Here is a 72,089-nt window from a genome sequence, read left to right on the forward strand (position 1 = left end):
TCGAATCTTGAGCAAGTAACATACCGAAGGACAAAGGGAATGACATACGGGATTATATGAATCCTTGGCACTGAGGTTCAACAGATAAAGATATTCAGAGAATATGTAGGATCCAATATGGAATCCAGGTCCCGCTATTTGATATTGACCGAGGAGTGTCTTGGGTCATGTCTACATAGTTCTCGAACCCGCAGGGTGTGCACACTTAAGGTTCAATGATGTTTTAGTATAGTTGAGTTATATGTGTGGTTACCGAATGTTGTTCGGAGTCCCGGATGAGATCACGGACGTCACGAGGATTTTCGGAATGGTCCGAAAACAAAGATTGATATATAGGATGGTTTCGTTTCGTCACCGAAAAGTTTCGGGCATTACCGTCAGTGTATCGGGAGTGACGAATGGGTTCCGGGTGTTTACCGGGGGGGGCACCCACCTGGGAGTGAGCCCAAGGCCCTAGGGTGGCGCACCAAGTCCTTAGTGGGCTGGTGGAGTCATCCCATGAAGGCTATGGCGCCACAAGAAAAAATACCAAAGGAAAGAAAAAAAAGAGGGAGGTGGCAAGGAAGGAGTCCAACTCCTCCTCCTCCTCCTCCTCCTCCTTGGCCGACACACCCTTGAGGCCCTTGAGACCCAAGTCTAGCCCCTCCCCTCATCCTATATATATTGGTGGTTTAGGGTTTTTTGAGACACAACTTTGCCACGTGCAACTCAAACCTACACCTCATAGTTCTTCCTCTAGATTAGATTTCTGCGGAGCTCGGGCAGACCCGTGCAGGAATAGATCATCACCAACACCGTCGCGCCGTCAAGCTGTCGGAGAACCCATCGACTTCTCCGTCTCTCTTGCTGGATCAAGAAGGCCGGGATCGTCATCGAGCTGTACATGTGCTAAACGCGTAGGTGCCGTCCGTTTGGCGCTAGATCGGAACGGATCGTGGGACGACGGTGATTTGAATCACGAAGTTGTACCACTACATCAACCGCGTTTCTTAATGCTTCTTGCTGAGCGATCTACAAGGGTATGTGAATCAAATCTCCCTCTCATAGATGAACATCACCATGATAGGTCTTTGTATGCGTAGGAAAATTTGTGTTTCCCATGCAACGTTCCCCAACAGTGGCATCATGAGCTAGGTTCATGCATATATGTTATCTCGAGTAGAACACAAAAGTTTTTGTGGGCGTTGATGTTCGATTTTTCGCCCTCCTTAGTCTTTTTCTCGATTCAACAGTATTGTTGGATTGAAGTGGCCCGGACCGACATTACTCGTACGCTTACGAGAGACTGGTTTCATCAACTAACATGCAACTCGTTGCATAAAGATGACTGGTGGGTGCGTGTTTCTTCAAGTTTAGTTGAATTGGATTTGACTGAGGCGGTCCTTGGAGAGAGGTTAAATAGCAATTTGTGCATCACTGTTGTGGTGTTTGCGTAAGTAAGATGCGATCATACTAGATACCCATAGCAGCCACGTAAAACATGCAACAACAAATTAGAGGACGTCTAACTTGTTGTTGCAGGGTATGCTTGTGATGTGATATGGCCAAAGACATGATGTGATATGTTGGATGTGTGAGATGATCATGTTGTAATAGTTAATATCGACTTGCACGTCGATGCTACGACAACCGGCAGGAGCCATAGGGTTGTCTTTAAACTAATGTTTGTGTTTGGAGATGCGTTTACTATATTGCAAGGTTGTAGATTTAGTAGTAATAGCATAGATAGCACGACAACCTCGATGGAGGCACGATGATGGAGATCATGGTGCGGCGCCGGTGACAAGAAGATCATGCCGGTGCTTTGGTGATGGAGATCAATAAGCACAAGATGATGGCCATATCATGTCACTTATGAATTGCATGTGATGTTAATCCTTTTATGCACCTTATCTTGCTTACAACGACGGTAGCATTATAAGGTGATCCCTCACTGAAATATTAAGATAAAATCCCCGAATGTGCACCATTGCGACAGTTCGTCGTTTCGAGACACCACGTGGTGATCGGGTGTAATAGACTCAACGTTCACATACAACGGGTGCAAAACAATTGCACACGTCGAACACTCGGGTTAAGCTTGACGAGCCTAGCATGTGCAGACATGGCCTCAGAACACAAGTGACCGAAAGGTTGAGCATGAATCGTATAGTTGATATGATTAGCATAGAGATGTTTACCACTGAAATTATACTCAACTCACGTGATGATCGGACTTGAGTTAGTGAATTTGGATCATGCACCACTCAAATGACTAGAGGGATGTACTTTTTGAGTGGGAGTTCTTAAGTAATATGATTAATTGAACTAATTATCATGAACATAGTCAAAAAGGTCTTTGCGAATTATGATGTAGCTTGTGCTATAGCTCTACTGTTTTTTATATGTTCCTAGAGAAAATTTAGTTGAAAGATGATAGTAGCAGCTTTGCGGACTGAGTCCGTAAAACTGAGGATTGTCCTCATTATTGTGCAGAAGGCTTATGTCCTTAATGCACCACTCGGTGGGCTGCACCTCAAGCATCGTCTGTGGATGTTGCGAACGTCTGACATACACGTTATGGATGACTACGTGATAGTTCAGTGTGTAATACTTAATGGCTTTGAAGCAAGGCGCTGAAGACGTTTTGAAATGTCACGAAACATAAGAGATGTTCTAAGAGATGAAATTGAGATTTCATGCTCGTGCCCTTGTTGAGAGCTATGAGACCTCCGACAAGATTCTTTGTCTACAAAGTAAAGGAGAAAAGCTCAATCGTTGAGCATGTGCTCAGATTGTCTGAGTACAACAATCGCTTGAATCAAGTGGGAGTTAATCTTCCAGATGAGATAGTGATGGTTCTCCAAAGTCACGACCACTAAGCTGCTAGAGCTTCGTGATGAACTATAACATATCAAGGATAGATATGATGATCCTTGAGCAAATTCAATGTTTGACACTGCGAAAGTAGAAATCAAGAAGGAGCATCAATTGTTGATGGTTAGTAAAACCACTAGTTTCAAGGAGGGCAAGGGCTAGAAGGGATACTTCATGAAATGGAAAACCAGTTGCTGCTCTAATGAAGAAACCCGAGATTGAACCCAAACCCGAGACTAAGTGCTTCTGTTATGAGGGGAACAATCACCGAGGTGGAGGTACCCTAGATACTTGGTAGATAAGAAGGCTAGAAAAGCCGATAGAAGTATATTTGATATTCATGATATTGATGTGTACTTTACTAGTACTCCTAGTGGCATGAGGGTATTAGATACCGGTTCGGTTGCTAAGTGATTAGTAACTCGAAATAAAAGCTACGGAATAAACGGAGACGAGCTAAAGGCGAGGTGATGATACGTGTTGGAAGTGTTTCCAAGGTTGATGTGATCAAACATCGCACGCTCCCTCTACCATCGGGATTAGTGTTAAACCTAAATAATTTTTATTTGGTGTTTGCGTTGAGCATGAACATGATTGGATCGTGTTTATTGCAATACGATTATTTATTTAAAGAGAATAATGGTTATTCTATTTTCTTGAATAATTACCTTCAATGGTTTATTGAATCTCGATCGTAGTGCTACACATGTTCATAATATTGATGCCAAAAGATACAAAGTAATAATGTTAGTACCCCTTACTTGTGGCACTGCCACTTGAGTCATGTTGGTGTAAAATGCATGAAGAAGCTCCATGCTGATGCATCTTTGTACTCACTCATTTTTGAAATGTTTGAGACATGCAAACCATACCTGTTGGTATAAACGCATGAAGAAACTCCATGCGGATGGATTGTTTGGATTCACTTGATTTGAATCACTTGGGACATGCAAAATAATACCACATGGAACAAGAAAGTAACTTATTGGAAGCAATGCATTTTGATGTGTGCAGTCCAATGAGTGCTGAGGCACGCAGTGGATATCGTTATGTTCTTACTTCACTGACGATTTGAGTAGATACAAGAGTATTTACTTGATGAATCACAAGTCTGAAATATTGAAAAGTTCAAAGCTATTTCAGAGTGAAGATCATCGTGACAAGAGGATAAACTATCTATGATATGATCATAGAGATGAATATCTGAGTTGCGAGTTTTGGTACATGATTAAGACAATGTGGAAATTGTTTCGCAGTTCATGCCACCTAGAACACAATAGTGTGATGGTGTGTCCGAACGTCATAGTCGCGCCCTATTGGATATAGCGCATACTGTGATGTCTCATATCGAATTACCACTATTGTTTATGGGTTATGCATTAGAGACAAGCGCATTCACTTTAAATAGGGCACCGCGTATTTCCGTTGAGATGACACAGTAAAGACTATGGTTTGGAGAAACCTAAGCTGTCGTTTCTTAAAAGTTTGGGGCTGTGATGCTTATGTGAAAAAGGTTTCACTCTGATAAGCTCGAACCCAAAGTGGATAAATGCATCTTCATAGGATATCCAAAACAGTTGGGTACATCTCCTATCTCAGATCCGGAAGCGAAGTGTTTGTTTCTAGAAACGGGTCCTTTCTCGAGGAAAGGTTTCTCTCGAAAGAATTGAGTGGGAGGGTGGTGAAACTTGATGAGGTTAGTGAACCGTCACTTCAACCAGTGTGTAAAAGGGCGTGGGAAGTTGTTCCTGTGGCGCCTACACCAATTGAAGTGGAAACTGATGATGGTGATCATTGAGCTTCGGATCAAGTTACTACAAACCTCATAGGTCGACAAGGTCGCGTACTGCTACAGAGTGGTATGGTAACCTTTTCTTAGAGGTCATGTTGTTGAACAACAATAAACCTATGAGCTATGGAGAAGCGATGGTGGGCCCGGATTCCGACAAATGGTTGGAGGCCATGAAATCCGAGAGAGGATCCATGTATGAAAACAAAGTGTAGACTTTGGAAGAACTACTTGATGGTCTTAGGACTGTTAAGTAAATATGTATCTTTACACTACTAGGAAAAGGCTTGCTAATGGCGCACCTATTTTGGCTACTAATGGCGCACTATAGGTGCGCCACTAGCATCACGCCATTAGATTTTTTTACTAATGGCGCACCACAAGTGCGCCATTAGTATCTGGTATACTAATGGCGCACCAGGCAGTGCGCCATTAGTATTGCTCACGGTGCACCATTAGTATCTGCTATACTAATGGCGCACCAAGTAGTGCGCCATTAGTATAGATCCCGGTGCGCCATTAGTATAGATCCCGGTGCGCCATTAGTATAGATCCTGGTGCGCCATTAGTATTGCTTATGGTGTGTCATTAGTATGCCTCCCAAGGCCATATTTACCCATATGCTGTGGCTTACTAATGGCGCACTAGTTGACGATGCGCCACTAGTGTGCTTTTGAAGTGCGCCACTAGTGTGCTGAGTGATGTGCCACTAGTATGAATATTAGGTATTTATTTTATTTTTTCTGATATTTGCACAGATTACAAAATATATTATTGCACAGAATATAGATAGCACAACATATAAACAACAGATTTATCGAATACAATAGAAGATTAGTCTCCGAATACAATTCATCATATTAGTCTCCGAATTTAAAATACCGAACAAAGTTAGAACATTACAAGTCTCGAGACCGCGAGTAGCGAGTTTGTCTTCACATTACAAGTCGATATCGACCATCTAAACTACCATCACATAGAAGAGAGCTGCAGTCATCACGATGAGCATAATCGCAATGAAACTGGTCTTCATCCGGTTCCTCCAACGCTCCCTCCTCTCTCCCGCTAGATAGCGCGCGTATCTAACTTCCACCTCCGCCCTTGTGGTGTACCCTTTGTAACTGTTACCGCTGAATCGGTGAACCTGTCTCCAACACTCCTCCCAGTCGTCGTAGACTCCGGGAACCTTACCCTTTTACACGACATACGACGGCATCTCTATGCACTAGCCAAACAAAACGTTAGTAGCAATTCACAGAGACATACAAGTTCATTAAAGTTTAATATTACAACTATAACAGCACGATTCATGATCCTACTAATAAATAGCATCGATTATATATAAGTTGAACGACTGTCCAAACCAAGGAGACATACAAGTTCATTAAAGATAAGATTATTGACAACAAATGAACAAATGCACATTTACAGTATTACATGGAAAATAAAGTAAACATCAAAAGGTCATGTAAAGAAATTACAGGGCACAAAGGTTAAATGTCACAAGGGCATAGAGCTGCTTGACTTTTACATTTCGTGGCCTTTAACAGGGTACTTGTTTGGATGTTCAGTAAACTTACTACGATTAGTAACCACTTTGAAGGTAGCACGACTAGTCTGTGAGACTGTAGTACCCGAACCACCTGCCATGAATTCAGCAGTTAGAAATGGTAGCATGTAGGTAGCCAAACCAATTATGGTGCCGGAGAATGTAGCATTAGGATGTATTACAGGACCATAGCAGGCCAAAAAATCATGTGGTAGGAGCAAAGAACCTATTGCAAGAACAGAGATAAATCGGGTTGTAGTATCAGAGGCAATATAGATTATTTCTTTCGGGCAAGGTGTTTTTGCGCAAGAGATTAAATGCTCCCTCATGTGCTATACAATCAAACCAAATAGTCCTAAAAAAGGAAATTCATAATTATTCACGATGTGTTCTATTAAACTGCACAATCTCTCTTATATAAAAAAAACTATATGAGCTGAAATGCCATGAAGCTACTAGCTTGGTTGCTTCTTTTATCTAGCATACACATACGTGATTTGTTATAGCATTCATAAACCAACACATTGTTTGATAAATATCGAATAGGTTTCATATAACTCAGGTAGGCCACTATCTGATCTTCATCAAGGCAAATCACTAACACAATCAGAACACCAGAATCAGCAGCAATAAATTAAATAGCACAAAACCTTATCAAACCGGCAAGTCATCATCAGGTTAACATACTGCACACAAAACTCCTTGTCCCTTGCTCACCCCATAGCTTCACAAGGCATACATTAAAACGAATAATCTAACTGGCAGAGACCATAATGCACCAGCTATCACCAATTCTCCGTATCATCATGTTCCATGTGAAGACAACCAAGCAACACCAGCATATCCGATATGACACCCTGAGAAGCACACAAATTCATATGATCTATCACTTTTCCCACAGATGAGACTGTAAGTTTCTTCCTCACCACTGTGTTTCCTCATAGAACAAAGAACAACTAGAATTAAGCAACTTATAAATTCCATCAAAATTTTCAACCCTGAAATTGCAACAAAGGCAGTGCAGTGGTTTGATAGTGCATAATGATACAACATAAGAACATGGCAGCGCAACATGGCATATTGTCTTGGCAGCATATATTAGTACATTGTGTGGTGAAAACTAAAACCAGAGGTTCACTGGAAATGAGTTGCCAAGGTGTTCCCATAATTCCTTCAGTTCCTTATTATGCTGTCATGTGACATTAAACTAGTAACGGAGAGTGTAACAAGTCACAAAAGCAACCGAAGCAATTACAGAACAGCTTATTAAGTCAACTTGCCGGGGTGAGCAGGCCGGCGAGGCCGCACTCGTCGACGAAGATGCGCGCCGACTCGGCGGCCTTCTTGCCCATCATCTTGGCCTTGAGGGACCAGTCGAACACCTTGCCGTACCTCGCGAGGATCATCTCCTGCACCTCCATGTAGAACCCCTCCGTGTCTGTGCCATACAACAATAATCCCCTCCATACCACCTATAAGATAAGAAGATGCTTGTCACTGAAGTTACAAGGCTAGACACAAGAGGTTAAACATACAAGACTAAAATGTAGTATAAAAATGGCATCGATAAAAGGTAAAAGCATCAGTAATCAAAACCTGAGAGCAAGTAAGCTCCATCGGAAGAGAATTTGAGAAAGTTCACTCCGCTAGAATGCCAGTGCCATATAGTGCAAGTACCCGCATCATATTTACCCCTTACACCATCCCTTTCTTCATCAACTTGAGACTTTGCACCATGTGTTCCAGAAAACTTGGCCTTTTCGAAACCTCTCTAGATTAAGATCCTCCCTGTCACATCACCACCAGCAACAATTCTCTCACTTGGATGGAAGGCCAGGGTGCTCAACTCTTTTGTGTGACCAAACTTTATTTTCCTTATATTATCATGATTGAAATCTTTCGTAGGTATGCTCCATATATCGAGATGTCTCTTATTTGCAATGCCCAAAAACTGTCCACAACAACTCGCGACAATATTTTCTAGCTTCCGTGTCTGTTTGGATAAAAGAAAATAATGAGATGGTTAAGTTCTATGGATAGAAAAGCCATAAATTCTCACCTAGGCAATGGAATGCGTAAATCTGGAAAGCTCACCTGAGCCAGTTCATTACCCACTTGGCACCCTTTGGTCAAGTCATAACTCCTCATCTGCCCCCAGAATTCCTTCTTTTTATTAACTGGCTTACCCTTTGCCTTCTCTTGAATAGCCGTCTTGCTCAAAGCTTCGACAGATACGAATGCGAAAGGAGCGTACACCTCGGTTACTTTCAATGTTTTGCTTATGTTGGGAATCACCTACGCTCATATAAGAAACAATATTAGCCCCACGTACGGTACCTCGACTTCAAATCAACAGGCCCAGCACAAGACGATGGGCGAGCGGCTCACCATGGAGTGGACCGGGGCATCGACCTTGACCTTCCGCACCAGCTCGGCGGTGGCAAAGTCCCAGTAGATGAGGAAACCGTCGAGCCCCGTCGTCCAGCAGTGGCTCGCGAGCTTGGCGGTCCTACTGCTGCCCTTCTGCTGTTGATGTTGTAGATGAGGAGTAGATCTACCAGAGCACCGTGCTGACGGAGAAGCCGGATCTGGTGAAGAGAGAAGAAATAGGATGGTCAGAGAGAGAGAGAGAGAGGGAGAGAGAGAGGGGGGGTACCTGCCGGCGAAGGGAAGGTGGCGCGGCGGAGCAGTCAGGGGCGCGGCAACCTCAACCCTAGCTGACAGGGAGGTGCGGTGGTGCCGATGGGAGGGCCGACTCGCGGTAGCTCATGGTGACGGCGACTGGGGGCGCGGCGCGGAGGAGGGTGTGGCCGGTAGGTGGAGGTGCGGTGGGCGGCCGGTGGGTGGAGGTGCGGTGGGCGGCGCGGGGAGCAGGCAGTGGCGCGGGGAGCAGGTCGGCTCGGTGAGGAAACAGAGAGCATGACAGGGGCACGACTCGGTTTTGGGGGTTTGAAAAAAAACATTTGGCGGTCCATTTTCGTCTACGCGAGTCTATTTTTGCGGTCTATTTTCATGTGTGTTGCGGACAGGGGCAGGAAGGCGTCGATTTTTCCATGTTACTAATGGCGCACCACCTACATATGCGCCATTAGTAACCCTGGTTACTAATGGCGCACCAGCTGGTGGTGCGCCATTAGTAGTTTTGTTAAAAAAAATTATAGTAGTGGCGCACCACCTACAGATGCGCCATTAGTAACCCTGGTTACTAATGGCGCACCAGCTGGTGGTGCGCCATTAGTAGTTTTACAAAAAAAACAATTATAGTAGTGGCGCACCACCTACAGATGCGCCATTAGTAACCCTGGTTACTAATGGCGCACCAGCTGGTGGTGCGCCATTAGTAGTTTTGCAAAAAAAAATATAGTAGTGGCACACCGAGTGTGTGGTGCGCCATTAGTGTCCATCACACTAATGGCAAACCTGCACATGGTGCGCCACTACTATATAGTAGTGGCGCACTACTTGTCTAGTGTGCCATTAGTGTCTATATCATCTATAGCCCTTTTCCAAGTAGTGTTAAAGAGAAGACAGACGATGATGGTGAAAAGTCACCATTAAGAAAAGCTCGACTTGTCGCAAGGATGTTTCCGACAAGTTCAAAGAGTTGACTATGATGAGACTTTATCACTCGTAGCGGTGCTAAAAGTATGTTGGAATTATGTTAGTAGTTGATGCATTATTTATGAAATATTGCACATAGGATGTCAAAACATTATTTCCTCGACGGTTTCCTTAAGGAAAGGTTCTTTGTGATACAACCAGAATATTTTGTCGATCCTAAGGATGCTAACAAGTATGCAAGGAGTTGGAATATACACTTTGTTGAGATGATCAAAGCTTTTGGGTTTGTACAAGGTTTGTGAGAAACTTGTATTTCCAAAGAAGTGAGTGGGAGCACTATAGAATTTCTAATAAGTATATGTGGTTGACATATTGTAGATCAGAAGTAATGTAGAATTTCTGTAAAGCATAAAGGGTTGTTTAAAGGAGTTTTTTAAAGGAAAACCTGGATAGAGCTACTTGAGCATTGAGCATCAAGATCTATAGAGATTGATCAAAACGCTTAGTAGAACTTTTGATGAAATGCATGCCTTGACAAGTTTTTGAAGGAGTTCAAAATAGATCAGCAAAGAAGGAGTTCTTGGTTGTGTTCTAAGGTGTGAATTTGAGTAAGACTCAATGCCCGACCACGGCAGAATAAAGAGAATGGACGAAGGTCGTCTTCTATGCCTTAGCCGTAGACTCTAAATTATGCCATGTTGTGTACCGCACCTGATATGTGCCTTGCCATGAGTCTGTCAAGGGGTACCTGGACATATCTTGGGACGGGCCGGGCCTAAAAAAACCCTTGGTACAAAACCCAAGCCCGAGCCCGGTCTGTTGGACATATGCCCTAGAGGCAATAATAAATTAGTTATTATTATATTTCTTTGTTCATCATAATCGTTTATTATCCATGCTATAATTGTATTGATTGGAAACACAAATACATGTGTGGATACATAGACAAAACACTATCCTGAGTAACCCTCTAGTTGACTAGCTCGTTGATCAAAGATGGTCAATGTTTCCTGACCATAGACAAGTGTTGTCACTTGATAACGGGATCACATCACACTACTGGAATCCAGTTCTTTGCCGTCAGCCATGTCTTTGTCGTCTGCTGGCGGATGGCAAAGAAGCTCTTTGCCGTCAGCTGGCGCAAGGCGGACGGCGAAGGGCTGACTGATGGCAAAAATACTATTTGCCATGTGTCGGGCCTTTGTCGTCTGCCAGCGGACGGCAAAGGGACCAAGGGCAAACGGCAAAGAGCACGGGTGGGTCCCATGCCTGACGTGTTCGACGAAAGGCTAACTTTGCCATGGGTCAGCCTTTGCCATCTGCCGTGGGGCCCTTTGCCGTCGGGGGGCGGACGGCAAATGGGCCGACCTTGTAACGGCCGTCTTCTCCCCCTCGCGCTCACTGTCTGTCTCTCCCCCCGGCCCCACAGTACTGCCTATCTCTCCCCCTCGCGCTCACTGCCACTCGCCGCCGACGCCGCCCCACCTCGCTCCCACCGGTGACCCCCTCCCCGCGGCGACCCCCTCCCCGCGGCCACCCCCTCCCCGCGGCCACACCCCTCCCCGCGGCGAACCCTCCCTGCGGCCACCCCCTCCCCGCGGCCACACCCCTCCCGGCAACCCCTCCCTGCGGCCACCCCCTACCCGCGGTCACACCCCTCCCGGCAGCCACACCCGTCCCTGCGGCCACCCCCTCCTCGCGGCCACACCCCTCCCGCGGCAACTTCCCTCGTGAGTTCATTTTCTTTCTTTTTTTTTCTTTTTTTCATTTCAGTGCATCTGTTAGTTTAGGTTACTCTAAGTGTTAATTAGGTTAATGTTAGTTTAGATTAATTAGGTTACTATTAGTTTAATGTTAATTAGTTTATTGTTAGTTTAGGATAATTAGGTTACTATTAGTTTAGTTATAATTAGGTTACTGTTAGAAGAGGAGGAGGAGGAGGAGGAGAAAGAAGAAGAAGAAGAAGAAGAAGAAGAAGAAGAAGAGGAAGAGGAGAGAAAAGAATAATAATAATAATAATAATAAGAAGAAGAAGAAGAAGAAGAAGAAGAGGAGGAGGAGGAGAAAGAAGAAGAAGAAGAAGAAGAAGAAGAAGAAGAAGAAAAAGAGGAGAGAGGAGAAGAAAAAAGAAAAGGACCCCGACCCCCCGCCCACGACGCCCGACGCCACCAACCCCCGAGGCCCGACGCCACCAACCCCGGACCCTCGACCCCCGACCCCGACACCACTGACACCCGACTCCCGACCCCCGACACCCGACCCCACTGACCCCCGACACCCGACTCCCGACCCCCGATGCCCGACGCCACCAACCCTCGACGCCCGACGCCACCAACCCCCGACCCTCGACCCCCGACCCCCGACGCCACTGACACCCGACTCCCGACCCCCGACCCCTGACGCCCGACACCACTGACCCCCGACCCCCAACTCCCGACGCCCGACACCACTGACCCCCGACCCCCGACTCCCGACCCCCGACGCCCGACACCACTGACCCCCGACCCCCGACGCCACTGACCCTCGACACCCGACCCCCTACCCCCGACCCCCGACGCCCTAACCCCCAACCCCGGGCCCCCGACACCTCTTTGGCCTCTTGTTGATCGAAAACACCCCAACCCCTGACGCTAGTGACCCTCGACCCCCGACGACACTGACCCCTGACCATCGACGCATTTAACCCGACTCCCGACCACCAACACCTGACACCACCGACCCTCGACGGCACTGACTCCCGACGCCACTAAGCCCTGACCCCCGACACCTATTCTGCCTTCTTTTGAACGAGAAGGTGCTTTTCGGCCTTCCAGAGGCCCACGAGGTCATAGTTTTGTAAGTTATGAGTTAGGTCACATATTTTCCGATTATGTTAATTATAAAAACATCGTATTTGTGTTGATCGTGTGAATTTCAATGTGCAGTTGTTTGACGACCTCCACGTGCATTGGACGAGCTCCGCCCTTGCGTTTGTTGGTGAGCACAAATGACTTCTCCTCCTACCCCCTTAATTTGCCCTGTCTCGGTCTTCGTGCCGATGAAACTTGCTAGCTATATGTTTCTTCAGTCATGAGTATGCGTGACCAGTATGCGTCTCCCGTTCGAAAGGGCGACATCTATAAAATGCATTTCTTTGCATATTTATAACCGCCATCCTTTCGAATTGTCCAACATTATCCATGGACAGCCTGAGTATGTGTAGATTGGGTTTGTTTTCCCGTATGCTGTGCTCCGGATCCGATGCGGAATTTCGTCAGTGCCTCCCATGTTGTTCTCCGGGTACACATCCTCTCTGCTTATTGCCGAGACGTGTATCAGGAGAACAGCGGGGAGGTGCTGCCGAAATTCTGCTTCACATCTGGAGCAGAGCAGGGGAAAACGAACCCAGTCTACACATACTCGGGTGGGATTAGGACATATCTTTACCTATTAGCGTGTAGGTTGCATGGACGTAATGAAACTGACAAACTTGATTTGCGTATGAATATATATGATGAATTATGTATTTATTTCTTGTGCCCCCATAGGTAGCTAGGCAACATGAGTGATCGTGCTTGGATGTACACCGGTCACCCTAGTCAGAAAGACATGACCCATGAATGGTTAACAAAAACCAGGGGGTTTGTGAGAGCCGCATTTGCAAATGACCAGCAAAAAACATGGTGCCCCTGTCCCAACTGCGACAACTGGAAAAAGCAGACAGAGTTTGAAATGGGTAAACACCTGCAGAGTGGGGTTTTACGCCTAATTATACGGTGTGGACTTTTCATGGTGAGTCTGACCAACGTGCCAGAGCTGAGGTGATTCGTCGATGCACCGACGAGCATGGTACCGGGATTGAAGACATGGTGCAAGACTTTGATGATGCTCGGGATTCGGACGATGAGATGGAGGAATCTACAAAGGCCTTCTATGAAATGTTGGAGTCTTCAAAACGTCCTCTCCACGAGCAGACTGAGCTTTGTCAGCTGGATGCCATCGCGCAAGTAATGGCTCTGAAGGCTCAATTCAACCTAGGCACATAATGCTACGACGCGATGATGACGATATTTGGACGCTTTCTACCCAAAGGCCATGTACTGCCTGCAAACCTCTACCAGTCAGAGAAAATCCTCCATGTACTTAAGATGCCCTATGAGAAGATACATGCATGTGAGAATGGATGTGCCTTATTTAGGCTTGAGTATGCGGCCTTGAACTATTGCCCCATTTGCAATTCTTCCAGGTATGTCGTGGTAGACAACGGGATGGGTGAGAAGAATCAGACCAAAATCCCCATTAGTGTTCTTCGGTATCTGCCAATCGTACCAAGACTTCAACGTCTTTTCATGGTCGAAGAGACGGCCAGATAGATGACATGGCACAAATTGGGCAAAAGAACCGAACTAGATGCGGATGGGAACAAGATGCTGGTACACACTTCAGATGGTTTTGCGTGGAGGCACTTCGATGCATTACATAAGGATAAATCGGAAGATCCAAGGCAACCTAGAGTTGCCATCACCATGGATGGGTTCAATGTGTATGGTATGACGGCAGCACAATACAGTTGTTGACCTGTATTTGTCATTCCACTAAATTTGCCACCCGGAGAGATTATGAAAAGAAAGAACATTTTCCTGACGTTGATAATTCCAGGGCCCAACTATCCGGGGAAGAATATGAATCTGTACATGCAGCCACTTAAGGATGAGTTGCAAGAAGCCTGGGATAATGGGATCAAGACCTACGACGCGGCTACCAAAAAAAATTTCAAAATGCATGTGTTGTACATGTACTCGACGCATGATTATCCGGCGTTTGCGCTATTCGCTAGCTGGTGTGTGCATGGAAGGTTCCCGTGCACCACATGCAAGGCAGCTCTTCAGTTCCGTTGGCTACAGGCTGGTCGCAAGTATTCTTGCTTCGACATGCATAGATAATTCCTGGATCCTGACCATAAGTTTAGAAAAGACAAGAAGAATTTCATCAAAGGTAGAGTTATCAAAAACAATGCAACAGCTGTGTTGACAGGCCAACGGACCCTTGATCAGTTAAACGCTCTCGAGCCTGATCCTTTGAGTCCAGGATACTTCAAAGGGTATAATACAGAACACGCCTGGACTCACAAGTCATGCTTATGGGATCTGCCTTACTTCAAAGACCTCCTTTGCCCACACAACATTGATGTGATGCACACTGAAAAGAATATTGCAGAGGCCATTTTTGGTAAATTGTCCGGCATAGAGGGGAAGTCAAAAGATAATCCTAAGGCTAGAATCGACCTGGAGGCTCTATGTGATAGACCGTTGCAAAACTTGCGACAACGGAAAGGAAAGCAAAGCATAGCGAAGCCAAAGGCATGGTTCAATCTTGAAAGGCCAGCTATGAGGGAAATGCTATTGTGGGTGAAAATGCGGTTGATGTTCCCCGATGGGTATGCTGCGAATCTAAAGAGGGGAGCGAGTCTTGAGAAATTGAAAATATTTGGGCTCAAGAGTCATGATTGGCACATATGGATTGAGCGGGTAATGTCGGTGACGTTGCGTGGCTTTATCCATGAGGATGAATGGCTAGTACTGGCAGAGCTGAGCTATTTCTTCCGTTCACTTTGTGCGAAAGAACTATTGCCTGGCGTGCTACATGAAATGGAAGAGTTGGCGCCGGAGTTGATCTGCAAATTAGAAAAGATCTTTCCACCGGGCTTCCTTAATCCAATGCAACATTTGATTTTGCATCTCCCGACCGAGGCAAGAATGGGGGGCCCGTTCAAAATCGATGGTGCTACTCAACTGAGAGGATGCAGAAGACGCTTCGAGCTAAGTATAAAAATAAACGTAGAATTGAAGCATCGATGGCCGAGGCATTCATTACTAAGGAGGCGGCAAACTTCGTGACAGCACACTACGAAGCCAAAAATCATCATTTGCATAACCCGAAGCCTCGGTACAATGATGGCGATCGAAAAAAAGTTTGATCCAACCTCAGCCTATTCAAAGGTAAGCTCGCACCATCCGGTGCTTCGAAAGGGAAATCGTTGGATGTCGAAGAATGGCGGACCATTTCATTGTATATCTTCACCAACCTAACAGAAGTGCGGCCATACATCGAGTAAGTTCTCGGTAATTTATTGTTCCACAACTTCTAATTGCTTTGAACTACTCTTATTCCCCCATATTTGATATAGTCGATACGTCACCGAATTCTTGGATGGAGCGGTCATCGAAAATGATTCCGTCAAAGAGTATGAGCTTCTCGCAAAGCATGGAGGCGACTGTCCCGGTTTCATCTCTTGGTTCAAACAAAGGGTAATTAATTACCATTAAGGGCCCATTTGATTTCTTGGTCTAATTTGCGGCTAATGCATCCATTCTTTGGTATTAAACTTGTAGGCTGATGCAGAGTCTTTGGACGCTGAGTTGAGACAAGTCGCTAATGGTTTTGACTATAAGGTCCGTGCATTTGACAAATACAACATCAACGGGTATCACTTTCGTACATTTGGCAAAGAGCTATCTATGCCCGACCTAAAGTCTACAAATTGTTCAGTCTCTGCTATCGGCGAAGGAGACACCGAGTATTATGGAAGAGTTGAAGCAATTTATGAACTTCTATTCTATGGTGAAAACCCACCGACCGTCGTAGTCTTCAAATGTTGTTGGTTTGAGCTGAGGGAGACTAGAAGGACTCATGAACATATAGGACTAGTCGAAATCAACCAAAATACCCACTTAGATGTTCCCGAAGTCTATATTATGGCTCAACAGGCGACACAAGTTTTCTATCTACCGTGGGCCTGCCAAACTGATCCAAATCTCAAAGGTTGGGATGTCGTTTATGAAGTGCCACCACATATTAGACCACCTACCCTCAATGAAGAGGATTACGAACCTCACATTAACCCAGACACATATGAAGGAGAATTCTTCCACGAAACACGTATGTCCAAGAAACGTTTCAAGAACCGCTCTACTTCACCCCAGAACATTGAAGTAGACAGCGACAGTGAATCCGTCTTAACCCTTGAGCCCGAACAGGAAGAGCTAGAAGAAGAAGAGGTGACTGCTGCGGATGACCAGTCACTTCTTGACCGATTACATAATGGTGGCCTTCCACATGTTCTTCATGATAGTGATGATGATGATGCATTTATTGATGATAGTGATGATCATGATGCATTTATTGACCCCGAAGCATATATAGACGAGCATGATTGTTATTAGTTCATGTCAGGTATTCAACTATTATACTATATATAAATTTTGAGTTCATGTTAGGTATTCAATTTTTATTAGTCATGTTGGTATTTATGATGATGATACACTTAAAATTATATACATTTTATTAGTCCTGTTGGTATTTATGTTGTACTAATTTCAATTACTCTTTGTCATGACAGGTGTTGAAAGATGGTGGGAAAGGGTCGAAAGCACTCCGCGGCTCCTTCTTCGTCGACGGGTGATGGGATGGGTACTTCCATTCCTGCCTCGCCTCTTCGGAGAGTGTTGCTCTCTACTATGCAAGGAGCGCCCCCCGTGAGAGGAGGTCGACCCCCCGCGAAGCCGAGAGGCACTAAAGGTACACGTTGTATTCATGTTGGTATTTATGTTGTACTCATGTTGTATGCATATTGGTATTTATATACATTTTATTACTCATGTTGGTATTTATGTTGTACTAAAGGTACACGTGGCGGCGGGAGAGGTAGGGCGGTGGTTGCCACACCTTCTGAGGTGGCGGCTACACGGTCTCCGCCACCATCCCAAGCTGATTCACGTGAGCACATGACTTCTAGGGTGGATTCGTCTGAGGTGGAGGCTACATGGTCTCCGGTTCACGAGCCTCGGGTCGACGAGCCTTAGGTCGACGAGCCTTCGACCCACGAGACTCGTGTCCCAGAGGCTTCCTTCCAGGCGACTCCGGAGCAAAGCAGGGATGAGGGTACATCCCAAGAGACCCAGTGGGATGCTGGTAGTGACGAGGAGCTGGGTGAGGGGGTTACCGTCTACCAGCATGGTAGTTCGGGGATCCCGCTCATTCCAGCGACCCCCGAGCAGAGGTGGTCGATTAGGCCAAATGGGGACAAGTAAGTTAATTTACTCTTATTTAACCTTTTGCCTTCGCGTTTTCTCAAATATCTAATGTTATGGCTTTAATTTGTCATATTGTAGGGGTTGGATTGTTGCCAAGGGTGTCCGCAAGCCCAACAGCGTCCTTGGTGTTCTTTGCCGTAAAAACTTACCAGGGTTTGTTACGTTACCCAGTCGGGAGCGAGAGGTAGGAATGACCTGGGAGCACTACTTGGGTGCCCCGGCCCCGCCGGAGGTGGAGATCGACGGTGTTTTGTGCGACACGAGGGCGGACATGGTGATCCGAAAGTTCTGGGTAATTTTTTCCTTCACACAATTATAAATCAACCATAGCTATTTATTGTACTAATCGGTGTTGTCTCGTTTGCAGACCTACTACAGGTGTGAGGAGGGATACGAGGAGGACGCGGCAAAGGTTATCGAAACCGAATGTCGCCGCCTACTTCAAAACTTTCGGCACGAGGCACGGGTGCAGGCTGTTCGAGACTACTATGCCATGCGGCGTATTAGGCTTCACAAGGCGAAGTGTCGTGATGCTAAGATGGAGAAGGAGCATTACATGAAGGTAATTACATATTATTAAGGCTTTGTAGTTAGTTTCCTTGATTTGGTTCTTACGCGCTCAAATTTCTCTTTATTAACTTAGGTGCCCCCGAGATGGTGTGTGGATAAGATGGATTGTTGGGAGGCCTTGGTGGATCAGTGGTGCTCCGAAATGTGGAAGGCCAGCCACAACAACGCCAAGGAGAGGCGTGGCAAAATGGTTGGCGTGCCACACCATCAAGGGAGCGTCAACTTAATCCAATTTGGCGAAAACTGGGTATGTGGTTTGCTTCATGCCTCATGCAATTCATTCTTAATGCTATCTTGAGCCCTTTACCAATACAATTTTCCTCTCTCTCTCTTTTAGGCGCGTCACAATAAGACGGAGGCGCCACAGATGTACAATTTTCCTCTCTCTCTCTTCATGTTATTTCAAATCTTGCATTTGAATGTCCGTTTCATTAATAAATAAAAAGTTTGACTTGTCGAAACCAAATGTACAGTCTATGTGCGAGAAGAACGGCCAAGTCCCTCCGCCGATGCCAGTCATTAACGTGGCGGGGACGGTGAGTTTCATTTTAGTGGAGTGATCTTAAGAGTGTCCTCATGCAAACTACACATTGCAAACGATGTTTGGTGCAGAATATCTCCCGAAACGCATCGCACGACCCTTCTATAGTCGAGCCTTCTCCAGGTGAAACAAGCCAGAGCCACCGTGCTTCACCGCTGTGATGACGATAATGGTATGTTATTTCTAGTGTTTTAATAAAAAATAGCTAGACTTCCATCTAAATGACATAATTAGATTAGTTAGCTCAAGGAAAGGCTAAATTGGCTAATTATCCTACGTAGCTGCAAGATGACCTATTCCCCCTAACTTAGGTATTAAATGGCCTATAATTAGCCTAGCTAGATCCAAACTGGCTTAATAAGCATAGTTTGCTCCGGAATGACCTATTTTACCCAAGTTAGCTCCGAAACGACGTATAGTTAGCTAGGGTTCCACCTAGATGACATAATTAGCTTAGTTAGCTCCTAAATGGTCTATTTAATAAAACATGACCTATACTTAGCTAATTATCCTCGAAATGACATAATTAGCTCCAAAAAGGCATTCTAAGCCAATTTAGCCCGAAGAAGGGGACAAGAGGAGAAGAAAGAGGAAAAATGAAAGGAAGGAAGAAGAAGAAGAAGCAGAGGAGAAGAAGAAGAAGGAGAGGGAGGAGGATAAGAAGAAGGAGAAGGAGGAGAAGAAGGAGAAGGAGCTCCTCCTTCTCCTTCTTCTTCCTCCTTCTTCCTCCTTCTCCTTCTCCTTCTTCTTTTCTTCTTCTTCTCCTCTTCCTTCTCCTCCTCCTCCTCCTCCTTATTTTACTTCTTCTTATCTTTCTCTTCTTCTACGTAGCTTAGACTCATCCAAGAAAGGCTAAATTGGCTAATTATCCTACGAAATGACATAATTAGCTTAGTTAGCTCCAAAATGACCTATTTAATAAAAAATGACCTACGGTTAGCTAAGTTCTCTCCTAAATGACATAATAAGGCTTACGTAGCTGCAAGATGACCTATTCCCCCTAACTTAGGTATTAAATGGCCTATAATTAGCCTAGCTAGATCCAAAATGGCTTAATAAGCATAGTTTGCTCCAGAATGACCTATTTTACCCAAGTTAGCTCCAAAACGACGTATAGTTAGCTAGGGTTCCACCTAGATGACATAATTAGCTTAGTTAGTTCCTAAATGGTCTATTTAATAAAACATGACCTATACTTAGCTAATTATCCTCGAAATGACATAATTAGCTCCAAAAAGGCATTCTAAGCCAATTTAGCCCGAAGAAGGGGACAAGAGGAGAAGAAAGTGGAAAAATGAAAGGAAGGAAGAAGAAGAAGCAGAGGAGAAGAAGAAGAAGGAGAGGGAGGAGGATAAGAAGAAGGAGAAGGAGGAGAAGAAGGACAAGGAGCTCCTCCTTCTCCTTCTTCTTCCTCCTTCTTCCTCCTTCTCCTTCTCCTTCTCCTTTTCTTCTTCTTCTCCTCTTCCTTCTCCTCCTCCTCCTCCTCCTTCTCTTACTTCTTCTTATCTTTCTCTTCTTCTACGTAGCTTAGACTCATCCAAGAAAGGCTAAATTGGCTAATTATCCTACGAAATGACATAATTAGCTTAGTTAGCTCCAAAATGACCTATTTAATAAAAAATGACCTACGGTTAGCTAAGTTCTCTCCTAAATGACATAATAAGGCTTACGTAGCTGCAAGATGACCTATTCCCCCTAACTTAGGTATTAAATGGCCTATAATTACCCTAGCTAGATCCAAAATGGCTTAATAAGCCTAGTTTGCTCCACAATGACCTATTTTACCCAAGTTAGCTCCAAAACGACGTATAGTTAGCTAGGGTTCCACCTAGATGACATAATTAGCTTAGTTAGCTCCTAAATGGTCTATTTAATAAAACATGACCTATACTTAGCTAATTATCCTCGAAATAACATAATTAGCTCCAAAAAGGCATTCTTAGCCAATTTAGCCCGAAGAAGGGGACAAGAGGAGAAGAAAGAGGAAAAATGAAAGGAAGGATGAAGAAGAAGAAGAGAAGAAGAAGAAGAAGGAGAAGAAGGAGGATAAGAAGAAGGAGAAGAAGGAGAAGGAGCTTCTCCTTCTCCTTCTTCTTCTCCTTCTTCCTCCTTCTCCTTCTCCTTCTTCTTTTCTTCTTCTCCTCTTCCTTCTCCTCCTCCTCCTCCTCCTCCTCCTTCTTCTACTTCTTCTTCTCTTTCTCTTCTTCTACGTAGCTTAGACTCATCCAAGAAAGGCTAAATTGGCTAATTATCCTACGAAAAGACATAATTAGCTTAGTTAGCTCCATAATAACATATTTAATAAAAAAATGACCTATAGTTAGCTAAGTTCTCTCCTAAATGACATAATAAGGCTTACGTAGCTGCAAGATGACCTATTCCCCATAACTTAGGTATTAAATGGCCTATAATTAGCCTAGCTAGATCCAAAATGGCTTAATAAGCATAGTTTGCTCCGGAATGACCTATTTTACCCAAGTTAGCTCCGGAATGACCTATAGTTAGCTAGGGTTCCACCTAGATGACATAATTAGCTAAGTTAGCTCCTAAATGGTCTGTTTAATAAAACATGACCTATACTTAGCTAATTATCCTCGAAATGACATAATTAGCTCCAAAAAGGCATTCTTAGCCAATTTAGCTCCTCCTTCTCCTTCTTCCTCCTTATTCCTCCTTCTCCTTCTCCTTCTTCTTTTTTCTTCTTCTCCTCTTCCTTCTCCTCTTCCTTCTCCTCCTCCTCCTCCTCCTCCTCCTTCTTTTACTTATTCTTCTCTTTCTCTTCTTCTGCTTAGCTTAGACTCATCCAAGAAAGGCTAAATTGGCTAATTATCCTACGAAATGACATAATTAGCTTAGTTAGCTCCAAAATGACCTATTTATTCAAAATGACCTAAAGTTAGCTAAGTTCTCTCCTAAATGACATAATAAGGCTTACGTATCTGCAAGATGACCTATTCCCCCTAACTTAGGTATTAAATGGCCTATAATTAGCCTAGCTAGATCGAAAATGGCTTAATAAGCATAGTTTGCTCCGGAATGACCTATTTTACCCAAGTTAGCTCCGAAACGACGTATAGTTAGCTAGGGTTCCACCTAGATGACATAATTAGCTTAGTTAGCTCCTAAATGGTCTATTTAATAAAACATGACCTATACTTAGCTAATTATCCTCGAAATGACATAATTAGCTCCAAAAAGGCATTTTTAGCTAATTTAGCCCGAAGAAGGGGACAATAGGACAAGAAAGAGGAAAATGAAAGGAAGGAAGAAGAAGAAGAAGAGAAGAAGAAGAGACTAAGAAGAAGGAGAAGGAGGAGGATAAGAAGAAGGAGAAGAAGGAGGAGAAGAAGGAGAATGAGCTCCTCCTTCTCCTCCTTCTTCCTCCTTCTCATTCTCCTTCTTCTTTTCTTATTCTTCTCCTCTTCCTTCTCCTTCTCCTCCTCCTCCTCCTCCTCCTCCTCCTCCGCCTTCTTTTACTTCTCTTCTCTTTCTCTTCTTCTACGTAGCTTAGACTCATCCAAGAAAGGCTAAATTGGCTAATTAATCTACGAAATGACATAATTAGCTTAGTTAGCTCCAAAATTACCTATTTAATAAAAAATGACCTATGGTTAGCTAAGTTCTCTCATAAATGACATAATAAGGCTTACGTAGCTGCAAGATGACCTATTCCCCCTAACTTAGGTATTAAATGGCCTATAATTAGCCTAGCTAGATCCAAAATGGCTTAATAAGCATAGTTTGCTCCGGAATGACCTATTTTTCCCAAGTTAGCTCCGAAACAACGTATAGTTAGCTAGGGTTCCACCTAGATGACATAATTAGCTTAGTTAGCTCCTAAATGGTCTATTTAATAAAACATGACCTATACTTAGCTAATTATACTCGAAATGACATAATTAGCTCCAAAAAGGCATTCTAAGCCAATTTAGCCCGAAGAAGGGGACAAGAGGAGAAGAAAGAGGAAAAATGAAAGGAAGGAAGAAGAAGAAGCAGAGGAGAAGAAGAAGAAGGAGAGGGAGGAGGATAAGAAGAAGGAGAAGGAGGAGAAGAAGGAGAAGGAGCTCCTCCTTCTCCTTCTTCTTCCTCCTTCTTCCTCCTTCTCCTTCTCCTTCTTCTTTTCTTCTTCTTCTCCTCTTCCTTCTCCTCCTCCTCCTCCTCCTTATTTTACTTCTTCTTATCTTTCTCTTCTTCTACGTAGCTTAGACTCACCCAAGAAAGGCTAAATTGGCTAATTATCCTACGAAATGACATAATTAGCTTAGTTAGCTCCAAAATGACCTATTTAATAAAAAATGACCTACGGTTAGGTAAGTTCTCTCCTAAATGACATAATAAGGCTTACGTAGCTGCAAGATACCTATTCCCCCTAATTTAGGTATTAAATGGCCTATAATTAACCTAGCTTGATCCAAAATGGCTTAATAAGCATAGTTTGCTCCGGAATGACCTATTTTACCCAAGTTAGCCCCGGAACGACCTATAGTTAGCTAGGGTTCCACCTAGATGACATAATTAGCTTAGTTAGCTCCTAAATGGTCTGTTTAATAAAACATGACCTATACTTAGCTAATTATCCTCGAAATGACATAATTAGCTCCAAAAAGGCATTCTTAGCCAATTTAGCTCCTCCTTTTCCTTCTTCCTCCTTATTCCTCCTTCTCCTTCTCCTTCTTCTTTTCTTCCTCTTCTCCTCTTCCTTCTCCTTCTCCTCCTCCTCCTCATCCTCCTTCTTTTACTTATTCTTCTCTTTCTCTTCTTCTACTTAGCTTAGACTCATCCAAGAAAGGCTAAATTGGCTAATTATCCTACGAAATGACATAATTAGCTTAGTTAGCTCCAAAATGACTTATTTAATCAAAATGACCTAAAGTTAGCTAAGTTCTCTCCTAAATGACATAATAAGGCTTACGTATCTGCAAGATGACATATTCCCCCTAACTTACGTATTAAATGGCCTATAATTAGTCTAGCTAGATGCAAAATGGCTTAATAAGCATACTTTGCTCCGGAATGACCTATTTTACCCAAGTTAGCTCCGAAACGATGTATAGTTAGCTAGGGTTCCACCTAGATGACATAATTAGCTTAGTTAGCTCCTAAATGGTCTATTTAATAAAACATGACCTATACTTAGCTAATTATCCTCAAAATGACATAATTAGCTCCAAAAAGGCATTTTTAGCTAATTTAGCCCGAAGAAGGGGACAAGAGGAGAAGAAAGAGGATAATGAAAGGAAGGAAGAAGAAGATGAAGAAGAAGGGAAGAAGAAGAGAATAAGAAGAAGGAGAAGGAGGAGGATAAGAAGAAGGAGAAGAAGGAGGAGAAGAAGGAGAATAAGGAGGAGAAGAAGGAGAATGAGCTCCTCCTTCTCCTCCTTCTTCCTCCTTCTCATTCTCCTTCTTCTTTTCTTCTTCTTCTCCTCTTCCTTCTCCTTCTCCTCCTCCTCCTCCTCCTCCTCCTCCTCCGCCTTCTTTTACTTCTTCTTCTCTTTCTCTTCTTCTACGTAGCTTAGACTCATCCAAGAAAGGCTAAATTGGCTAATTATCCTACGAAATGACATAATTAGCTTAGTTAGCTCCAAAATTACCTATTTAATAGAAAATGACCTATGGTTAGCTAAGTTCTCTCCTAATTGACATAATAAGGCTTACGTAGCTGCAAGACGACCTATTCCCCCTAACTTAGGTATTAAATGGCCTATAATTAGCTTAGCTAGATCCAAAATGGCTTAATAAGCATAGTTTTCTCGGGAATGACCTATTTTTCCCAAGTTAGCTCCGAAACGACGTATAGTTAGCTAGGGTTCCACCTAGATGACATAATTAGCTTAGTTAGCTCCTAAATGGTCTATTTAATAAAACATGACCTATACTTAGCTAATTATCCTTGAAATGACATAATTAGCTCCAAAAAGGCATTCTTAGCCAATTTAGCCCAAAGAAGGGGACAAGAGGAGAAGAAAGAGGAAAAATGAAAGGAAGGAATAAGAAGAAGAAGAGGAGAAGAAGAAGGAGAAGGAGGAGGATAAGAAGGAGGATAAGAAGGAGGAGAAGAAGGAGAAGGAGCTCCTCCTTCTTCCTCCTTCTCCTTCTCCTTCTTTTCTTCTTCTTCTCCTCTTCCTTCTCCTTCTCCTCCTCCTCTCCTCCTTTTTTACTTCTTCTTCTCTCTATCTTCTTCTACGTATCTTAGACTCATCCAAGAAAGGCTAAATTGGATAATTATCGTAAGAAATGACATAATTAGCTTAGTTAGCTCCAAAATGACCTATTTAATAAAAAATGACCTACAGTTAGCTAAGTTCTCTCCTAAATGACATAATAAGGCTTACGTAGCTGCAAGATGACCTTTTCCCCCTAACTTAGGTATTAAATGGCCTATAATTAGCCTAGCTAGATCCAAAATGGCTTAATAAGCATAGTTTGCTCCGGAATGACCTATTTTACTCAAGTTAGCTCCGAAACGACCTATAGTTAGCTAGGGTTCCACCTAGACGACATAATGAGCTTAGTTAGCTCCTAAATGGTCTATTTAATAAAACATGACCTATACTTAGCTAATTATCCTCGAAATGACATAATTAGCTCCAAAAAGGCATTCTTAGCCAATTTAGCCCGAAGAAGGGGACAAGAGGAGAAGAAAGAGGAAAAATGAAAGGAAGGAAGAAGAAGAAGAGAAGAAGAAGAGAAGAAGAAGAAGGAGAAGGAGGAGGATAAGAAGAAGGAGAAGAAGGAGGAGAAGAAGGAGAAGGAGCTCTGCCTTCTCCTCCTTCTTCCTCCTTCTCCTTCTCCTTCTTCTTTTCTTCTTCTTCTCCTTCTCCTCCTCCTCCTCCTCCTCCTTCTTTTACTTCTTCTTCTCTTTCTCTTCTTCTACGTAGCTTAGACTCATCCAAGAAAGGCTAAATTGGCTAATTATCCTACAAAATGACATAATTAGCTTAGTTAGCTCCAAAATGACCTATTTAATAAAAAATGACCTACAATTAGCAAAGTTCTCTCCTAAATGATATAATAAGTCTTACGTAGCTGCAAGATGACCTATTCCCCCTAACTTAGGTATTAAATGGCCTATAATTAGCCTAGCTAGATCCAAAATGGCTTAATAAGCATAGTTTGCTCCGGAATGTCCTATTTTACCCAAGTTAGCTTCGGAACGACCTATAGTTAGCTAGGATTCCACCTAAATGACATAATTAGCTTACTTAGATCCTAAATGGTCTATACTTAGCTAATTTCTCTCCGAAATTACCTATATATACACTTCTTCATCTAGTATTATTCTTCTAACTTTCTTATTTGTCATTTTGCAGATTACCTTCACTTCACGGGAAGCTTGGATTATATTGATGGAATGCTTGAAGATGATTTCTTGTACCATGGCTTGTATTGAAACTATTGTAGTATATGGATATATATGAAACTTTGTATGCATGTGGATGAAACTGGTGTAATATATGGTTTGGTACAGATGCAACTTGCATAATGTGTATGCACTATGGATGAGAGTTATTTTCAAATGGTTATGAGTACGGAAAGAAATTTATTTATGTCAAATATATATATATCCTGATTATTGTTAAAAATGCTGGATATAATAAAAAATAAATTAAAAAGGGGCTAGTCCCCCCCTTTGTCGTCTGTCAGAAGGCACACGGCAAAGGGGGGAATCTGCCCCCTCTCTCTCCCCTCTTTGCCATCTGCCCCCACATGGCAAAGGGGTGTAGGCAGACGGCAAAGGGGGGAATCTGCCCCCTCTCTCTCCCCTCTTTGCCGTCTTCCCCCACATGGCAAAGGGGGGTGGCAGACGGCAAAGGGGTGAATCAGCCCCCTCTCTCTCCCCTCTTTTGCCGTCTGCCCCCACATGGCAAAGGGTGGGATGGCAGACGGCAAAGAGAGGAGGCCTTCCGTTAACATTTAACAGGGCCGTTGCAGTATATGTCGTCCCAGTTAATTTGCCGTCTGCCCCCTCATGGCAAATATTCTTTGTCGTCCTCTTTACAAAAGCAGACGGCAAAGAACCGCTTCACCGTATTTTTTTTACCATCTAGTTTGCCGTCTCCTGACCGACGGCAAAGCCTTTGCCGTCCGTGGTTCCCCCCTTTGCCGTCCGCCGTGGCAGACAACAAATTTCTGAATTTCAGTAGTGTCATTAGGATAATCATGTGATGGACAAGACCCAAACTATGAACGTAGCATGTGATCGTGTCATTTTATTGCTATTGTTTTCTGCGTGTCAAGTATTTATTCCTATGACCATGAGATCATATAACTCACTAACACCGGAGGAATACCTTGTGTGTATCAAATGTCGCAACGTAACTGGGTGACTATAAAGGTCCTCTACAGGTATCTCCGAAGGTGTCCGTTGAGTTAGTATGGATCAAGAGTGGGATTTGTCACTCCATGTGACAGAGAGGTATCTCGGGGCCCACTCGGTAATACAACATCACACACAAGCCTTGCAAGCAATGTGACTCAAGTGTGAGTCACGGGATCTTGTATTACAGAACGAGTAAAGGGACTTGCCGGTAACGAGATTGAAATAGGTATAGGGATACCGACGATCGAATCTCGGGCAAGTAACATACCGAAGGACAAAGGGAATGACATACGGGATTATATGAATCCTTGGCACTGAGGTTCAACCGATAAAGATCTTCGGAGAATATGTAGTATCCAATATGGGAATACAGGTCCCGCTATTTGATATTGACCTAGGAGTGTCTCGGGTCATGTCTACATAGTTCTCGAACCCGCGGGGTCTGCACACTTAAGGTTTGATGATGTTTTAGTATAGTTGAGTTATATGTGTGGTTACCGAATGTTGTTCGGAGTCCCGAATGAGATCACGGACCTCACGACGGTTTCCAGAATGGTCCGGAAACGAAGATTGATATATAGGATGGTTTCATTTGGTCACCAAAAAGTTTCGGGCATTACCGGCAGTGCACCGGGAGTGACGAATGGGTTCCGGGTGATTACCGGGAGGGGCCCGCCCTCCCGGGAGTGAGCCCAATGCCCTAGGGTGGCACACCAAGTCCTTAGTGGGCTGGTGGAGTCAGCCCATGAAGGCTATGGCGCCACAAGCAAAAATACCAAAGGAAAGAAAAAGAGAGGGAGGTGGAAAGGAAGGAGTGGACTCCTTCCCCACAAAACCGAATTGGGGTTGGAGTCCAACTCCTCCCCCTTGGCCGGCGCACCCTTGAGGGCCTTGAGCCCCAAGTCTAGCCCCTCCCCTCCTCCTATATATATTGGTGGTTTAGGGTTTTTTGAGACACAAATTTGCCACGTGCAACTCAAACCTACACCTCATAGTTCTTCCTCTAGATTAGATTTCTGCGGAGCTCGGGCGGAGCCCTGGAGGAATAGATCATCACCAACATTGGTGCACCATCACGCTGCCGGAGAACTCATCTAGTTCTCCATCTCTCTTACTGGATCAAGAAGGCCGAGATCGTTATCGATTTGTACGTGTGCTGAACGCGGAGGTGCCGTCCATTCGGCGCTAGATCGGAACGGATCGTGGGACGGATCATGGGATGACGGTGATTTGAATCACGAAGTTGTACCACTACATCAACCGCGTTTCTTAACGCTTCCTGCTGAGCGGTCTACAAGGGTATGTGGATCAAATCTCCCTCTCATAGATGAACATCACCATGATAGGTCTTCGTGTGCGTAGGAAGGTTTTTGTTTCCCATGCAACGTTCCCCAACATGGCCCAGCCCGACCATTGGGCCTAATTTTTGGGCCAAGGCCCGTCCTAAGCCTGAAGAAGCCCAGCCTGGCCCGACGTAGGCATAAAATCAGATTTTCACGGGCCCGGGCCCGGCCCGTCACGGCCGTCGGGCTTGATTATGAGGATCGAGCCTGGCCCGTGGGCATGTCGGGTTGGGCCGGGTCTGGCTTTTTCGGGTCAGGTTGGGCCAGATTGGGCTGGGCTGACCGGACCGGGCTGCCCATGGCCATATATAGTCAGAAGCGATGACGCTGATGCCTTTGATAATGATGATGTGGTCAGAAGTGATGATGATGTGGATCTAAAAGATGATGGTGCACAGAATGATGATGATGCCATTGTTAATGAAAGAGAAATACTTGTGCTAGTAAAGTTAAATGAAGACACTGACAACGAGAAGAGCCTCCACCTCCGTCCGACAATAAAGATGATATGTGTGATAGTGTTGATGAGACCGGTCGAGCAATCGGTTACAACAGTGATGATTCGTATGTTCTAGCAGATGTACGTTTCTATGGGTTTTTTTATATTAATGTATTTTGTCAATGCAGACATTTCTATGGTTTTTTTCTTCATTATCAGTATACTAATTGTGTATTCTCTTTTCAATGCAGGTTTGCTAAGCATGGGCAAGGGCAAGGCCGATGACATGGGTTTACTAGCCAAACTCACCTTGATGTCTAGTCGGAGTGGTCGACCCCGCACTGTTCCATACCGACTACTTGAGGATGAATCCTCACCGGGAGGTTGACGGAGAGGTGCCCCTAGAGGTGGAAGGGGTGCGGGGAGAGCCCCTAGAGGAGGGCGGGGTCGGGGGAGAAACAACGCTACCTCATCGACTTAGGGATGCATTTACAAGGCCCTCCTCTAGTGAGATACCCTCCTCTAGTGAGGTACCCTCTACTAAGGAGGAGGAGGTTCGCGAGGAGGTTGAGGAGGAGGAGGAGGTTCGCGAGGAGGTTCCCGAGGAGGAGGAGGAGGAGTTTGGGGAGGGGCGGAGGAGGAGTTTGGGGAGGGGGAGTAGGTTGGTGGTGGCACGGAGGGGGTTGGCAACAACAAGGGGTGGGTGTGTGGTGCTGCAAAACTCCCCCCGTTCCTGCTACGGAGGAGCAGAAGTGGCCCATTGAGCCAGCGGGGAAATAGTAAGTCCCGCTTAATCATATTTTAATTCTTTAGCTTGTAAACATGCTCATATTTTCTATCTTTTGTAGGGGATGGACTATTCCTGAAAATGTCCGCATTCCAAACGGTATCATCAATATTTTGCTCACGGAATATTGGTCGGGGTTGTTCGCTCCGGACAAATACAAGCACCCGGAGCGCCTGGTTTTGGCCACGAAGTGGGATCACTACGAAGCGGCTCCCCATGTGGACTATGTGACACATGCTAAGGTCGTGATAACAATTTTTTGGGTAATTCTCTTCGAAAGCATGAGTCTTGAATTTTGTTCATAGTTTATCATCGAATGGTTTAACTCATGACTTCTTCCACTTTGGTTTTATGGATAACTGTAGAAATACTATCGAGTTCTTGATGAGCAAAAGGCCATTACCTACAAGTTCTTTTTGAGAGCTCTGAGGAAGCAGGCCCACCACATGAAGTGTGAGGTGCACTGGGTGGCCATCTCGCAATATTATTACGACTGTCGTGACATGGAGATGCCCAAGGAATACGAGTGGAAGGAGCATCTTACCTTGACTAGGGTGCATTACCTGTTGGTAAGTATAACATACTTTTCATTCCGATGTATGTGGTAAATTTCATTGTTTCGTGTCGACATGCCATTATGCTTTCATTATGTAGGCGTGTCCTGGTTGGTGTTATGGAAAAAAGGAATCATGGGCGGCATTGGTTGATCTGTGGCTTAGTGACGGTGAAAAGTGGGCTGCTAAAGGCATTAAAAACCGGGATAATCGAGGGACTGATGGAACACGTGGTTAGGGAAACCGGAACCACTCGAGGCACAAGAAAGTTCAGGTATATCTATGTACATGAAATATTCTTCTTCTTCTATGCATGACTAACCTCTCTTTGGTGGTGTTTGGTGGTGCGGAGGGAGAAATTGAAGCAGCCACTCTTAGACATGTAAGCGTGGGAGCTAGTCCATGTGTGGACTAAGCCCAAGGATGGCAAGGACAAGTACTACGGTTAGTCCGGCCAGCACCTTTAGGCCTACAAGGAGGTGTATCTAGCGTTCAATCCTGACACACCTGACTCCATAAAAGAGGCTACGGACGACAGGGTGGTGGTCAGCATCGGCCGAAGAGTCATGGTCGGCAGGCGGTTCTCGATGGTGTGGTCACTCCTTCTATCTCCTACACACAGCTTCGAGTTACCAACCCGAGCCTGAGCCTACACCCGAGCACGACCAGTGCACCCTCACAGTCCCTCCTAACCCAGCAACACTTTGTAAGAATTTTCCCTCTTATCTTCCTTTATTTTCCACATTGAGATGTTTTACGAGTTTCATCATGTCATATTGTAGGCCTACATGGAGTACACACGTCAGGAGACCATGGCATGGAATGCGAGAGCTGCAGCTGTCGTGGACCACACCAGTCGCACGATGAAGGTTAGTTTAGCCCCTTTCATTTGACTTCATATTTGCACTTTCATTTCTTCTGACCTTCGTGTTTGCTTGGTAAACTAACATACAACACGTTTTTGACTCCTTGGTATCCGGCACGGATCCTGTAATGGAACCACCACCACCACCTACTGGACCACAACTAGTGTTGGCTACGTTTGAAGAATTTCTGGCACAACACTGTCCGACTCTGGTTTGTACGTCCCCAAACTATTCAACCACTACTTATCGTTTATTCAACACAATCATATATCTCTTTAACATCTCTTTTCAAACATGCAGGGAACCGGTGGATCATCCGTTGGTCGTGGTGCCAATTATGGCATCACTCCCGAGTCACGGAGCCCGATCAATCCGATCAACCGAGGATGTGGCGATGGCGGTCTTGACGGTAGCGGTGTCGGTAGCAGTGGTGACCTGGGCTTTGGCGGTCTTGGCGGTGACGAACTTGGTGGTGGACGTCATGGCTTAAGCATGTGGGTGGTGGTGGTGGTAACTTCTATCTTTCATGCTTCTCTATTATGGACTTATGTTGTATTGTTCGACTTATGTTGTGTTGTTTTGACTTATGTTGTGTTGATTCGACTTATGTTGTGATGATAATACTTATCTTGTCGTGATAATGATGTGGATATGTGATATGTATGTGATGTGTATATGATATGTGATATATATGTGTTGTGTATTCGAATTCAACATGAGCAGGAAATTAAAAAAACAGGAGATATGTTGACAGCATAGCCGTTGGCGTAGCCATGCGCCAGGAAGCACCAAAAGCCGCCACATGGCAGAGGTACGCCGACGTCCTCCTCGTCGATGCAGCTCTCGATATATGCCGACGGCTAAGTCGTTGGGGTAGCCGCACGCCGGGACAAGTGAGGGACCGCCACATGCCATATTTATGCCAACGACCTCCCCGTTGGCTCAGCTCTGGAGATATGTCGACGTCTATGCCGTCAGCATAGGGGTGCCACGTGGCTGGCTACGGTTAGGTGTCGCCCGTCGAGGGTGCCGTCATCCGCCGTCATGTGGCAAAGGTTGCCGACGGTCTATCTATGTCGACTGCTGTATGGAGGGCGTTGGCGTAGGTACCTATGCCGATGACTTTTCTATGCCGACGAACCTGGCCGGGTACGCCGACGTTCGCGTTCCCGACCGTGCTATGCCGACGGTGGCCGTCGGCATACCCCTACGCTGATGCGGTATGGCCCTACGCTGACGGTCTTCGGCCGTCGGCATATCCCTTCAGTCTGGTAGTGATGATATGTTGCATGTGTTTGGCCGTTTTGGACACCTTCAATATTTTGAACTTTATTGCATCTTTAGGGTATTAAGTTAAATTTCAGGTCTATGAAGTTCTGTAGATTATGCCAAAATATCAAGTGTGTTGCAGTGATAATTTGTTGAATTATAGTACTGCTATGCTAATAAATTGATGGAAATTGCATGCTATGGATCTCAAGCATGCACTTTTGGCATTCAAGAATGGTCAACACATAAGTCTCAGCTTTGTACTACTGACACAATGGAGTACGTATAGTAATATCCCTCAGAAAAGTACTCCTACATACAATCGAATCTACTGTAGGTGCAAAAGAAAATATACAATAGAATCGATTTGCATGCACGTTGGAATTCAGAATGTTTTCAATACTGGAAAAGTCGCTACCTGGAATCACACGTTGCATCAGCAGGTAGCTAGAAGTAGCACCCACTAGGAGGAGGCTAGCTTACCTACTCATGCTGGTATAAGTACAGGGCCTGCTTCCCCAGCATTTTCCTCCTGTCCGGGCGAGAGATAGGATTGTTTTCCCCTGTCCTCACTTCTTCCCAGCCAGCCACGAGCCACCTCCCACAAACCAATGCTAGCTTTGACTGCCCTGATCAGAAGAATCTAGCTAGCGACCAGACCACCACTGCCATCTCTTCCAAATCGACCACTGATCGATAAAAATACACGAGCTCCATCTCCACAATGGCTTCGGCGAACAACTGGCTGGGCTTCTCGCTCTCCGGCCAAGGGAACCACCCACAGCCCCACCAGAATGGCTCACCGGCCGCCGCGGCCATTGACGTCTCCGGTGCAGGCGACTTCTATGGCCTGCAAGCCCAGACGGCGCCGGATGCGCACCTTGGCATGTCTGGCCTCAGGGCCGACGCCAACTACGGCGTCATGGATGCCTTCAACGGAGGCAACCAAGAAACCCAAGGTGACCTGATCCTGATGAGCTACTGTACATGTACTACTTCAGCTTCAGCGTATACCTTTGTCTTGTCTAGCCTCTTATGTTGGATGCCATCATGGGGTTACAGATTGGGCAATGAGGGGTTTGGACTACCACGGCGGCTCCTCCGAGCTGTCGATGCTAGTCGGCTCGAGCGGCGGGAGGATGACGGTGGACGACGGCGAGGCGCCGAAGCTCGAGGACTTCCTCGGCGGCAACTCCTTCTCCGACGTGCAGGACCACGCCGGCAGCTACCTGTTCTCGTCAGGGAGCGCGATGGGCAGCGGAGCCGCTGCTGGTTCGCACGGCGTCCAAGGCCGTGGCGGCAGCACCATAGAACTGTCCATGATCAAGACATGGCTCCGGAACGACAATAACCAGGCGCAGCATGACCAGGAGATGAGCGCCGACGCGAGCGCGACCAGCTATGCGTGCTCCGGCGCGCCAGGGAGCACCGGCAACGGCGTGGGCGTGGCGAACTCGCGTGGGCAGGGCCTAGCGCTCTCGATGAGCATGGGGTCGAACTCGCACCCGCAGATGCCAGTGGTCCCGGCTGCGGTGGGGACGGAGAGCACGTCATCAGAGAACAAGCGGGTGGATTCGCCGAGCGCCGGCACGGCGGACGCCGTCCAGAGGAAATCCATCGACACCTTCGGGCAAAGGACCTCGATCTACAGAGGTGTAACAAGGTTAGCTAGCTTAGATCTTCTTGGCTTCTGCTAGTGACCTAGAGGTGTTCAATTTGCTTCTTTGGCTCCTGCAGATGCCTGATCTTCATTGCCCATTAGTTTCTTTCTTTCTCCCTCTCGATTGCACACTAATCTTTCTTCTTTTCGATGCCATTTTTGAGGGGTCGATCTGTCTGCAACGCATATATACGATTAGAAATAGCTAAGAAAAAAATGGATTTTGAGAACCTGGGGTACACCGTACACTACAGATCGAGTCTAGAACCCACTTTTTAAAACTTGACTATAACTTGTTTATAACTTCTGTAAAATGAGGAACAAAAATCATGATCATTCTAGTATTTTGCGAGCATCATAATGCAAACGAAGAGTTAACTAATTAATAGCAGTATGCTACTTCACTTGTGCTATGCAACTTTCCACTTCACTTAGCCTTTAGGCAACACAATGCTTGTAATATAAGGTGATTCTCACAAAATGCACTAGTGGTACCATAGTTGACTAGGTAGAGGGGGGAAAGGGGGACACATATGCATAGAATTTCCATGATCTGCGTAGGGTTGTTTGGCCAATAGAAATGTCGCTTTGATGCTTCAAAGCTGATTTTACTTTATGTGTAATTTGTTGTTAATTCTACCATCAGGCATAGATGGACAGGGCGGTACGAGGCGCATCTGTGGGACAATAGTTGCAGGAGAGAGGGGCAAACTCGCAAGGGGAAACAAGGTATAATGAGATTGTTCATATATGAGGGGGGTTGTGTTCATGTAGTATGTATATACATATATAGTTCAATCATTAGCTAGATCTTGATTTATTTTTTTGGCAACTTCTATGGGATGTTCTTAAGCATGTGCTAATTAAGCTTCCTTCTTTCTGTTCTGTCAATGCTGACATCTCCTGGGACATGACACTGCAAATACTGATCATGGGAATGCAGTTTATCTGGGTAAGAATTTGTAACTGATCTTTCGTTCAAGTATTTGATGGACAAATGTTCTGATGCTTCCTAGACCTATGTAGCACATTAATGTCTTATCGGTGAACATTTGCGTAGGCGGTTATGACAAAGAAGACAAGGCAGCTAGGGCTTATGATTTGGCAGCTCTAAAATATTGGGGCACAACCACAACAACAAATATCCCAGTAAGGAAAAATCTATAATAGATTGTTCTGTTTCCTTCTGTATGGGCAGCAGCTGATCCTGTTTTCTTCTTTCGCCTATAAAAATTGTGCAGATAAGTACTTACGAGAAGGAGATAGAAGAAATGAAACACATGACTAGGCAGGAGTACATTGCGTATCTTAGGAGGTATGCATTCCAAGTTCTGTTTTACAACATCACATGTACATGTGTTGAAAGATTGCACGGTGGCTAACAATCACATGGATGCATATGCATGATCATTCAACTGCAGGAATAGCAGTGGTTTTTCTCGTGGCGCGTCAAAATACCGCGGTGTAACCAGGTAAAAATGTACTGTTTACATTGCGTAAAAGTTGGTAGCGAAGCGATCTAAATATCTTATGGTTTGACAGGCATCATCAGCAAGGAAGATGGCAAGCAAGGATAGGGAGAGTCGCGGGCAACAAGGATCTCTACCTCGGCACCTTCAGTAAGCCGCATAAACTATCACATCAAAGCGAAATTGCTTTCTCAGCTAGCTGAAGCACTAGTTTAATTACTGTACTGTTATAGTAATCCTACAGTAGTAGTAGATGTGCTGTGCTCTCAAGAACCAAGTCATGAAGCCCTAATTATTTACTGGTAGTACTCCAGCTCACGAAATCTCGTAGGACGCAAGCGTTGCAGTATTTTTATGCGTTCAAATGGCGCTTAAGATAGTGGAGTACGTACACCATTAACTATGTCCGAAATGTTCCTTTCCAAGCTTGTGTCTCGGAGCTGTCTGAGGAAACCGGGGCATGCGGTCAAGAGCCGGTTTGAATATCCCTAGCGCCCTGCTTGAGCTTCGCGCCGTCCCAGCGCGCGTTGCATGCGCCACCGCGCCGTGCGTGCGTGCGTGCGTGCATGCATGCATGCAACGCGCAATGCGCTCCACTGGCTGGTCAGTTATTAGGTAGACACACGCGTTGGTGAGCTAACCCTAATCATGCGCGTGTTGTGCAGCGACCGAGGAGGAGGCCGCGGAGGCGTACGACATCGCCGCCATCAAGTTCCGCGGCCTCAACGCCGTCACCAACTTCGAGATGAGCCGCTACGACGTCAAGAGCATTCTGGAGGGCAGCACGCTGCCGGTCGGCGGAGCGGCCAGGCGCCTCAAGGAGGCGGCCGAGCTCGCCGAGGCCGGCGTGTGGCGGGCGGAGGACGGCAGCATCGTCTCGCACCTGCAGGCCGACGCCATGGCGGGCTACCACCACGGCTGGCCCACGTCCATCGCTTTCGGCAGCCACCAGCAGCAGCAGTCCGCGGCGCAGCTCGCCCTGCACTACCCGTACGGCGTTGGCGGGCAGGCCCGCGGATGGTGTAAGCCGGAGCAGGACGCGGTGATCGAGGCCGCGCACGGCGGGCAGGACCTCCAGGAGCTGCACCTGGGAAGCGGCGGCAGCACCCACAACTTCTTCCAGCCGGCGTCAAGGACAGCGGTCTACGGCAACGGCGGGGGCGGCGCCTGGTACCAAGGCCTCGGCGGCAACGCGTACATGATGCCGGTGGGCACGGTGGTGGACGCCGACCAGGGACACAGCGGCAGCACGGCAACTACGGAGGAGGGGAGGCTCGTGGGCTACGGCGCCGAGGCTGGCGTCGACCCGTACGCGGCCATGAGGCGCGCCTACGAGCTGTCCCAGGGCTCGTCGTCCGTGAGCGTCGCCAAGGTGGCGGACGGCTACTCCAACAACTGGAGCTCGCCGTTCAATGGCATGGGGTGATCGGGCCCCCTATGTGTTACTAATCAACTGCCACACTTGTTGTAACGTACGTTGCGCACGAGTAACCGCAGACCAATTAAGTTCTGTAATTTTAGGATAGTGATCTAGAGCAGTGCATGAGCACGAGCGGTGCCTTCTGAAAGGTAGTAATGGCCAGCGACGGGTGAAGTAGGAGGACTCGTTGTAAATCACCATCGCTGCGCCGTTAGTTTTGGGGATTTCAGAAGGAAGAAATCAAGCTAATCTAGCTATCAAACAAACTTCCATGGCTACTTCATTCAATTGGTCGATCATCTGATCAGTTTGAGCATACACATGAGTATATATATCAGAAATTCACTTAGTATATACATGGACAGAAGTATATATACAGGACAGAAGTACGTGCTACTCCGCTCGATCGACTTGGAGAACGCAGAGGCACATGCACGCGGTTATGGATGACCGGGCTTTGACGCCTTTGACTGCTTGAGGTAGCTAGTGCTTTTCCTGCTCTAGCTAAGGTCCTATGGGAAAGAATGGAACACAAAATAGAACACAGGGAACATGTTCAATCCCACTGAAAGGATAATTCGCTTTAAAGAAACATGCATGCATGGGTGGCATCAAACTAGGGTTTGGTCCAAACTTTGTTGGAACTTTCTTCAACAAGAACTTTGAAAATGAAGGATTCTGGATCTTGGGCGGCGGCCCCGGTAGGCATGGCGACGGCGCCCTTGTCTGGCGATGCTCGCGGGTGGCGGATGGACGGCGTCTTGACCGCGTGGGCGGTGAATTCCCGGTGGATCTCCTCCATGTTGCAGGCTCTCCCCGCTTCACTTGGTGGCTTACGATCCTCATCGTCAGACTCGGTGCGTTCGCCGAAGCTAGTAGAGGTGACATCGAACCGGAGGAAACTCTGGTTGATACGTCCATACCGGCGGTGGCGACGACCAAGGTCGTCCTTGTCCTTCTTGCACGCGTTGTCGAGGTCCCTTCCCTCCACCCCGACCCCATGCCCGGATGAAGACCCAGAATCTCCTTAGATTGAGCGACGACGGTATTGTGTGTGTTATGTCCTTGAAGGCGCCGTCTAGGCGTTCGGTTGCTCGGTTAGGATACATACTGATGTATTATTTTGTAAGGTTTTTATGAATAATTAATAAAATGGCTTCATGCATGTTCAGATGCAGAGCCCGGGGTTTCCTCCTTTTCTAAAAAATAAAAAAGAAGGATTTTTCATAAACCGAGGGCATGTGTTAAAAATGGAGCGTGATAATTGAAAGGAGTGATTGGACCTCATGCATTGAGTGTTTCTCGAGTGGCATCACTATTTCAGTTCAATCTATCACTAATAGTAAAAGGGCAATTAGTCCCGGTTACAAAGGGACTTTAGTGGCGGTTCTCCAACCGGGACTAAACAATTAAAACTAAAGGTCCAAACCTTTAAACCTTTAGTCCCGGTTGGCTTACGAACCGGGACAAAGGTGATCCACGTGGCCGTTGTGGGGCGCCTAGGCAGGAGGATCATTAGTCCCGATTGGTAACACCAATCGGGACCAAAAGGCAGCCACACGTGAGCAGCTCGCAGGCGCTGAGATTTTTTTGAAGGGGGGCGGGGTAGGGGTTTTGGAGGGTTTTTATTAGGGGTTTCATATTGTGTAAGCTAGCTACTACATATAGAGAGTGACATCTCTTTCTCTGTGCTTGGTCAACGGTAGCTACTACATATAGAGAGAACTCGACGCTAGCTAGTAAGCAAATGAAGGAATCATTAATTACACAACATCGTCATGAACATATATAGAAAGAAGTGACATCTCCTTCTCTTTGCTTGGTCGAACAACTCGACGCTACTACATATAGTACAAGATCATGCATATATACAATATATAACATCTCTTGCGATCCCTAACTAGCTAATATCTATCTGTAGCTACCAACATCGATAAGGAAATCCTGATGATATTCCCTTTCTGTGGTATGACATGCTCAACAAAGAATTCCGTCAATTCCTCTTGAATTGCTCGTATGCGATCAGTTGGTAGGAATTCTTCCCGCTTCCGCTTGATCTAATTTAAAGAAGGGGTTCAATATATATATATATATATATATATATATATATATATATATATATATATAGGGAAATACATCCTACCACCCAGGGGTAGTTACCCCACATGTTCCATATACTACCATGCGGTAGTATATATATTAATTTATCATTTTTCTTATATTTATATATTATATATAAGATTTTTCAAAGTGAGTTATATGAAAAAAATTACAAATTAGCCCATAGTTTTTATTATATTTGTGAAATACATATATTTTTGTACGTAAAAAAGAACATACACAAAATATGATACATACTATCAAAAAAATAGTATATATACTACCTAAACATTATTATATACTACATACTACGCGTACATACTCTCCGATTTGATAGATACTACACACAACATACAAAACACAAGTGGTGGTAACTACCACCGGTGGTAGATAAAATTTATATATATATGAATGAAACTCAACACACTTGATGGTAATAAAATAAAAATATGAATATTGTTTATGTACATCAAGTTCTTAAAAAGATCTGCCATTCTCAGAGGTCGTCTGGTGAATCCACTCGCAAACGTAGTATCCACATAAACTATTTCCAGATTCCTGCCTCAAGCAGTACTTTACGAGAATAAAGTTCAATCAAAATAACAATCAAGCATGACAATGGTATTGAAACTAGAATGAATGAGAGATGCGCGGAACTAGCTAGTACTACTTACTTTGGAGAAGGAAAACCGCAGCTCCTTATTTCATTCACCTTTAGCGGTCTTGGTGAACTTTTTCCAAACCCTGCACGGCAAAGAAAATGATTAGTTGATATCAGAAAATAAAAGAAATTTGTCGATATGGTGCGATAATGATTGAACTTACTTCTAGAGCATTTCAGTAATCGGCTGTAGGGTCTTTACGTAGCGAGTCCAAGACAAGTACTAGTTCCTCATCAAACCTAATGATTAGCAGAACAAAGTGAAACCTTCGCACGCATAACTCATCAATTACACTTAGCCTCGAGTAAGTGAAACAGAATGTGCAGAAGACAACTAGTAACACTCACCCGAAGTTGTAAGGAAATAGTATTTTCCTTCTCTCATGTTGTCGAAGTAACGGAGTTAGCAACAATTTATGTGTATCCACGGGAGTCGTACGTATTCTATGTTTGTATGTGCATATACAGTATTTGGGTTAATAAACCCAATGTCATATATTTGTCCTCTTTTGCATTCGAGGATCTTCAATCTGCATAATATAGTAAGAATAATTACATGCAATAATGAAGGAGCTGATCTCGAGACTTAATTAATAAAATAATACTTACAGATAATAGGAACTAACGATCGTTTTGTCGAGGGCGTCTTTGATTGTATAATTGAAAGAATTCATCAAATTCAATGTACAACGACCTGTTTCCATTGTAAAAGTGCTCATCTTTAAATCCCACGTAGATATTGTTGCTCCCATCCTTGCACGCTTTCAAGTACCAATCATGTAGTCTTCGCATCATCGTTGATAGTTCCGTCAACTGCTCAGGTTTGACGAGAGGCTTCTCGTACTCGTATCTAAGGGATACTATTGGGGCAGTTTCGAATTGTATATCATTGCTTATGAAACCATCAAGAGTAAAACCAGGATTATTAGTGACCACTACCCCCGGATCAATATTAGCGACATCGGTAAACACCTTGAGCGGGGGGCACGATTGCTTCTCCTATTGGCTGAGCTGGGGAATTGTTTTCCCACTTCTTGCACCACTTGTACTTAAGCTTCCCAACCGATTCGCTTGATCAAATGTCTTTCCAAGAATTCGCTCATAGTGTGATGGCAGCGGATGCAGTGGTGGTCGCTTAAGGGAATCCAGACTATGCTTCGCTTTTATTGGATCAACTTTCTCCTTTGGAGGTGGACGTTTTGGTGCAAAAGAGTCCTTATTGTAGGCATCCACGATTTCCGCATTTTCCTCCTTAGTCCTATCATATGGGAACTTTGCAAGAGCCTTGAGGCTTGGACCAAATTTGAATTTCTTCCCGCTTCTTGTACTGCTAGCCGTCGGAGCGGCGGTGTCTCTCTTCCACCGTTGCTGACGCGCCGTAGGAGGCGAAGAAGGAGGCGGAGTGCGCTGATGTGCCGAAGGAGGCGGAGTGCGCTCACGCACTGGAGGAGGCGGGGAGGAGTTCACTGATCAGTCTACTGAGGCGTCGAGTTTGGAAGCTTGGTGTACTCCTTTCTCCATAGACATGTACACCTTAAAGAATTTTCCATATGAATCTCCCTTTCACCTGTAGGGTAGTCAAGCTCCAGCTCCTCAAATCCCTCCATTATTTCATCCACCGTCACAATAGCATAGCCATGTGGAATCGGATGGCAATGGAAAGTTCCCTCAGCTCGAGGAGGTAGAACAGAGCCGAGCGTCGCCTTCAAGGTCAGGTTCTGGCATTCCGCCATTAGCACACAATGTTGAGCCTCTGTGATACTATCCATGGGGTAGCAAGGAGCCATGAAATCAGGCTGAACGAGTTCCATGGAAGCCACACTACGTCTTCGCTGAGATGGTGGGGTCGCTTCTGTGGCAGCGTCCAAGCAAGGATCTTCGTGCCACTGAAATGGTTGGCCGGTAGCTCCCTGGCCCTCAAGTTCTTGTAGCTTCGCTAATCTTGCACTGAGCTTCTGCATTTCGGTTGCTTCCTCTTTTTTCTTTCTCTGTCGGCTTCTATAACAATCGATATCGGGAAACCCATGCACCCACGGAACGGAGCCTGATGTGCCTCGTGTTCATCGAGGGTGTTTAGGATTCCCGAGGGCCTTTGTCAGCTTGTCCTTCTCTCTGTCGGGATTGAACATCGCTTCCTGCGCTGCCTTGATTGCCTTCTCAAGCTTGGTAATGGGTATTGCAAGTTGTTCGTTCGTCCAAACACACTTCCCTTATTCTCGGTCCAAAGTTCCCCCAACCCCGAAGAACCAAGACATTGACCGATCTGGCTAGTGTAATATCGCTGGTTCGACCCCTTTAGCAAGTAGGTCTTGCTCAGCTTTATCCTAGAACGATCAAGCTTTGATGTGGCCACCTGACCCCGTGGTATGGTGATACTTCTTCTTTGCAGCATTTCCCTTGTTTGTCTCTGACCTTTTCTTACCCTTGTTAGATTTCTTGTAGGCCACAAATGCGGGCCAGTGATCTCTCATCTTCTCATATTGAACGATGAACTCTGGAGTCTCGTCTTTCTCGATAACCTTTGTGTTCAAATGTTTCCTCCAGTTCTTGAATAGTTCTGCCATCTTCTTAAGAGCAAACGCCTTGACCGTTTGCTCTATAACTGGGTTATTCGGATCCTCCTCTCGTGGTAGGCTGAAATTTGTCATCAGCGAGGTGAAAAGATCATCGTTCACTCATGGACATAAGAAACTTCAGGGTTCGTCTTCTTATTCCATTTGTGGATTGTGATCGGGACGCTGTTCCTAACAACAACTCTTCACTCATGTACAAATGTGTCCTTGGTCCACTTGGGAGCAATCGGTTGGCCATTTTTCGGGACTTCTTTGATTGTGAACCTTTCATCCTAGCGCTTCTTCGGGCCTCGTCTCCTTACGGAAGTTTGGCTTGATCCGGAGGGCTAAAAGAAGGAAGTGTTAATATGTGTACATACCAAAACAATTAATGCATCAAGGCAGTACATGCTTAATTAATATATATATCATGAAAACTAAATCATCATTAAAATACATAAGAACGTCATAATTATACATACAAACCTTGGGACGGTGTTTCATATTATTTGGTCGTATTGATACCTTCAAAAATTAGAGGGTATATACATATCATTTTGCATCATTAGGTGTATACATACCCTTGGTTATATTGTAATACATATGGTCAAAATGTGAGAATCGAGTATTTGTATTTATGTGTATATTTTTATTGGATATAGCACCAACACATGCATATTCATTTGTATATCCACATTGAGGTATGCATATTCATGTGTATATTTATGTGTACATTCACATCGAGGTATGCATATTTCTATGTATATTTTCATTGGATATAACATCAAAACATATTTATTAAAAGGTATGACATTTATGTGTATGTTTTCATTGGGTATAACATGACACATACATATTTTTGTTTAGTATAATACCCACTAACAAGTATCATGGTCTACGTGAGAATGTCAGATACATGTACGCATATACGTACCCATGTATGAATGTTCAGACTATTTTTGTATTCGAAAGAAATAATTGACCATTTAATATATTAGTACATGCAAACAAAACATGGAAAGGCATTATTTTGTTGATTGGATGTCATGCACTAATGAATATGACTTGCCATAACTAACCTAGGTGCTCAGGCACGTAGGTGCCCCAAACAATTATATATATATATATATATATATATATATATATATATATATATATATATATATATAGACACCTCGCCAAACTTTGCAACAATTAATGCTCCCTCCTCTGTTCGGTCACCGGAGCCGTCATCATGATCTCCTTCCTCCGCCATTTTGCCACCGGGGCCGTCATCACCTCCTTCCTCCTTCAATGTTTGATCACCGAAGTCGTCATCCTCTCCTTCCTGAACATTGGTGTCGTTGAGATATGACAAGGGATCACCTCCGTCGCGGATTATATCTCCCAACAACTCTTCTTGTTCCAAGTCTCTGTCCATGGTTTGTGAAAATATTACAACATGGCAATATACAAACATGAGAGATGGATTAGTGGCAAACATGGACTTAATATCACAACAAGGAATCATATGCATATGAGCAATGGATTAGTGGCAAACATCGTATGATCATTTTCTATATATATACATCCATCCATCCATCTATCCATACATACATACACATACATATATACATGGACCAAAAATGCTATGAACAAAAAAATATTCTATGAACAAAAAAATCATTATATGAACAAAAAACAAATATGAACAAAAAAAGCATACATCATCTCTAGAGCTCCGATGAAATTTGGCGAAGAAGAAAACTTGGTCTTATGATGTAGTACATTTTTTTAATGTAACTATTTGCTTGAAAAATATCATTTCATAAAGGAGTACAACATTTTTGTTTTCCTATGATTATGTTCATGATATTTCTTTGCACACAATAAAGGGGTGTTGGCTACAGAGGTGAGACCCAGATGCCTGGGAACATATTCTTTCCCTCTAGAATAGTTTTTTTATTTGAGCTTCATTAGATGCACATATTAATTAGATTACTTTTTAGCTAGATTTTGATTTTGATTTTTCTGTGATGTTTTCTTAGGTATGCTTGCTCTTCCCAAATGCGTTGATGGTTTAGATGAAATGCTAGATTTTGATTTTGATTTTTCTGTGATGGTTTTTGTACATTTGAATTTGACATGCCTCTTATCTTCAAGGCTATCCTATATTATTCTTAGGTTTTTTTGAATTTAATGTGCTCCAAAAGGAAACCAGGAGGGTCCTCGTCCATCTCTCGAGTGCCTTTTTCCACTTGCTTTTCTTATAGCGTTACCATAACATCCATAATGCTGTCTTTAGTTAACAAATTCTATACAATATTTGTAAGTAAGTATGCACTGCATTAGTTAGTGTTGACGCATATATGTGGTCACTGGCATGGACATTTCGTGATTAACACTATTGTTAGGGCATATTTCTCCCTAAGTGATTTTGGTGATTGATGACAATACCCCTACAGACTAATCGTGTGCATTGAGCATTTCAGATAATACATGGCTAGGCACAAGACGATTCGGCGCCCCTTGGTGTATTTCAAGCACGGTGGTTTCTACGGTTCTCTTTGGTGGTTTTGAGTCGTAGGAAAGTTGTACTATTAAGAGGGGGTCCGTGTCGGAAAGGTTTCGGTGGAATCAACACGTACATATTTCCATTTGCACCACCTTTCGCCTGCTATAATGGAGCTCCAACCTTATCTTTCCTGCCTATGCAAAAGGTCCAACGGTAGTAGCGCTCTCGGTGCGGTAGTGATTTTTTACTACCGCTCCAAGGGCGGTAGTACCGCTCTGGGGGTCGGTAGTACCGCTCTCTCGGCGGCAGTAGCTTTTTTACTGCCACTGAGTTAGACTTTTTGCGCATCTTTTCCCCAGCGGTGGTAGGCACGATAGTAATTTTTTACTATCGTGGTTGGTGTGCCTATCAAGCGGTAGTACCGCTCCTCGCCAGCGGTAGTACCGCTAGAGGCAGCGGTAGTACCGCTCCTCGCCAGCGGAAGTACCGTTAGAGGCAGCGGTAGTACCGCTCCTCGCCAGCGGAAGTATCGCTAGAGGCAGCGGTAGTACCGCTCCTCGCCAGCGGAAGTACCGCTAGAGGTAGCGGTAGTACCGCTCCTCGCTAGCGGAAGTACCGCTCTATGAGTGATGTAAGTGGGGGGTAATGGTTGGATTTTCCCTCCCACTATATAAAGGTGTCTTCTTCCTCAAGAACATTACCTCTTACCAGCTGAAGCTCCATTGTTGCTCCAAAGCTCATTCTTGCCCGATCTCTCTCCCTAGCCAATCAAACTTGTTGTTTTTCTACGGATTGGTTGAGAAGGCCGAGATCTACACTTCCACCAAGAGATATTTGATTCCCCCACTAATCCCCTACGAATTTTGTTACTCTTGGGTGTTTGAGCACCCTAGACGGTTGAGGTCACCGTGGAGACACATTCCATTGTGGTGAAGCTCTGCGGTCTCGTTGGGAGCGTCCAAGCTTTGTGTGGAGATAGACCCAACCTTGTTTGTAAAGGTCCGATTGCCGCCTTCAAGGGCACCAATAGTGGAATCATGGCACCTCGCATTGTGTGAGGGCGTAAGGAGAATACGGTGGCACAAGTGGCTTATTGGGGAGTATTGTGCCCCCACATCGCTCCAACGGAGACGTACTTCCTGTCAAAGGGAAGGAACTTTGGTAACACATCCTCGTCTCCACCGGTTCCTCTTGCAGTTATCTCTTACCTTTACATTGTACTTATTATTCTTGTAGTGTATTCCTTGCTTGCACTCATTGTCATGGTTGTTAGCATCATATTGGTTGCTCACCTAGTTGTTCATCTAGAGAACCTTTTGTTGCTACCCCTAACTTGATAAGAAAAGCTTAAAATTGGTAGTTGCCTGTTCACCCCCACCTCTATTCAACCATATCGATCCTTTCAATTGGTATCACAGCAAGGTTTCTTTATTAAGGGTTTCCCCACCCGAAGAGTATGGTTGACGATGGAGAGGGTGCGAGTGGACCACCTGAGGTCGTGACTATGAGTTCGGTCACACGGGACGACTTGAATGAGGCTATGGCCTCCCTCAAGACGTCCATGACGATCGAAGTCAAGACCATGCTTAAAGAGTTGCTTCAGTGGTTGAAATATTCTCCCGAACCGGTGTTGGTGGTTAAACCTACAACAACGGACTCTGAGGCCAATTCCGCCAAGGAAGCGGTTAAAGGTATTCAACCTTCTTCCCCTCTTAACAAGAATGGGACAGTAACCTTTGCCTCAGCTCCTCCTCCCCCAGTCTATGGAGGACCAGTCCCTACACCGTATATTAATAACCTTGGTCCTCCTCCTAAGCTTGTTAAAGGTGAGTTTGCTAATTGGGTGTCTTGCATCAAGTCTCATTTGAATCACAGATCAACAAATTTATGGAGAATCATTAAACAAGGCTTCTACCCACATGACCCAAGCAACCTCACTCCAAGAGAAGAAGCGGACAATCAATATAATCATTCTGCGTTGTTCATTCTTCAGTCTGTGGTTCCTCCTGAAGATCTTCCTCACTTGAGTCCCTTCACTCGTGCCAAGGATTGTTGGGAGCACATCATGGTGTTGTACGAGAGAATCTCAAGTATTCAATGGTCCAACTATGAAGTGGTTCTTGATGAGGCCAATGAGTTTGTGATGAAGGAAGCTGAGGACCCTCGTGATCTCTATCAAAGGGTCACTGTTCTTGCCGTTGATCTCCAAGATCATGGGCGCAAGGATGTGTATGACACTTGGATCAAGCGCAAGTTTCTCAAGGCCATCATCCCATTCAACAAAGCCGTGTCCTCCTTCATTCGTCAAAGGCCAGATTTCCACACCTTGTCCTCTCGCGAAGTGTTGGATGAATGCATTTGCATGAGCATCATGAACAAGACCGTCGATAATGCTCTTGCTCGTGTTTGGTCAAAGGCAGATTCACCCAACCTAGCCTTGAAAGCCAAGGTTGTCTCACATGAAGAAGAGGAAGAAGAAGAGGATGGATGCCCCGAAGACACAAAGTATGCTTATCACGAGCACATGGATCTTGCATCAAGGCAATTCTGGGGCAACATGAGAAAGTCAAGGCCCAACTTCTCCAAGAATAACTCGAGTGGGTCCAAGACCAAGCAGCCTGTGAGGACATGCTATAACTGTGGCAATGTGAGTCACTTCGTGGCAGTTTGTCCTTATGAGAAGAGGGAAGACAACGGAGGCAAGCTCATTCGCAAAGACAAAGCCAAGTCTTTCCCAAACAAGAACAACTTTATCAAGAAGCCCCATCCAAAGGGTCTGGTGGCCCTTGAAGAGTACACCTCCAATGATGACGATGATGATACAAGTTGAGAGGGGATGGCGACGGCTACTGTAGCCATTGACACCTCCTCTCGCAATGTGTCTCTCTTCGGCGCCCCCAACAACAACCGCATCGCCAAGTGCCTTATGTCCAAATGTATCAATCATGTAACACCCAACATTAAGACCAGCATCACTAGTGCTCCTTCATTGTTAGATTGTGTTGATGATAATGATGTAGTGGAGCTTGATGAGCATGATTTTGACAAATTACTGTGTAAAATCAATGGAGAATCCAAGAAGAATTTTGGTTCTCTTTTGGAACAACTCGCTGAGGCTAATGACCTCATTAATTCTCACGAGGAGACTATCTCCGAGATGCAAGGACATAGTCGTGACTATGTCGATGAGATTGTTGAACTATCTATTGCTCTAGAAGAAGAGCGTAGTCTTCGTTTGGCTCTTGAGGAGTCACACAACGTTGATTGTGCTAAATTATAAGAAGAGCTTGATCACGCTATTTTTCTTACCCGTGTGCTTAAGTCTGAAAAGGCTGCACTTGGGGTGGGCCATGACAGACTCAGGGAAGATTTTATACACTTGACAAGGCCCACAAGGTCTTGAAAGGTGTTCATTCCTCTCTGAAGGAGTCTCGTGATCAACTCCAAGTAAATCTTACCAAGGAGATCTCTACTTGTCCTCCTTTCATTCTAATTGATAATGCTTGTGCAACTAACCCTTGTTGTGAGCATGTAAACCTTGTGGAGGAAAATGCTAAGTTGAAGGATCAACTAGAGAAGGGCCTTGTGTCATGCATCCAAGGCGAGAAGAACCTAAACGACCTTTTGAGTAATCAAAAGGAAGTTGTAGGAAAGGAGGGGCTTGGACTTACATCCAAGTCTAAAAGGAAAAGGAAAAACAGGAACAAGCGATCTCTTGCTCTCAAGGACATTTTTATTAAAGAGGGTGAGGGTACTCATAAGGATAACAAGAACAAGGAAGGGCATGGTAATGCCAAGAAGGGAAAAACCATCCCTACTAACACAGCCGACGAATTTAATCCTTCTTATGTTTTATGTGATGCTAGTAATGGGCATGTTTATGCCAGATTTGTTGGTTCTTATTATGAGTACAATGGATGGGCTATTTGGGTTCCTAAGACCCTTGTTTCTAACATCAAAGGACCCATTCAAGAATGGGTACCTAAAACCAAGTCTTGATCTATTGTAGGAGTTTGCTTCCGGTGGGGCGTCATGGTTGCTCGATAGTGGAGCAACAAGCCATATGATCGGGAGCAAGGACTTGGTGGTGGACGTGCATCCTACTCCATCTATGTCCACCCATGTCCAATTTGTTGATGCTTCAACGTCTAAGGTATTGGGATTTGGCAAGGTGATCATCTCTCAAGATTTATCTATAGAGAAGGTCATGCTTGTTGAGTCCCTTGCATACAATTTACTTTCTGTTCGTCAACTTGCAATTATGGGCTTTGCCACATTCTTTAATCTTGATACCATGGCCCTTTTGTGGAGCAAGACTCTTAAAGTAGCCTATGTTGGACATGTTGAAAATAGTCCCTATGTGGTGAACTTTTCACAGCGACCCACTAAGACTGCGACTTGTCTAATGGCTAAAGTTGATGTGGGCTGGCTTTGGCATCGCCGGCTAGCTCATGTCAATATGAGATCTTTGCAAAGTCTCCTCATAGGGGACCATGTTCGTGGACTAACAAATGAGAGTTTTGCCAGAGATCGTGCTTGTAGTGCTTGTATTGAAGGAAAGAACCATGAAACAACTCACCGTCCCACGACTATCATCTACACTAAGAGGCCCTTGGAGCTCCTTCATATGGATCTCTTTAGTCCTCCATCCTTTGATAGTCTTGGGGGTAGAAAGTACTGCTTGGTGATTGTGCATGATTACTCAAGATACACTTGGGTATATTTCTTCAAGAGGAAGAGTGAGACTCAACAGACCGTCATCAACTTTGCTAATGAAGCTCAACGTCAACATGAAGCAAAGATTTTGATGATTAGGAGTGATAATGGCACCGAGTTCAAGAACTACACCTTGGATGAGTTTCTGAGTGATGAGGGGATCAAGCATCAATATTCATCACCATACACCCCTCAACGGAATGGTGTGGCGGAAAGGAAGAACCGGACGTTGATGGACATGGCAAGAACAATGATGGTGGAGTTCAAATCTCCGTACAACTTTTGGGCCGAACCATCAACACAGCATGTCATGCATCCAATCGGCTCTGCCTCCGAAAAGGCTTGAACAAGACTCCATATGAGATCCTTAAAGGAAACAGGCCCAACTTCAAGTACTTCATGGTATTCGGGTGTAAGTGTTTCATTCTCAAGAAAGGTGCTTGTTTAGCTAAATTTGATTCTAGAGCTCAAGAGGGCATATTTGTTGGTTATGCTACAAACTCTCATGCTTACCGTGTCCTCAACAAGTTCACTGGACTCATTGAGGAGACGTGTAATGTGGAGTTTGATGAAAATAATGGCTCCCAAGTGGAGCAAAGTGGTCTTTGTGGTGTAGGTGATGAAATTCCTCCTCAATCCATAAGAAGAATGGGGATTGGTCAAATACTCCCCATTGAGGAACCCCTTGTGGGTGATCGAGAAGCACAATGCTCTACTCAAGTGGAGCCATAACCCTCGCTAGACACACACGCTTCCAAAGAACAAAGTGAAGGCCCCCAACCCGCTGAATAGGATCAAGGACAAGATCAACCACACGAAGATGGTGATGCACCAAATGATGTCCAAGCTCATACTCAAGGTTCCGAGTCTGCTCAAGATCAAGATCAAGTGCAGCCACAAGATCAAGAACAAACAAGTGAGTAAGCTGAAGGCGAAACACAAGATGATTAGGTTGTTGCTCCTCAACTACCTAGCGCGGCACCCAAAAAGGGTCGCGGTGCCAAGGGAGGATCAAAACTCAAGGCAAAACAACATGATCAAGAAAATGCTCCTCAATTAACGAGTGCGGAACTCCTAGAGCGTCGCGCAGCCAAGATAGCATCCAAACTTGGGGTCAAATCACATCTCATGAAGAATGTGCTTGGAAGATTAAAAAGGGGAGTATCCACTCATCAACAAATTCTAAACTATTGTGAGCATCACACGTTTGTTTCATATTGTGAACCTCAACAGGTACATGAAGCGCTCGATGACGAGGATTGTCTTATGGCCATGCATGAAGAACTGAACAACTTCAAGCGCAATAAAGTTTGGGAATTGGTACCAAGACCAAAGGAGGAACATAATGTCATTGGGACAAAATGGATCTTCAAGAACAAGCAAGACGCGAATGTCATTGTGGTTCGAAACAAGGCAAGACTGGTGGCTCAAGCCTACTCCCAAGTCGAGGGCTTCGACTACGGTGAAACCTTTGCCCCTGTTGCTCGTCTAGAAACTATTCACATGCTGCTTGCATTTGCATCTCATCATAATTTCAGATTGCAACAAATGGATGTGAAGAGTGCATTTCTTAATGGTCCCTTGAATGAGTTGGTATATGTCAAACAACCCCCGGAGTTTGAACATCCCAAGCTCCCGAATCATGTATACAAACTCAATAAGGCGCTCTATGGCCTTAAACAAGCCCCACGTGCATGGTATGAGTACCTTACCGAGTTGTTGCAAGATCGTGGGTTTGAAATTGGAAAATTTATCCCACCTTTTTTACTAAAAAAGGTCAAAGGGGATTTGTTCATATGCCAACTATATGTTGATGATATCATTTTTGTATGTCATAACGAATCTTTCAATGAAGACTTTGTTGCACTAATGACCGAGAAGTTTGAGATGTCAATGATGGGTGAGTCGAAGTTCTTCCTCGGATTCGAAATTAAACAAGGTTTAGAAGGAACTTCCATCAAACAAGCCAAGTACACTCAAGACATGCTCAGGAGGTTCGAGATAGAGGACGTCAAGCCGGTCAAGTTTCCCATGCCAACCAAATGCAAGCTTGACAATGACCCCGATGGTAAAGTAGTGGATCAAAAGGTATATCGCTCCATGATTGGATCCCTCCTTTACCTTTGTGCATCTAGACCAGATATCATGTTGATTGTAGGGATTTGTGCACGGTTTCAATCCGCACCAAAGGAAAGCCATTATGCGGCAGTCAAACGAGTCTTTTGATATTTGGCTCATACCCCAAACTTTCGCCTAAGGTTCCCCAAAGGAGCAAGCTTTAATGTAGTGGTCTACTCTGACTCGGTTTGGGCGGGAGACTATGTGGGGAGGAAGTCAACTTCTGGAGGATGTCAATTCCTTGGTCATTTGTTGTTAAGTTGGTCTTCATAGAAGCAAAAATGTGTCTCACTGTCTTCCACCGAGGCTGAGTATATTGCAGCTGCAAGTTGTTGTGCACAATTGCTATGGATGAGGCAAACTTTAAAGGATTACAGTGTCACTTGTGACAAAGTGCCTCTTCTACTGACAATCCAAGTGCTATCAAGATTTCCCTCAATCTGGTGCAACATAGCAAGACCAAGATATTGATATTCGTCATCACTTCATTCATGAGCATATCAAGCGTGGAGATATTGAGGTTCTCTTCATCAACACTCAAGAGCAACTTACATACATTTTCACAAAGCCTCTAGATGAAGCAAGGTTTCGCGAGTTAAGGCGTGAGCTAAATATCATTGATTCAAGTAATGTGGATTGGAACTAGGCACACCGCACCTCATTCATCATTATATCATGCTCTAGGTGTAGGCATGGACATAGGGGGAGTGTTGTTCTCTCAATGAACTTTCCCTCCCCCCCCATTATGCATAAATCGATCAAGTCTTCCACATTAGCCATTTTTGATGGCACTTGTGCTTCAAATATGAGCTTTGGTCATGAACCCAAGGATAATTCTTCGCAGTGTCATAACAATTGTCTCAAACATAGGTGGCTCCGGCCATCGCCCCCTCTTTGCAAGGAGAGTCATGACAATGCCAGTCAGTGTGTCTGTTTTGTTTTTTTCTTTGGTACTTCCTAGTATGTGTCCGAGTTTCTTTCTCTCTGTTTTTGCAAAGGCTGGAACCATTTTTATGTTACAGGCACGGTACTACCGCCCTAGGCACGACAGTAGAATTTTACTGTCGCTGGGGGAGCGGTACTACCGCTTTGCTAGCGGTAGTAAAATTTTACTACCGCTGGCCAAGAAGTACTACTGTGATGACAAGCGGTACTACAGCTCTGCCCGAGCCACGGGGGTATTTAAACAAGAGAGGCATTTTTATTTCTCCCCATCTTCTTTCTCTCCCGTAGATTTCTTCTCTTTCTCTCAAGTTCTTCGCCGGAAGGGCTCTCTGGATCTCCCTCCCCGGCTCTTCTCCTTCCGTTCCGGTTGGAGGGATCATCTCCCTCCTCCTCCGTGTGCCATGGAACCTGGTACCGCCCCTATCCTCTCTCTCTCTTTATTTATTTTTCTTGTATCTAGGGTTAGGGGCTTGGTGCGTAGTCTCCATTGTTTTTTGGCCCGATATGTTCATGCATGGATGGGAGGAGAGTGCTTAAGTGGTACAATTTGTGCTTAGTTGGATGCATCATGTGTAGTTGGGTCTCCGGTAGTACCGGATCTAAAATATTTCTGTCACGTCTGAAACCCGTGCGGTACTACCGCTCCTACTGTGGTGCTACCAGTCTGATTGCGGTACTACCGCTCTGACTGTGGTACTACCGCTGTTAGTGCGGTACTACCGCTGTAAGCACGGTACTACCGTTGTCAGTGCGGTACTACCACTATACCCTATATATGCATGAACTGGTATTATTCTTTTGGGTTTTTCTAGTATGTTCTGTACTTTGCCATGACTTCTTGTATCGTTCTCCTGTGTTTGCATTGTGTGTCATAGGTGGTGGCTCTCGCCGCTCAAACCCGCCACGAGATAAGAGGTTCCGCAATCCTGATGCTCCGGAAGGCTCCAACCCCCCGAAGCGCACTTACAAGAGGACATCAGCCAAGGACAAGGAGGCCAATGTCGACTATGAGACTATGCCGCTAGCTGAATTTGTGGCTCCCAGAAAGCGCAATCCTTATGACAAAGAGAGGACTCATCTCAAGGGTTGCGATTTGTATTGGTCAAAGCAGCAAGCACTGATTTATCGAGATGTTATCCTGAGCAAGAAGAACAACTACATCCAGGTTCAATGGATTGATCTCAACCATCTCAAGAAGGACCTTGCTTATTTTGGTGATGCTCTGAACATGGTACAACAGCTTGAAATCGAGGACCTCATCACCTTTCACCTTGACTTCGATCCAGAGATTGTGGCACAGTTCTTTGTTTCAGTCCATTTCCATTCTGATGACGCTCGCACTATGACCTGGATGACTAATGGAGAGAGGTTGTCTGGTACTTGGGCAGAATTCATGAAGCTTGTGAATATTCGTGACGAGGGCTGGATACACCTGTTGGTTTGCTCTCTCATGCAAAGCCCGATGCTACGCCAAAGGAGAAGTTGCTGCCCTTCCACATTGAGAAGAAGTCCACCACTAGTGAGTCCACGTTTCTGCTCAACACCTTCTTGGATGTCATGCACAGAATTTTCCACAACACACTTTTTCCTCGGGTTGGCAACAAGGATCAAGTGCACTCTTACTTGGTGGACATGCTCATCATATGCGAGAAGGTACGGACTAGTGATACTGGGACACTCGATGTCTCTCATGTGATGTGGACCGAGCTTCATTCGGCATTATTCAGCCATAAGGTCCCCATCTATGGGCCTTACCTGTTCTACTTCATCAAGGAGAAGTGTTCACAGGCCTTCCCTGGTGTGGTCTTCCATGCTCCTGGCTGGATCTGCCATGAGCCCATCAAGCTGCGCTAGAAGAACAAGTGGGCCAACACCTCCACTACACGTGTTGCTGAACACATGGAGGTTGAGGATGATGAGACTAATGTTGATGCTGCGGCTGAGGATGTGAGTAGCCCAGAGACTCATGGACGTTCTTCTGCTGAGCCATCTTCGGCCAAGAAGCTGAAGGACAGGATGAAGACCTTATTCTGCATGCATGCAAGGGGGTAGTACATGACTCATGCGGCTCAGAAGGAGAGCCGTTGGCGGGACAAGCTTATCATGAGGAAGCTCGACGTGCACTTCTCCAGTGGATCTGAGGAGGTCATCACTCCAGAAGATGATTGGCTGAAGGAGAGGGACCTACAGTGGGCCGAGTCTGATCAGGAGTCGGCTGAGGAGGAGACTGATGAGGAGGCTGAGGAGGAGACTGATGAGGAGGCTGATGAGGAGTCCGATGGCTGAGCTACCACCTGTGTCGTAGGTCTCCTCTCTACCTTTTTGGTGTCCTGAAGCCAAAGGGGGAGAGATTGTAGGATCTGCTTTCGTTATTTTCCTTGTCTCTCTCTTTGCTGAACTTGGATGGTTTTATTATGTTGGATGGTTTTATTATGTGTGTGAGACCCGATTTCGTTTCTATTCATATGGTGTGAGACATATGATATCCCCTCTATTATCTTTATTGTCTCTCTATATGTTAGCATGTGAGTCTATTTCTCTTGTGTCCTTATCTTTATGCTCACACGCTATGCCTTGCTTCCATACTTAGTGTTTTATCACATTGTTGCAAGGAGTGTCTTGTCTATGACTTCTAGGGGGTGTTTTTTCTTGGTTGTGTGCTTTGCTATCCATAGCACTACTCTAAACATGCACACATCCAGGGGAGCCAGTCTCTAGTTTATAGACTTTGGGTTTGCATATGTTTATATTATATCTTCTTTCTGCAAATCATGTATTGTCATCAATTCACCAAAAACGGGGGAGATTGTTAGGGCATATTTCTCCCTAAGTGATTTTGGTAATTGATGACAGTACCCCTACGGACTAATCGTGTGCATTGAGCATTTCATATAATACATGGCTAGGCACAAGACGATTTGGCGCCCCTTGGTCTATTTCAAGCACGGTGTTTTCTATGATTCTCTTTGGTGGTTTTGAATCATAGGAAAGCCGTACTATTAAGAGGGGGTCCGCGTCGGAAAGGTTTGGGTGGAATCAACACGTACACATTTCCATTTGCACCACCTTTCCCCTGCTACAATGGAGCTCCAACCTTATCTTTCCTGCCTGTACAAAAGGTCCAGCGGTAGTACCGCTCCTGGCAGCGGTACTACCGCTCTTAGCGCAATAGTAATTTTTTACTACCGCTCCAAGGGTGGTAGTACCGCTCTAGGGAGGTAGTACCTCTCTTTGGGCGGCAGTAGCTTTTTTACTCCCGCTCTGTTGGACTTTTTGTGCATCTTTTCCCCAGCAGTGGTAGGCATGGTAGTAATTTTTTACTACCGTGGTTTGTGTGCCTACCAAGCGGTAGTACCGCTCCTCGCCGGCGGTAGTGCCTCTAGAGGCGGCGGTAGTACCGTTCCTCGCCAGCGGTAGTGCCGCTAGAGGCAGCGGTAGTACCGCTCCTCGCGAGTGGTAGTACCGCTCTGCGAGTGCTGTAACTGGGGGGTAACGGTTGGAATTGTCCCCCTACTATATAAAGGTGTCTTCTTCCTCAAGAACGTTACCTCTTACCAGCTGAAGCTCAATTGTTGCTCCAAATCTCATTCTTGCTCGATCTCTCTCCCTAGCCAATCAAACTTGTTGTTTTTCTAGGGATTGGTTGAGATGGCCCAGATCTACACTTCCACCAAGAGATATTTGATTCCCCAACTAATCCCGTGCGAATCTTGTTACTCTTGGGTGTTTCAGAACCCAAGATGGTAGAGGTGTTGGGGATCGTAGTAATTTCAAAAAAATTCCTACGCCATACAATGATCTATCTATGGAGAAACCAGCAACGAGATTGGTTGTGGAGCATCCTCATACCTTTGAAGATCGCTAAGCGGAAGCGTTACTATGAACGCGGTTGATGGAGTCTTACTCGCAGCAATTCAGATCACGGTGGATTCTGATCTATGTGCCGAACTACGGCACCTCCGCGTTCAACACACGTGCAGCCCGGTGACGTCTCCAACACATTGAACCAACAAGGAAGAAGGAGAGGTTGAGGGAGAGAGCTCCAGCAGCATGACGGCGTGGTGGCGGTGGAGCTACGTGGTTCTTCGATAGAGCTTCGCTAAGCTATGCGGAGGACGAGGAGAGAGAGGGGTAGGGCTGCGTCGAGAGAGAGAGTTTTCTAGTCTCAAATCAGCCCCAACACCTTGGGTATTTATAGGAGGGAGGGAGAGAGGGTGCGCGCCCCTAGGGTTCCCTCCCTATGGGTGGCGGCAGCCCTAGATGGCCAGGGAGGGCGACGACCAGGGTGGAGAGGAGGGCGCGCCCTAGGTGGGCCTTGGGCCTTCTCTGCGCCTAGGGTTTGCCCCCTCCCACTCTCCTTGCACCTTGCGCTGAGAGGGGAGGGCGCACCAGCCCACTCTGGGCTGGTTCTCTTTCTCCTTTTGGCCCATGAAAGCCTTTGTGGCTGGTGGGCCCTCCTGGTGGACCCCCGGAACCCTTTCGGTGGTCTCGGTACATTACCGGTGACGCCCGAAACATTTCCGGTGTCCAAAACCTCTCATCCTATATATCAATCTTTACCTCCAGACCATTCCGGAGCTCCTCGTGACATCCGGGATCTCATACGAGACTCCGAACAACCTTCGGTAACCACGTACACTATTTCCTTAGAACCCTGGTGTCATCGAACCTTAAGTGTGTAGACCCTACGGGTTCAGGAGACATGCAGACATGACCGAGACATCTCTGTGGCCAATAACCAACAGCAGGGTCTGGATATCCATGTTGGTTCCCACATGTTCCACGATAATATCATCGGATGAACCCAGATGCCAAGGATTCAACCAATCCCGTATGCAATTCCCTTTATCTATCGGTATGATACTTGCGCGAGATTCGATCATCGGTATCCCTATACCTTGTTCAATCTCGTTACCCGACAAGTCTTTTTACTCGTTCCATAACACATCATCTCGTGGCTAACCCCTTAGTCACATTGAGCTCAATATGATGATGTATTACCGAGTGGGCCCAGAGTTACCTCTCCGTCACATGGAGTGTCAAATCCCGATCTCGATTCGTACAACTCAACACACACTTTCGGAGATACCCGTAGTGTACCTTTATAATCACCCAGTTACGTTGTGACATTTGATACACCCAAAGCACTCATACGATATCCAGGTGTTGCACAATCTCTCGGTCTAAGGAAATGATACTTGACATTAGAAAAGCTTTAGCAGACGAACAACACGATCTAGTGCTATGCTTAGGATTGGGTCTTGTCCATCACATCATTCCCCAATGATGTGATCCTGTTATCAATGGCATCCAATGCCCATGATCAAGAAACATGATCATCCATTGATCAACGAGCAAGCCAACTAGAGGCTCACTAGGGACACATTGTGATCTATATATTATGGTTTCTGGTCAATACAATTATAGCATGAATAATAGACAATTATCATGAACCAGAAATATAATAATAACAACTTTATTATTGCCTCTAGGGCATATTTCCAACAGTCTCCCACTTGCACTAGAGTCAATAATCTAGTTACATTGTGATGAATCGAACACCCATAGAGTTCTGGTGTTGATCATGCTTTGCCCATGGAAGAGGTTTAGTCAACGGGTCTGCGACATTCATATACGTATGTACTTTACAAATATCTATATCTCCATCCTGGATGTATCCACGTATGGAGTTGAAGCGGTGCTTGATGTGCTTGGTCTTCTTGTGAAACTTGGGCTCCTTTGCAATAGCAATAGCTCTAGTGTTGTCACGGAACAGAGTCATCGGGCCCAACGCATTTGGCATCACTCCTAGGTTGGTGATGAACTCCTTCATCCAGACTCCTTGTGCTGCTTCCAAAGCAGCTATGTACTTCGCTTCACATGTAGATGTCGCCACGACGCTTTGCTTGCAACTGCACCAGCTAACTGCCCCATTATTCAAAATGTACACGTATCCGGTTTATGACTTGGAGTCATCCGGATCTGTGTCGAAACTAGCATCGACGTAACCCTTTACGACGAGCTCTTCGGCACCTCCATAGATGAGAAACATCTCTTTAGTCCTTTTCAGGTACTTTAGGATATTCTTGACCGTTGTCCAGTGATCTACTCCTGGATCACTCTGGTACCTCCCTACCAAACTTATGGCCAGGTTCACATCAGGTCTGGTACACAGCATGGCATACATGATAGAGCCTATGGCTGAAGCGTAGAGGATGGTACTCATCTTTTCTCTATCTTCCGCCGTGGTCGGTCGTTGAGTCGCGCTCAACCTCGCACCTTGCAATACAAGCAAGAACCCCTTCTTAGCCTTCTCCATATTTAACTTCTTCAATATCTTGTCAAGGTATGTGCTTTGTGAAAGACCTATGAGGTGTCTCAATCTATCTCTATAGATCTTGATGCCTAATAGGTAAGCAGCTTCTCCAAGGTCCTTCATTGAAAAACTCTTATTCAAATAGGCCTTGATGCTTTCCAATAGTTCTATATCATTTCCCATCAACAATTTGTCATCCACACATAATATGAGAAATGCTACAGAGCTCCCACTCACTTTCTTGTAAATACAGGCTTCTCCGTAAGTCTGTATAAACCCAAATGCTTTGATCACCTCATCAAAACGAATGTTCCAACTCCGAGATGCTTGCACCAGCACATAGATGGAGCACTGGAGCTTGCCTACCTTGTTAGAATTGCTAGGATCGACAAAACCTTCCGGTTGTATCATATACAATTCTTCTTTCAGAAAGTCGTTCAGGAATGAAGTTTTGACGTCCATTTGCCAGATTTCATAATCATAAAATGCGGCAATTGCTAACATGATTCGGACCGACTTTAGCATCGCTACGGGTGAGAAGGTCTCATCGTAGTCAATCCCTTGAACTTGTCGATGACCCTTAGGGACAAGTCAAGCCTTATAGATGGTCACATTACCATTCGCGTCAGTCTTCTTTTTGAAGATCCATTTATTTTCTATGGCTCGCCGATCATCGGGAAAGTCCACCAAAGTCCATACTTTGTTCTCATACATGGATCCTATCTTAGATTTCATGGCCTCAACCCATTTGTTGGAATCCGGGCCCGCCATCGCTTCTTCATAGTTTGAAGGTTCACTATTGTCCAACAACATGATTTCCATGACAGGGTTGCCGTACCACTTTGGTGCGGAACGTACCCTTGTCGACCTCCGAGGTTCAATAGCAACTTGATCCGAAGTGTCTTGATCATCATCATTAATTTCATCCCTAGCCGGTGCAGGCGCCTCAGAAACATTTTCTTGCGCTGCGCTACTCTCCGGTTCGAGAGGAGGTACAATTACCTCATCAAGTTCTATTTCCTCCCACTTACTTCTTTCGAGAGAAACTCTTTCCCTAGAAAGGATCCGTTCTTACTTCTTAGCAACAAAGTTCTTGCCTTCAGATCTAAGATAGAAGGTGTACCCAATAGTTTCCTTAGGGTATCCTCTGAAGAAGATTTTTTCCGCTTTGGCTTTGAGCTTCTCTGGTTGAAGTTTCTTCACATAAGCATCGCAGCCCCAAACTTTAAGAAACAATAGCTTAGGTTTCTTGCCAAACCATAATTCATACGGTGTCGTCTCAACGGATTTAGAAGGTGCCCTATTTAAAGTGAATGCAGCAGTTTCCAATGCATATCCCCAAAATGATAGCGGTAAATCGGTAAGAGACATCATAGATCGCACCATATCCAATAAAGTTCGATTACGACGTTCAGACACACCTTACGATGCGGTGTGCCAGGTGGCATGAGTTGTGAAACAATTCTACATTTCCTTAGGTGTGTGCCAAACTCGTGACTCAAATATTCTCCTCCACGATCAGATCGTAGAAACTTTATTTTCTTGTCACGTTGATTCTCAACCTCACTCTGAAATTCCTTGAACTTTTCATAGGTTTCAGACTTGTGCTTCATTAAGTAGACATACCCATATCTACTTAAATCATCAGTGAGGGTGAGAACATAATGATAACCACCGCGAGCTTCAACGCTCATTGGACCGCATACATCGGTATGTATTATTTCCAACAAGTTAGTTGCTGGCTCCATTTTTTCGGAGAACGGAGTCTTGGTCATCTTGCCCATGAGGCACGGTTCGCATGTGTCAACTGATTCAAAATCAAGTGACTCCAAAAGTCCATCTGTATGGAGTTTCTTCATGCGCTTTACGCCGATATGACCAAGGCGGCAGTGCCACAAATATGTGGGACTATCATCATCAACCTTACATATTTTGGTACTCACACTATGAATATGTGTAACATCACGATCGAGATTCACCAGGAATAAACCATTAACCAGCGGGGCATGGCCATAAAACATACCACTCATATAAATAGAACAACCATTATTTTTGGATTTAAATGAGTAGCCATCTTGCATCAAGAGAGATCCCGATACAATGTTCATGCTCAAAGCTGGTACTAAATAACAATTATTAAGGTTTAAAACTAATCCCGAAGGTAGATGTAGAGGTAGCGTGCCGACGGCGATCACATCGACCTTGGAACCATCTCGACGCGCATCGTCACCTCGTCCTTAGCCAGCCTACGCTTGTTCCGCAGTTCCTGCTTAGAGTTGCAAATGTGAGCAACAACACTGGTATCAAATACCCAGGAGTTACTACGAGCGCTGGTAAGGTACACATCTATAGCAAGTATATCACATATACCTTTGGCATTGTTGGTCTTCTTGTCCGCTAAGTATTTGGGGCAATTCCGCTTCCAGTGACCGGTTCCCTTGCAGTAATAGCACTCAGTCTGAGGCTTAGGTCCTGTCTTTGACTTCTTCCCAGCAACTGGCTTACCGGGAGCGGCAACAACTTTGCCATCTTTCTTGAAGCTTTTCTTACCATTGCCCTTCTTGAAACTGGTGGTCTTATTGACCATCAACACTTGATGCTCTTTCTTGATTTCTACCTCCGCAGATTTCAACATTGAATACAACTCGGGAATAGTCTTTTCCATCCCTTGCATGTTGTAATTCATCACAAAGCCTTTGTAGCTAGGTGGAAGCGACTGGAGGATTCTGTCAATGACCGCATCATCCGGAAGTTCAACTCCCAGTTGAGTCAAGCGGTTGTGCAAACCAGAAAATCTGAGTATGTGCTGACTGACAGAACTATTCTCCTCCATCTTACAGCTAAAGAACTTGTCGGAGACTCCATATCTCTCGACCCGGGCATGATCTTGAAAAACAAGTTTCAGCTCCTCGAACATCTCATATGCTCTGTGTTTCTCAAAACGCTTTTGGATCCCCGGTTCTAAACGAGAGAGTAGTCATCACTCCGCGACTGTTAGGCGTTTCTAGCGCCCTGGTCTGCCGCGGGAACGGGAGGATCACCTAGCGGTGCATCAAGGACATATGCCTTCTTGGAAGCCATGAGGATGAGCTTCAAGTTACGAGCCCAATCCACATAATTTCTACCATCGTCTTTCAGCTTGGTTTTCTCTAGGAACGCGTTGAAGTTGAATGGGACATTTGCGTTGGCCATTGGATCTACAATATTTGTGAAGACAATTTTTAGACTAAGTTCATGATAATTAAGTTCATATAATCAAATTACTAATGAACTCCCACTTAGATCGACATCCCTCTAGTCATCCAAGTGACACATGATCCACGTCGACTAGCCCGTGTCTGATCATCACGTGGGACGGACTAGTCATCAATGGTGAGCATCTCCATGATGATCGTATCAACCATACGACTCATGTTTGACCTTTCGGTCTCCCGTATTTGAGGCCATGTCTGTACATGCTAGGGTCCTCGAGTCAACCTAAGTGTTTTGCGTGTGTAAACTGGCTTACACCCGTTGTATGCGAACGTTAGAATCTATCACACCCGATCATCATGTGGTGCTTCGAGACAACGAACCTTTGCAATGGTGCACACTTAGGGTAATACTTATCTCGAAATTTTTAATGAGGGGTCATCTTATATTTGCTACCATCGTTCGAAGTAATAAGATGTAAAACATGATAAACATCACATGCAATCATATAGTGACATGATATGGCCAATATCATCTTGCTCCTTTGATCATCATCTTCGGGGCACCATGATCATCATCGTCACCCGCATGACACCATGATCTCCATCATTGTGTCTCCGTGGAGTCATCACGCCAACTATTACTTCTACTACTATAGCTAACCGTTAGCGATAAAGTAAAGTAATCAACATGGCGTTTGCATCTCATACAATAAATTAAGACAACTCCTATGGCTCCTGCCGGTTGTCATACTCATCGACATGCAAGTCGTGAATCCTATTACAAGAACATGATCAATCTCATACATCACATATGTAACATCACATCCTGTTGGCCATATCACATCACATAGCATACCCTGCAAAAACAAGTTAGACGTCCTCTAATTGTTGTTGCAAGTTTTACGTGGCTGGTTAGGGTTTCTAGCAAGAACGTTTCTCACCTACGTGACAGCCACAATGTTGATATGCCAATGCTATTTACCCTTCATAAGGACCCTTTTCATCGAATCCAATTCGACTAAAGTGGGAGAGACAGACACCCGCTAGCCACCTTATGCACCAAGTGCATGTCTGTCGGTGGATCGAGTCTCATGTAAACGTACGCGTAAGGTCGATCTGGGCTGCTTCATCCCACAATACCACCAAAAAAGGTAAGACTAGTAACGTCAAGCAAGTTAGCAAATCAACGCCCACAACTTTTTTGTTCTACTCGTGCATAGAATCTACGCATAGAACCTGGCTCTGATGCCACTGTTGGGATCGTAGTAATTCCAAAAAAAATCCTACGCCATACAAGGATATATCTATGGAGAAACCAGCAACAAGAGAGGTCGTGGAGCATATTCATACCTTTAAAGATCACTAAGTGGAAGCGTTACTATGAACCCGGTTGATGGAGTCGTACTCGCAGTGATTCAGTTCGCGGTGGATTCCGATCTATGTGCCGAACTACGGCACCTCCGCGTTCAACACACGTGCAGCCCGGTGACGTCTCCAACACCTTGAACCAGCAAGGAAGAAGGAGAGGCTGAGGGAGAGAGCTCCAGCAGCACGACAACGTGGTGGCGGTGGAGCTACGTGCTTCTTCGGCAGAGCTTCGCTAAGCTATGCGGATGACGAGGAGAGAGAGGGGTAGGGCTGTGCCGAGAGAGAGAGTTTTCTTGTCTCAAATCAGCCCCAACACCTTGGGTATTTATAGTAGGGAGGGAGAGAGGGTGTACACCCCTAGGGTTCCCTCCCTAGGGGTGGCGGCAGCCCTAGATGGCCAGGGAGGGCGGCGGCCAGGGTGGAGAGGAGGGCGCCCCCTAGGTGGGCCTTGGGCCTCCTCTGCGCCTAGGGTTTTCCCCCTCCCACTCTCCTTGCACCTTGGGATGAGAGGGGAGGGTACACCAACCCACTCTCGGCTGGTTCCCTTTCTCCTTTTGGCCCATGAAAGCCTTTGTGGCCGGTGGCCCCTCCTGGTGGACTCCCGGAACCCTTCCGGTGGTCCCGGTACATTACCGGTGACGCCGGAAACATTTCTGGTGTCCAAAACCTCTCATCCTATATATCAACCTTTACCTCTGGACCATTCCAGATCTCCTCGTGACGTTCGGGATATCATCCGGGACTCCGAAGAACCTTAGGTAACCACGTACACTATTTCCCTATAACCCTGGCGTCATCGAACCTGAAGTGTGTAGACCCTACGGGTTCGGGAGACATGCATACATGACCGAGACATTTCTTCGGCCAATAACCAACAGCGGGGTCTAGATATCCATGTTGGTTCCCACATGTTCCACGATGATATCATCGGATGAACCATGATGTCAAGGATTCAATCAATCTCGTATGCAATTCCCTTTGTCTATCGGTATGATACTTGCCCGAGATTTGATCGTCGCTATCCATATACCTTGTTCAATCTCCTTACCCGGCAAGTCTCTTTACTCGTTCCGTAACACATCATCCCGTGGCTAACCCCTTAGTCACACTATGCTCAATATGATGATGGATTACCGAGTGGGCCCAACCTCTCCGCCACACGGATTGACAAATCCCGATCTCGATTCGTACAACTCAACAGACACTTTCAGAGATACCCGTAGTGTACCTTTAAAATCACCCAGTTACGTTGTGACATTTGATACACCCAAAGCACTCATACGGTATCCGGGAGTTGCACAATCTCTCGGTCTAAGGAAATAATACTTGACATTAGAAAAGCTTTAGCAGACGAACAACACGATCTAGTGCTATGCTTAGGATTGGGTCTTGTCCATCACATCATTCCCCAATGATGTTATCCCGTTAACAAGGACATCCAATGTCCATGATCAAGAAACCATTATCATCCATTGCTCAACGAGCTAGCTAACTAAAGGCTCACTAGGGACACATTGTGATCTATATATTCACACATGTATTACGGTTACTGATCAATACAATTATAGCATGAATAATAGACAGTTATCATGAACCGGAAATATAATAATAACAACTTTATTATTGCCTCTAGGGCATATTTCCAACAAGAGGTCACCCCGGAGCCATATTCCATTGTGGTCAAGCTCTGTGGTCTCGTTGGGAGCTTCCAAGCTTTCTGTGGAGATAGCCCCAACCTTGTTTGTAAAGGTTCGGTCGCCGCCTTCAAGGGCACCAATAGTGGAATCACGACACCTCGCATTGTGTGAGGGCGTGAGGAGAATACGGTGGCCCTAGTAGCTTATTGGGGAGCATTGTGCCCCCACACCGCTTCAACGGAGACGTACTTCCTGTCAAAGGGAAGGAACTTCGGTAACACATCCTCATCTCCACAGGTTCCTCTTGCGGTTATCTCTTACCTTTACTTTGTACTTATTATTGTTGTAGTGTATTCCTTGCTTGCACTCGTTGTCATGGTTGTTAGCATCATATAGGTTGCTCACCTAGTTGTTCATCTAGAGAACCTTTTGTTGCTACCCCTAACTTGATAAGAAAAGCTTAAAATTGGTAGTTTCCTATTCACCCCCCCTCTAGTCAACCATATCGATCCTTTCAACTATAACTAGGAAGTAAAACTGACACATTTGATTTCTATGAACAAAAAATATTCTATGAACAAAAAAACATCATATGATCATTTTCTATATATATATACATCCATCCATCCATACATACATACATACACATACATATATATATATATATATATACATGTACCAAAAAATGCTATGAACAAAAAAATATTCCATGAACAGAAAAATCATCGTATGAACAATAAAAATATGAACAAAAAAATCTTACATCATCTATCATCAACATCATCATCAATCATCAACAACATCATCAAAATGAGATCATCTATCATCAACAACATCATCATATATCATCAACATCATCATCTATCAAAAATTTATATGAACAAAAAAAGCATACATGGACAGGGAGGACGGGTAGGAAAGGGGGTGGTCGGACCGAATGGGGAGGAGGAGCGGTGTCATTGGGGCAGGGTGGGGGCGGGGGCATCGTCGGGGCAGGGGCACGGGCGGCTCCTCGTGGCAGGGCAGAGGCGTGGGGAGCGGCACCGGCGTCGGGGCAGAGGGCGTCGAGGGTGTCGGCGACGTCGTCAATGGCGAGGTTGAGAAGCCTAACGGCGAGGGCGTCGACGGCGAGTGAGGGCAGCCTGGAAGTGTCGATGTGCTCGACGTCGTCGAGGGCAACTGCTGGATGAAAAGATGAAAATTCCAAAATGCTGCTTTTATACACAAAGCATTGGTCCCGGTTGGTGCCACCAACCGGGACTAAAGGTCTATTTTCAGCAGCCCAAAGGGCGGGAAACAGACACCTTTAGTCTCGCTTGGTGACACCAACTGGGACGAAAGGGGGGCATTGGTCCTGGTTGGTGCCACCAATCGGGACGAAAGTAGGGTATTGTTCCCCGTTGGTGACACCAACCGGGACGAAAGGGGGGTGTTGTCGTAGCCAAAAGTTTCGTCCCACGTCGCTAGTTGAGAGGGGATCAGAGAGTTTTATAAGCGCCGATGCCGCTACCACCTCGAGCTCCTCTCTAATGCACGCAGTACTTGCCTATCTGACGTCAAGTTGGGCCTGCTGGGCCCGTGGGCCTGCATCCTGGCCCATGCACAGATGGGTTTCTAGTTGTATGCACGTCGTGGTGGCCTAGTAGGCGGGTAATTTTTTCTGTTATTTTAGTTTTCTACTAAATATTAAAAAAAACTTTATGAAAATACTTTTTAGTTGATATTTTTTTATTCTTTTTAGTTCATTCTTTTTAGTTAATGTTTTACTTGATTATTTTTAGTTCATTCTTTTTAGTTCATTTTTTAACAAATAAATACTTTAATAATTTTATTTAATATTTTAATTGATTCTTTTTAGATCATTCTTTTTAGTTAATGTTTTAGTTTATTCTTTTTAGTTCATTATTTTTAGTTAATATTTTAGTTGATTCTTTTTAACAAATAAATACTTTGATAATTTTAGCTAATATTTTTTTTATTCTTTTTGGTTCATTCTTTTTAACAAATCAATACTTTGATAATTTTAGTTAATATTATTTTGATTCTTTTTAATTCATTCTTTTTGCTATTAGTTTAGTCATTGAGCTAAATGACCCTGAAATTGAAAAGCACTACAAATGAACTCTGAAAAGGTTGAAAGTTGGCATGGTATCATCATTTCACCCACATAACATATGCTAAAAAGTTGAGAGGGTTACGGAAAAAGTTGGATGCATTTCGTGTATAAAATGGACAATTTCTTTCGAAGTATGAGGCTTTTGGACAAAAACTCATCTGTTACAAACGGATTTCATTTTTCAACTTATTTAAACTCCAGACTTTTTGTGCATTCAACATGCACAATTCAAAGCCATATCATCAATTTCAACCCTTTCTGACTTCATTTGGTATTTTCAATGCATTTACTGATTTTTTGAGCCAAATGACCCAGGAATTGAAAAGCACTACAAATAAACTCTAAAAAGGTTAAAAGTTGGCATGGTATCATCATTTCACGCGCATAGCATGTGCTAAAAAGTTAAGAGGGTTACGGCAAAAACTCGATGCGCTTCGTGTAAAAAATGGACAATCTCTTTCGAAGTATGAGGGTTTCGGATGAAAACTCATCTACTACAAAGAGATTTCATTTCTTCGCGTAATCAAATTCATCATAAGAGCCATCATCAGAGTAATTTCGGAGGGAAAGTCTTCACTTTGTCTTCACGTGTGTCCCTTGCTTAGTGTTGCTCTGTTCCACAAAAGGATTAATGCCATCTCCACTTAAACCAAACCATACATTCCTTGTGTCACCTGCAAAGTCCCCCATCTTCTCTTGATTTTTCTCCACTGCGACCCATCAACGGGTGCTCTCAACTTCCCGTCTTTCTTAAGGTCTTCCTTGTTCCATCGCATCAACTTGGCATGCTCTTTGTTTCTGAACAAACGTTTCAACCGTGGTACTATAGGAGCATACCACATCACCTTTGCAAGAACCCTCTTCCTTGGGCGCTCGCCCTCAACATTACCAGGGTCATCTCGTCTGATCTTATACCGTAATGCACCGCATACCGGGCATGTGTTCAAATCCTTTTACTCACCGTGGTAGAGGATGTTGTCATTAGGGCATGCATGTATCTTCTACACCTCCAATCCTAGAGGGTAGAGAACCTTCTTTGCTTCTTACGTACTGTCAGGCAATTCGTTATCCTTTGGAAGCTTCTTGTTCATTATTTTCAGTAGCTTCCCAAATCCCTTGTCAGATAAACCATTCTCTGCCTTCCATTGCAAAAATTCCAGTGTGGTACCGAGCTTTGTGTTACCATCTTCGCAATTTAGGTACAACCCTTTTTTGTGATCCTCTAACATGTGCTCGAACTTCAACTTCTCCCTTTCACTTGCGCATTCTCCCTATGCATCGACAATGACCCGACGAAGGTCATCATCGGGCACATCGTCTGGTGCCTCTTGATCTTCATCTTCCCCCATTGTAGTATCATCGTATTCAGGGAACATAGGATCCGGATAGTTGTCATAATCCTCTTCTTCTTCATTGTCTTCCATCATAACCCCTTTTTCTCCGTGCTTGGTCCAAACATAACAGTGGGGCATGAAACCCTTCTCAAGAAGGTGGACTTGAAGGGTTTTCGGGGAAGAGTAATCCTTTGTATTCTCAAAGTTAACACATGGACAGTACATAAAACCATTCTGCTTGGTTGCCTCGGCCACACCCAGAAAATTACGCAGGCCCGTAATGTACTCCGAGGTGCGTCAGTCACCGTACATCCATTGGCGATTCATCTCTATTATGAAATTAAGTATCTCAAAAACTATTGCAGAACATCATGAATAGAGAAATGACCAAATTAATACAAGTTCATCATCATATTAAAACCAAAGTACTGTAGTGATAATCCGTTATTATTGCAAAAATAAATACATAAAGTTCATATATAGTTCTCATAAAACAACATACAACTATGTAAAATATTGAAATACAACAACAAATATGATCAAAATCACAACTAAGGTAACAATTGACCCAACAGCATAATGATACCAAGCATGTTTATCAATGGCATATTTTCTAATATTCCTCATCTTCAAGCGCATTGCATCCATCTTCAACCGCATTGCATCCAACTTGATCTTGTGATCATCAACGACATCGACAACATGCAGCTCCAATTCCATATTCTTCTCACCAATTATTTGCATTTTTTTCTTCAAGTAATTGTTTTCTTTTTCAACTAAATTTAACCTCTCGACAAGAGGGTCGGTTGGAATTTTCGGTTCACATACCTCCTAGATAAAAACATCCATTTCACATTGGTCGACATAACTGTCATAAACACTAAATGAAACAAATAGCTATAAAAGAAAATATTCCACTTCTGAATCATAGGCCGGATGAGGGCCAACGTGGGCAGATACCAAAACCATCGCACTATATAATAACAAACAATAATAAATGTAAGAAATTTATACACGTATCTATCTAAATCATACAAGTAATAATTTTTTATTTTGAAAAGAAGATAAGAACAAGAGGCTCACCACGGTGGTGCCGGCGACGAGAACGGCGCGGGCTATCGACGACGGTGAGGACGGGGACGGGACGACACCCTACACATGTGCAGACTCTAAGAAGTTAATTTGAGCATTAAAACCCACATACACTACTACACTAAATCAAAAGAAATCCCACATACACTACTACACTAAAACCCACAAACCACTCTACTTCTAAAGCATTCGAAATGAGCTAAACTAGCAGTAAGAAATGAAAGGATGAAGTAGCTAACTACGCACAAGTATAGGGGGTCAATTGTAGCCTTTCTTGATAAGTAAGTGTCGAACCCAACGAGGAGCTAAAGGTAGGACAAATATTCCCTCAAGTTCTATCGACCACCGATACAACTCTACACACACTTTACGTTCGCTTTACCTAGAACAAGTATGAAACTAGAAGTACTTTGTAGGAGTGATAGGATAGGCTTGCAAGAAAGTAAAGAACACGTAAATAAAACTAGGGGCTGGTTAGATAAAGAAACAACTACGAGTGTCTAACGAGTGTGGAAAAGTGGTGGTAGGAGTTGCGGACTTGTCCCTAAGCAATTGACTACGTTACTAGATCAATAGCAAGTATCATGTGTGTTGGGGATATTACCTGTTAATAACCCGCCCTAGTTGGGCCGGGTCACTAAATCAGGCGATTCACCTAAACAGTGATTTGGGCCTAGGCGTTATCAGCACGAGGTCCTATGGCGGTTTATGATTTCTGGAAGGTCTTCAGGCTTTGAAAAACGGCGACTTAGAGACCAGAGGGGTCACGGTTTGTAGAAAGGAAAGTATCCTTGTAAACCTTAAGGGTTCGACCTGTATATAAAGGCGAGTCCTAGGGAAGGAGAGGGCTGGTGAGAATTCATCGAGTGCTAGGTCCCGCGAGTTACGCCCTCCTTGTAATCGAAACCACATCAATACAAACCAAAGCAGGACGTAGGACTTTACCTCCTCACGAGGGGCTGAACCTGGGTAAATCGTCGTGTCTCTCCCGCTCAACCCCTTTGAGTCGCCACCAAGGTGCGATGGCTCCAGTATTAAGTCCTTTCACGAGGACATCTGCCGTGACAAAACCACGACAGTTGGCGCCCACCGTGGGGCCTGCGCACGGTGGAGTTGAGTTCTCAAAGGGAGCCCTACGAGGGTTTGGGAGTTGTGGGATGGGGCTCATGACCCAGAGCCACCGTGGGAAAACCTACATCGACAACCAGCGATGGGGGCCTAAAGCGGATTCGATTGAATCTGGTTATAGGGTCCCCTTCGACAAGATCAACATCTTCATCGGCATGATCGGATCATCCGTGCCTGAGCCGGACATCTCCACCGACATCGTCTAGCCGGCCAGGTACGTACGCCCAGTAATAACGCCAAATCCGACTCGCCCGGTCTTTGTGGGGTTCACGCAGGGATCGTAGGAGCCAGAGCGCTCAGCGACTCAGGAAACTACACCGGTCAACTCTGATGACGAATCATCCATGGGCGATTCAGATTCAATCCGGTCTCTACATGGGGATTGTCTTGGGGGCTTGTCGCTGGCCATGGACCCCGAAGTCCTTGACCGAACCCGCCGTCAGATCGCCATTTACATGGCGGGGGCGACTCAACCCACACAAAACCCCACCGGAGGCGATGGAGCCGGCGAGACGTCCAGAAGCCCGGCCGCAGTCCTGGTGGATCTAGCGGCAGAAATCACAAGGCTCATGGCAACTCCCCTCACACCAGAAAACCAGGAGGAGATAAACACGGAGCTGGCGAAACTCAGAGAGGCAGTGGCAAAGGCTCATCGGGATGCCGAGGTGGAGTCCGCTAGGATCAAGACTCGGCAAGCTCAAATTGCGGCCGAAAGGATGCGTTTAAACACTGACAACTGGCGGCTCGAAAGACAACAACGCGCATCTAACGTCGTCCATCAACAGAGACACCAGGGTCGCCTGCCCCATGATCTCAACCCGACCCGCCTGTTCGACACTCCACGAACCCCTGGGGCGGGAGCCGCCCCGGGGGGAGGACCGGGTCGCCCGCCTAACCCGCCGGGTCAGCCGGCTGAGGACCGCATTCCTCGATTCCGGATGCCTCAAGGCCACTTTTCCAACCCTGTGGACAACGTCCTTGAGGCAACTCGCCATCTGGAATCTCTTCCGATTCACGGCAACAGTCCTACCGAGATAGAAGCAAGGAACGCCATCGAGATGTTGAAGACGGCGGTGGTTCAAAACGCCCAGTTCTCACACAGCCTCGAGAGGTTGCATTCCACTCCCCAAGCAAGCTACACTAGGAGCCGGCCAGAGGACCAGCCTGCCGTAAACAGCGGGTCGCGACACGTCCCACATGACAACCCACCTGATCGGAACCCGCCGGGCCGGGATCTCCATAACACCCAAGAC

At 45.1% G+C, this 72,089-nt stretch overlaps 1 protein-coding gene and 1 pseudogene across 1 annotated transcript; one reads left to right on the forward strand and one right to left on the reverse strand.

The window, feature by feature from the left end:
- Positions 1–7,465: 7,465 nt before the first annotated feature.
- On the reverse strand, positions 7,466–31,730 carry LOC123428627 (annotated as a pseudogene).
- Positions 31,731–33,049: 1,319 nt separating this feature from the next.
- LOC123430489 (AP2-like ethylene-responsive transcription factor BBM2) lies at positions 33,050–37,353 on the forward strand. The gene is made up of 9 exons (XM_045114356.1): positions 33,050–33,475; positions 33,579–34,179; positions 34,823–34,905; positions 35,120–35,128; positions 35,237–35,325; positions 35,418–35,491; positions 35,598–35,648; positions 35,719–35,795; positions 36,311–37,353. The coding sequence occupies exons 1-9, from the start codon at positions 33,241–33,243 to the stop codon at positions 37,069–37,071; spliced, it is 1,980 nt and encodes a 659-aa protein (XP_044970291.1). The 5' UTR covers positions 33,050–33,240; the 3' UTR covers positions 37,072–37,353.
- Positions 37,354–72,089: the final 34,736 nt, after the last annotated feature.

This window comes from Hordeum vulgare, chromosome 2H (genome assembly GCF_904849725.1).
Source record: "Hordeum vulgare subsp. vulgare chromosome 2H, MorexV3_pseudomolecules_assembly, whole genome shotgun sequence".
Lineage (NCBI taxonomy): Eukaryota > Viridiplantae > Streptophyta > Magnoliopsida > Poales > Poaceae > Hordeum > Hordeum vulgare.

Coding starts and splice junctions, on each gene's coding strand:
- LOC123430489 (XM_045114356.1), top strand. CDS start 33,241: ATGGCTTCGGCGAACAACTGGCTGGGCTTCTCGCTCTCCGGCCAAGGG. Junction 35,492..35,597: donor TACATTGCGTATCTTAGGAG/GTATGCATTCCA, acceptor ATTCAACTGCAG/GAATAGCAGTGGTTTTTCTC. Junction 35,796..36,310: donor TCTCTACCTCGGCACCTTCA/GTAAGCCGCATA, acceptor CGTGTTGTGCAG/CGACCGAGGAGGAGGCCGCG.